This window comes from Mustelus asterias, unplaced genomic scaffold (genome assembly GCF_964213995.1).
Source record: "Mustelus asterias unplaced genomic scaffold, sMusAst1.hap1.1 HAP1_SCAFFOLD_138, whole genome shotgun sequence".
NCBI classification, from domain to species: Eukaryota; Metazoa; Chordata; class Chondrichthyes; order Carcharhiniformes; family Triakidae; genus Mustelus; species Mustelus asterias.
The window spans coordinates 173,910-245,998 of record NW_027590168.1 but is presented as its reverse complement, the minus strand read 5'-3'; positions in this window follow the sequence as shown (position 1 = coordinate 245,998).

The window sequence follows — 72,089 nt, the reverse complement described above, 5'->3', positions numbered from 1 at the left end:
GAGCAATGGATTGGAATCTTCCAACAATGGATCAGAATCTGGGAACAATGAACCGGAATGTTCCAACCAAGGAGAGGAGTTTATTCCATTGGATTTCTCTGTTTACTGCAGATTATTTTTGGATAACTTCAGCTGCTCGGATTGAATATCTACTGTACGTGTTTCAACACTTTTACTATCCCCTCCTAGCGATTGTTGGTGTTCCGGGTAAGTCCCTGGCTGGAATTGGACCGGCCCGACCGCCGCAAGAATTGGAGCAGGCGAGGGGCGGAGAATGGGAAGGTCTGTTGAACACGGGTGGGATTTTGCAGCTTGGGGAAGAGTGAGGCTGGAAAGTCCCGTCCCCTGTGTCTCGTTCCTAATTCTCGAAAGGCTGTTTAACTGTATTGATTTTCTTGTCATTTCCTGTACTGGGTTTGCTGCTCTTGTTGAATCTCTGTATCCGGTTATTAATTCTTTCAGCCACTGACAATTGTCTCAGGGTCTATGGGCTGGGATGTGTTCTGAGTGCTGTGACTTTCCATGGACATGTGACCTCAAACGCTATTCCTTCGTGCGTAAAAGATTGAGACAGAATCCTTTTCACCCTCTGCATATAACACCAGTTCACCCACCCAATCACCAGGCCGCAGAATCAATTTTATTGGTCATATCTGCACAGCAGGATCTCACAGAGAGAGAACATAGTTCATTAAATTTGAAATTTATTCATCAGTGTCACAAGTATGCGAACATTAACATTGCAATGAAGTTACTATAAAAATCGCCGAGTCACCACACTCCAGCGCCTGTTCAGATACACTGAGGGAGAATTTAGCACGGCCAATGCACCCAACCAGCACAACTTTCAGATAGTGGGAGGAAACTGGAGCACCCGGATGAAACCCACGCACACATGGGGAGAACATGCAGAATCTGCACAGACAGTGGCCAAGCCTGCAATTGAACCAGGACCTCTGGTGCTGTGAGGCAGCAATGCTATCCCCTGTGCCACCACAAGCTCTCCGAGAGCAACAGGAACACAAACACACAGACACACCCAAACACACATACATTAATACACACATTTGTTGATCGAAGCAATCAGGTTGTAGACACTCCCACTCACACACAATTCAAGAAGCAAAATTGCTGTAACACTCCAGAATAACACACACTTAGGAACACTCGTCAGGTACTCTGTTGCTCACACGCAAACACGCACACACACACATGCATACTGGTACAGACAATATAGACACACGCAACACACACACGATGGGGGGGGGGACAGCTACTCCCTGTCCATTGATGGTTGGGTGATCAAGTAAAACCGCGTGACAGCCTGGAACGCAGGCCCACGTCCCATTTCTCACCTCTTCCAACCTTCGCCGGCAATGGATAAACAGCGGATTCAGTCTCCTGCCCATTTCCGACAAGAGGCTGAATTAATTATTTCAATTTATTTTAAAACAAATTTAAATGAAATTAGCGAGCCTGGGATGGAATTGTGCGCCACACTTGTCTTTGCAGCCTCACCGGGAGAGGTTGTGTCCGGTGAGGAAAACAGCTGGCCACATGTATGAGGACGAGTCATGATGACCTCACCGGGAGAACTGAAGGCCATTGAGGACACCGGGCAAGGTCGAGGGCAAAGGTAGGTGCCCCTTGGGCAATGCCCACCGGGAAGTACCAGGGAGTGGCGCATGTGGTGGCGGGGTCTACAGGGGCAGAGCCTGAAGGTAACGGGGCCGACACTGAATGTAGTTGCTGGGTCGGAGAGGGTCCCGTTACCAAACTGCCCGCTCTCTGTGAGGTGGGGTGGTCCCCGCTGCCACTCTACACGTGATTGGTGTTGGTAGGAAGGGGGGCATCACTGCCTCTCTGCATGCACAGTGGGGTAGGGAGGGTGTTTCGCTGTCTCTCTGCATGCACAGTGGGGTAGCGTGGGGGGTCTCGCTGCCTCTCTGCATGCACAGTGGGGAAGGAAGGGGGTCTCGCTGCCTATCTGCATGCACAGTGGGGTAGGGAGGGGGGTCTCGCTGCCTCTCTGCATGCACAGTGGGGTAGGGTGGGGGGTCTCGCTGCCTCTCTGCATGCACAGTGGGATAGGGTCGGGGGTCTCGCTGCCTCTCTGCATGCACAGTGGGGTAGGGAGGGGGTCTCGCTGCCTATCTGCATGCACAGTGGGGTAAGGAGGGGGGTCTCGCTGCCTCTCTGCATGCACAGTGGGGCAGGGTGGGGGTCTCGCTGCCTGTCTGCATGCACAGTGGGGTAGGGTGGGGGTCTCGCTGCCTCTCTGCATGCACAGTGGGGTAGGGAGGGGGGTCTAGCTGCCTCTCTGCATGCACAGTGGGGTAGGGTGGGGGGTCTCGCTGCCTCTCTGCATGCACAGTGGGGTAGGGTTTGGGGGTCTCGCTGCCTCTGTGCATGCACAGTGGGGTCGGGAGGGGTCTCGCTGCCTCTCTGCATGCACAGTGGGGTAGGGAGGGGGTCTCGCTGCCTCTCTGCAGGGATAATGGGGCAGGGATGTGTCTCGCTGCCTGTCTGCATGCACAGTGGGGTAGGGAGGGGTCTCGCTGCCTCTCTGCATGCACAGTGGGGTAGGGAGGGGTCTCGCTGATCTGATCTATATCTGGTCGGGGGCTGCTGAGAAAGAGCTGCGGACCCCCGGACTACCTGGGGGCAGCTGCTGTGTTGAAGCGAGCTGCAGCAGCAGAGAGCTGACAGGTGTCTCTCTCAGACCAGGCAGCTCACTGCTGGCTGCAATTGCGCATTTGCAACCACATAGGTTTGGGAGGTGGTCGGTATCCCAGCCAGCGCTGTGAGAGCTGCAAGTGATGGGGCCACCGCTGCGGGTGGCCTAACAGCCATCGAATTTTAACAGCACGAAATGAGGCCATTCGGCCATTATGTCTGAACTGGTCATCAAACACCTATCCAGTCGAATCCCATTTTCCAGCACTCGATCCACAGCCTTGTCATAAAGTTTACAGAATGGAAACAGGCCCTTCGGCCCATCTTGTGGATGCTGCCTTTTTTTTTAACCGTTAAAACTAATCCCAATTGCCCACATTTGGCCCATATCCCTCGATACCCATCGTACCCATGTAACTGTCTAAACGCTTTAAAAAAAATAAAATTGTATCCGCCTCTACTACTGCCTCTGGCAGCTCGTTCCAGACACTCACCACCCTCTGTGTGAAAGAATTGCCCCTCTGGACCCTTTTGTATCTCTCCCCTCTCACCTTAAACCTGTGCCCTCTAGTTTTAGACTCCCCTACCTTTGGGAAAAGATATTGACAATCTAGCTGATCTGTGCCCCTCATTATTTTATAGACCTCTATAAGATCACCCCTCAGCCTCCTACGCTCCAGGGGGAAAAGTCCCAGTCTATTCAGCCTCTCCTTATAACTCAAATCATCAAGTCCCAGTGGCATCCTAGTAAATCTTTCCTGCACTCTTTCTCGTTTAATAATTATATGCTCTGGCGTTTGAGTTGCTGATCTCAATGCCTCTTGTGGTTGTTCCCGCTTCTACCATCCTTTCAGGCCGTGAGCTGCAGATCCCAGCACCCTGTGGATGGAAACATTTTCCCTCAAATCCAGGCAAAAATCTGCCCTTAACCTTAAATCCACGCCCCTCTGGTTATTGACACCTCTACTAAAGGGAAAAGATTTCTTCCTATCGATGTGCCACATAATTTTGTACATATCACTCAGTTCCCACCCCCCCCCCCCCACCCCCACCTGAAAGCATTCCCCACCACCACCCACTACACTCGCTCCACCTCCAGCCGTCTCTGCTCTAAGGTAAAAAACCCAGCCGAACCTGCCTCTCCTCATAGCTGAACTCTCCAGCCCAGGCAGCATCCTGGTGAATCTCCTCTCCACCGTCTCCAGTGTAATTACATCCTTCCTGTAGTGTGATGACCAGAGCTGCACACAGTTCTCTTGCTCTGGTCTAACCAGCGTTTTATACACTTCCATCATCACCTCTCAGCTCTTATACTCTATGCTGCGGCTGCTAAAGGCAAGTATCCTACATGTCGTCTTAACCACCTCATCTCCCTGTCTTGCTGCTTTTCGGGATCCACATATCTGCACCCCAAATTCATTCTGGTCCTCTGCACTTCCTCAGACTCGACCGGACATGATGCATTTCCTTACCCGGATAGTCGTCCCAAATGCATGGCCTCACATTCGTCAGGTGTAAATTGCATTTGCCCATTTGACCAGCCTTTCAGTTTCCCCAGCACGGTGGCACAGTGGTTAGCACTGCTGCCCCACAGCGCCAGGGACGTGTGTTCAATTTCTGGCTTGGACCACATCCGTGTGGAGTTTGCACATTCTCCCCGTGTCTGCATGGGTTTCCTTTGGGTGCTCCTGTTTCCGCCCACAGTCCAAAGACTTGTGGGTTAGGTGGATTGGCCAGAATATACTGGACTTAGTGTCAGGGAGAATTGCTTGGGTCAATGCATGGGGTTCAGGGGATATCGCCTGGGTGGGATTGTGCTCAGTGCAGACTCGATGGGCTGAATGGCCTTCTTCTGCACTGTAGGATTCTATGATTCCTGTAATCTAAGGCTTTCCTCCTCAATATTTACCACACCACCAATTTTTGTATCATCTGCAAACTTACTGATCACACCTCACACATTCATGTCTGGACCATCAATGTACGCTACAAACAGCAAGGGACCCAGCATCGATCCCTGTGGAACCCCACTGAACACAGGCTTGCAGTCACAAAAACAACCTTCCACCATCACCCTCTGCCACTCAGCCATTTTGAATATAATTTACCAAATTGACCTGGTTCCAATCGGAATCACTTCCTTGTTCAGTCTTCCATATTTGTCAAAAGCTTTTCTGAAGAACACGGAGACTACGTCGACTGCACTTCCCTCATCTCCTCATCCACTCACCTCCTCAATATATTCCAGCGAATTGTTAGACATGATCTACCCCTGTCAAAGGAATGCTGACTATTGTTCATAAATCCTTACCTCTCGAAGTGGAGTTTAAATCTGTCCTTCAAATTGTTTTCCAATCATTTCCCTACTCCGGATATGGTGATGATGGAATCCTAAGCGTGATCTCTGCTGCCATCTGAAGTTTTAATGGACCCACATCGCATTCAGATGATCTTATTCTACACCCAAGCTCTGAGTCCAACATTACATTCTGCACTCTCTCCTTCTCTATGTTCAGGGTTACAGTGTTACAGAGTTCAGTGTAGGGCCAGGGAGATGGTGTCTGTGGACCTGTTGGGGAGGTAGGTGAACTGTAGTGTATCCAGGCAATCTGGGAGGCCGGAATTGATTCATGTCATGACTAACCTTTTGATGCATTTCGTAACATTGGATATACAGTGAAAAGTGTTGTTGCTTGAGTGCCATACAGACAAAGCATACTGTACATAGAGAAGGAGAGAGTGCAGAATGTAATGTTGCAGTCATAGCTAGGATGGAGTAAAAGATCATCTGAATGCAAAGTGGGTCCATTCAAACGTCTGATGGCAGCAGAGAAGCTGTTCCTGAGTCGGCAGCATGGTGGCACAATGGTTAGCGCTGCTGTATCATAGGAACCTGAGTTCGATTCCTGGCTTGGATCACTGTCTGTGTGGAATTTGCACATTCTACCCGTATGTGCATGGGTTTGCTCCGGATGCTCCAGTTTTCACCCACATTCCAAAATGTGCAGGTTAGGTTGATTGGCCATGTTAACTGCCCATTAGCGTCCTGGGATATGTATGTTTGGGGGATTAGCAGGCGACATATGTGGGACTTTGGGGATAGTGCCTGGGTGGGATTGTTGTCGGTGTAGACTCGATGGGTCAAATGGCCCCCTTCGGCACTGTAGTGATTCTATGATTCTATGAGTCGGTTGGTCCATGTCCTCACACATTCTTTATCTTTTTCTCTGATGGAACAAGTGGGAAGAGTTGATGTCCGTGATGCGCTATTCCTGAATTAGGCTGGTTGCTTTTGTGAGGCAACGGGAAGTTTAGACAGAATTAATGAGTGGGAGGTTGGTTTGAGTGATGGACTGGTCTGCATTCACCAAGCTTTGAAGTTTCTCGCAGTCTTGGACAGAGCAGGAGCCATACCAAGCTAGAATGTTATTTATGATGCATCTGTAAAAGTTGGTGAGAGTCACAGCTGACATGCCAAATGTCTGTAAACCTCTGAGAAAATAGAGGCGTTCGGAGACTTTTTTAATTACAGGGACGTCATGGAGGAACCAGGAAAGGTTTTTCGTGATGTGGACCCTAAAACGTGAAGCTCTCGACTATTTCAACTTCACCCCATTGATGTAGATCGGGGCATGTACTCCACTATGCTTCCAAAAGTCGATTTACTTTGTTGACATTGAGGAAGAGATTATTGTTGTCGCCCCAGTTCACCAGATTCTCTGTCTCTTCCTCCGACCCACTGCAGGTGTCATCAGCAAACTTGGAAATCGAGGTGGAGGGGAATGTGGCCACACAGTCACCAGTGTATACGGAGTATAGTAAGGGGCTGAGGACGCAGCCTTACGGGGCACCGCTGTTCAGGAGATGTTGTTGATTGTCCTTAATTTTGCTGTCTATGGATTAGGAAGTTGAGGATCCAATTGCAGAGGCAGGAGCCAAGCCCAGGCCACGGACGTTGGACATGAGTTTCGTAGGACTCATGGTGTTGCAGGCTGAGCTGTAGTTGATAAACACGAGTCTGTGTTCCAGGGTTCACTGTCGGGCCAGGGAGATGGCATTGTGGACCTGTTGTGGATGTCGGTGAACTGTCGTGGATCCAGGCAATCTGGGAAGCCGGAACTGATTCATGCCATGACTAACCTTTTGATGCATTTCATAATATTGGATATCAGAGTCACCGGACGATAGGCATTAAGGCAGCCTGCTTGGCTTTTCCTTTGGTACTGGCCTTTGATTGAGTTTTACCTGGTGCATAGGTTGGCAACCGTCCTGCCGAGAGAGGACTCATGCAGCTGCACTGGTCCAGTAGACCATAGGGAGACAGCAGTAATCGCACTGAGCATTATGAACCATGACGCTTTCTCCCACTCTTGAAAGCAAGCACTGGAAGTTGTGATCTGTGCCAATCGAGTGTGAGATTACTATTTTTTCCTGTGTTGTGCTAACAGTGGCCACAATGCTGTGATCTCCTCTCCAGGGTACAGTTCAGTGTAAATATAATAGAGATTCTGTGCTGTCAAGGCATCAGGATCTCCCTCTGCCAATTGTTAGTATTGTCCAGAGGCAAGGGTCAAACCAGCCCTCTTTGGTACCAGCTGTGTTGCAGGGGTTGTCAGTAAACTGTCTGAGAGACGACAGATTACCATCTACAGGACTCCAGTCTGGATTTTCTGTCAGGGTTTACTCCCTCATCCTTGTAGCTGAGTGAGGGTCAATGTTGTGGACTCTCCGGAAAGCTCTCTCCCAAATGTATACCACTCTGTTGCTACCATGGAGCAGCACGGTGACACAGTGGTTAGCACTGCTGATTCACAGCGTCAGGGACCTGGGTTCAATTCCAGGCTTGGGTCACTGTCTGTGTGGAGTTTGGACCTTCTCCCCGTGTCTGTGTGGGTTTCCTCCGGATGCTCCACTTTCCTCTCACACTGCAAAAGACGTGCTGGATTTTTAAAAACAGATTTCAGTGCTTTTATGTGTGTACATTCTTTTTTATTTCAACCCATCCTCAGTCCAAATGATAACTTCTTTCCCTGAATCGTGTCTAATTTTATTCTTTATTTCCCTTCCTGACAGTGAACATAATCACAATTGTGACACTGACGAGCAGAAACTGTGGTCTCTCCAAATGTGTGACTCGTTACCTGGTGGCCATGTCAGCGGGGGATCTGCTGGTCGTTATCCTCGACCTGATATTCAGACACATTCCCATTCTTTATTGGGAACAGTTTGATTTCCTGGACTCGCTCCCCCTGTGTAACATCCACGCCGTCCTGCTTTACGCAGCCACTGACTGTTCTGTCTGGTTCACCGTCACTTTCACCTTTGATCGATTTGTGGCCATTTGCTGCCCCAAGCTGAAGAGTAAATATTGCAGTGAGAAATCGGCGGCTGTGGTTCTGGGAACAGTGACGGTGCTGAGCTGTTTAAAGAACATTTTCTGGTATTTTATGTTATTAAATAGATATTGGCTGGAGAACATCCCCTGGTTTTGTTTGGCCACAGCGGATGTTCTGTTCTCTCCGCTCTGGATAACAATCGAGTTCCTCCACAACATTCTAACCCCGTGTGTCCCGTTCGTCCTGATTCTGCTGCTCAACGTTTTCATCGTCAGGCACATTTTCGTGAGCAGCAGAGCCCGCAGGAGACTCCGGGCTCACAGCAGTGGGGAGAATCCCAGAGACCCAGAGATGGAGAGTCGCAGGAAATCCATCATTTTACTGTTTGTTATCTCAGCCAATTTCATCCTCTTATGGTCGACATTAATGGTTTATTCAATATGGCGTCGGATGTATTCTTTGGGCTATTGGTCGGTATGGTTAGATAATTTTGTCCTGGAATTGGGCTTCATGCTGCAACTCACAAGTTGTTGTACAAACACTGCCATTTATGCTGTGACACAGACTCACTTCAGGCAGCAGCTAATAAATCTGCTGAAATATCCCCTTACTTCAATTCTTCAACTCATTAGACACTGAGAGGAAACTACAACCACAAGACCCCTGACTCTTCCTATTGGACAGCCGAACTATAAATAATAAACAGCCTCACAGAGACAGAAAGAGTGACAGATAAAGAGAGAGAGAGGGCAGTGAGAGCAACAGTGAGAATGATTGAGTGACGGAGATTGACAGAGAGGGGGAAGGGCATAAATACATGGAGCGTGACAGATTTTGAAAGAGTTTCTAACAGATACAGTGAAAGAAAAAGAGAGAGTGAGAGACAGAGAGACATAGACAGAAAGGACAGAGCCAGATAGGGACTCCCACAGAGCGAGAAAAACAGGGACAGAGATTGGGGGAAATGGGGAGGGAGATGGACAGGGAATGAGAAAGGGAAACAGAGGGAGACAGATGGGAGAAAGCAATGAGAGAGGGAGACTAAGACGGAAAGGGAGACAGAAAGGGAGGCAGAGAGAAACAGAGACGGAGACAGAGAGTGTCAGTGAATTTGAAAGAGTGAGACTGAATGAGTACAATGGACACAGCAAGAGCAAAAGACAGAGTGAGGTAGAGAGAGAGAAAGGCAGAGAAATAAGAAAAGGGGGACAGAGAAGGAGACGGTGAAGGAGAGTGAGACTGAGAGGGGGGAGGAGACAAAGAAGAAGAGTGGAGAGAGAAGGTGAGTGAGGGAGATGCAGAGAGACAGTATGAGACACAGAGAAACAGGCAGAGAGAGAGACAGAGAGACAGGGGGATACAGAGAGAGGGATGCACAGAATGACAGAAAGAGACAGAGAGAGAGACATACATAATGACTTTAACGATAACCATCAGGTGGAGTTATTGGAATATGAGCTCCCTGATTGAGACAGTTCATGCTATCCAATCCGGGAGCCCTGCAGACGTATATAATATGGTGTGTCTAGGTTACCGGAACTCAGGGTGTGTACACTCTGGGTGTGGATGTGATGGACTGGTGGTTTTATCACTAGACTATTAATATAGAAACTCAGCTCATGTTCTGTGCACCCGGTTCGAATCCCGTCACAGCAGATGGTGGAATTTGAATAAATATATCTGGAATTCAGAATCAGCTGGTGACCATGAAAGCATTGCCGATTTTCGGAAAAAACATCTGGTTCAGCAATGTCCCAGGGAAGGAAATCTGTCGTCCTTATGTGGTCAGGACTAAATGCGACTCAAAGTGGTTGACACTCAATTGCCCTCTGAACATGGGCAACTAGGGAAGGGGAATAAATGCTGGGTGGCCAGCGACACCCAAGTCCCAAGAGTGAATACAAATACTTTGTACTGGGAAATTTTAAACAAACGGTAAACTGTTTCTCACAGCTGGATAAATACCCAATCCCTCTGATTGAGGACTGAGCTTCAAAGCTGGCAGGAGGATTCATGTTTCCAATTATGAACTTATTCACGTGCACTTATACTGACAGCGAGATGAGGTTTCCCAGCGATATTCAACCATTCATACTCAGAGCAAGTTTATAAAGTGTCAAATGTAGGCTTACATTAACACTGCAATGAAGTTAATGTGGAAATTGCCTAGTTGCCACACACTGGTACCTGTCCGGGTACACTGAGGGAGAATTGAGCATGGCCAACGCACCTAACCAGCACGTCTTTCAGACTGCGGGAGAAAACCGGAGAAACCAGATGAAACCCATGCAGATACGGTGAGAATGTGCAGACTCCGCACAGACATTGACCCATGCCAGGAACTGAACCCAGGTCTCTGGCGTTATGAGGCAGCAGCGCTAACCATTGTGACACCTCGTCAATGGTGACAGTTCGGGGAAAGAAATTCCAGAAGTACCTGCATGGCGGGGCAGCCCATAACATTGGCCCATATCCAGCTGTGGGTTTTATTACTGTCCGCCTACCATTATCCAGGAGGCTGAGTCACTGACGCCAATGCCTTGAGTTGGCTACGATTAACAGACACTTGTCGTACCCACAATGGAAGAGATGGTAATCATGGACTTTTTCAAAACTCTCCCAGTGGCTGCCAATAATATTCGGCTGTGGAGGCAAAATTACCCATTCCTGAATGAATTGAAGCAGCGAGTGCTGATGGGGGAGTCCAAAAGGCCGTTACAGCCTGAATTGCACCCATATTGGAATGGCAGAGAGCAGCTGACAGTGGAAGATGGCACACGGCTATGGGGTTCAAGAGTGACATCCTGAGCCAGGGTCACCATCCCATGGTGAACTTTACCATGGCCACCCAGGAGTGGCAAACTGAAGATCCTCCAAGTTGCCCTGTTGGTGGCCAGGTATGGGGACGGATATTTGCTCGTGGGTCAGTGTTGGCAATATCAACAAGGGCAGAACTATCACCAGTCACTACTCTTCACACTTGGGAATGGCCAGGACGGCCATAGACGTGGCTGCACATGGACAGTGCCGGTCCGTTCATGGGTTCTATGTTCCTGGTAATGGTAGATGCTGATTCAAAATGGATGGCCGTACATAGGGTGAGTTACTCAAACACAAGGACAAGAGTGCAGAAACTTCACACCTCTTTCTTGACACCCGGGATCCCGGAAATGTTAGTTTCTGAAAATGGACCACCCTTCATCAGCCAGGAATTTGTGCATTAGATGAAGTTGATCAGAAATTAACACGTTAGGATAGTGTCATATTACCCATCATCCAACGGCCTGGCAGAAGGAGCGGCCCAAACAGTAAAAGCAGGTTCAAAAAAACAGCCCACAGCCTCCTTGGACACCAAACCATCCAGATTCATCTTCAATTACAGGACAACACCCCCCAAACCACCTCCCCCCCACCCCTCCCCTCCCCCCGACCACCCATTCAACTGCCAGAATAGCCCCAGCAGAGTTGGTCATGTGAAGATGACTCCGCCCAGGTTTGAGTCTGATATTCCCAAGGGTGGGAGGTTCGCAAGGCATCAAGACACCCAGTGTTGATCCCATCAGCCGGGACAGGCACCTAAAGGCAGATGATAGGTTATTGGTAAAGAATCATGGCAATGGATCCGCGTGGTTATGAGGCACGGTCGAGTCTGGAACAGGGACAGTTTTCTATCGAGTCCGCTTGGGAGATACCATCCTGTGGGAATGCTTCAATCATCTGCAAGACATGAAGCCCCAAGCCGTGCCTGAACAATCAATTCCCAGCAGACCGGGAACTTTGGAAAGAATTCCAGGCACTCCGGCTCCTGTTCTCCATCTCCGCCAGTGGGCACCTCGGAGTCTGAAATGGACACAGTGGGTTTAGCCTCTCGATCACATTGTCACCCGATAAAGGGAACTTGGGCCACACGCTCATGGTGGAAGAGGCGAGCTCCGGTCTGCTGAACCCCACTCACTTCCGAGGCTGAGCAGCAGGAACCGGACCCAGCATTGAAACTCCAAAAAAGGCTTCCAAAGTGGTCAGCCCTCGGCGGTTACTCAGACCTAGAGGGGGAGGGGGTGCAATGACTTCAATCAGGTTCATGAGTTGGACACGGGCAAATATAAACTACCGAACTGAGGCCTGTGAAATGTGCCCACTCAGGGAGCTCCACAGAGTGCAAGCTGCAGAAAGTGAAGCACTGAGAGTTGGGGTAAGTGTGGGAGTTTAGGGAAGTGGGCGGAGATGTATTGCTGTGTCTTGTGTCCCTTACTGCCCGGTCACTTACGACCAGGTCCAGTGTGGGTAGGTGTCGACAAGACATTACAGTTCAGAAAGTGACGTGGGACCAATGGAAGCAGCGGTAAGGTGAGTAAGGCCTTGGAAGGAACACTCAGGGAATTTTCTGAGTTGCTCCTGCTGACGTGATAGCTTCAGGAAGGGCTCCCAATGTTGTTAATGTTCTGGGGACCCGTGTTCGAATCCGGTCACAGCAGCTGGTCGAATTTGAATTCACTAAAAATATCTGGAGTCAAAAATCTACTGATGACTATAAAACCATTCTCCATTGTCGGAAAACCCCACCTGGTTCACAAATGTCGTTTAGGGAAGGAAACCTGCCGTCCTTATCAGGTCTGGCCTACATGTGGCTCCAGAGCCACAGCAATGTGTTTAACTCTCAACTGCTCTCTAAGGTCAACTCGGGACAGGCAGTAAATGCTGGTCAGCCAGGGACGCCCATGTCTTTCGAATGATTAAACAAACAGGTTTGTGACACTGGCTCCCTGTGCGGACGTGGGCGGTAGCTGCAAGGAGGCTGAGCAACTGAACAATAGCACGGGGGATCAGGGAGCCATTCAAGAGGGAGGAGAAAAGGGAAATACAGTTATAAATGGGGATAGTTCGTCTGGGGAATAGACACTTTTCTCTGTGGCTAGGATTGAGAGTCCCGAAGGCTGTGTTGCCTGACTGGTGCTCCGGTTCGGGACATCTCATCTGGGCTGTTGGGGAACATGGAGCTGGAGGGGATAGATTCAGTTGCTGTGGTCCACGTTTTTGAATTTACTGCAGATTAAATCTGAAATTGGAGTCACAATTATAGGACTTGAATGGATTCAGTGTATTTCCAGAGATAAAGAGGGGTAACTATATCCCAGGAGAGAGTGGAACAGCCCGGAGAGACACTCTAACATTTGGAATTGAATCATTGAAAGGTCACAGACAGGTGAAAGATAACGCTGAGGCAACGTGGGATCTTGAGAGTTGTGTTTTAGATGACAATACCTTTGGTGGGAAGCATAGCCTCGAATGTTACAAATTAATTAATGTGATCAGCATTGTCCATTCTTTGATTGGTAGCAATTCAATCTCAGAAATAAATATATTCCACAACCTCAATCAATGTCGTCACGTGTTTGTTAATTTGAAGAAACTCGAAGATGAGCGATTTTGCAATGTCAGTATCCCAGAGGGGATACCACAGGGTACATATGAATGTCCTTGGGAATGTATCATCACGGAATTAACACAGAGATTACCTGCAGAGCGAAGGGACACATTACTTCACGCTGATATCCTTCCTGGATCTCCCACCACGAACCCTATAGTTATGCCCCCTTGTAATAGCTCCATCCACCCGAGGAAATAGTCTTTGAACGTTCACTGTATCTCTCCCCTTCATCATTTTATAATCCTCTATTAAGTCTCCCGTCAACCTCCTCTGATCCAGAGAGAACAGCACTAGCTCCCTCAACCTTTCCTCATAAGACCTACCCTCCAAACCAGGCAGCATCCTGGTAAATCTCCTCTGCACTCTTTCCAGCGCTTCCACATCCTTCTTATAGTGAGGTGACCAGAACTGCACACAATATTCCAAATGTGGTCTCACCAAGGTCCTGTACAGTTGCAGCATAACCCTACGGCTCTTAAACTCCAACCCCCTGTTAATAAAAGCTAACACACTGTAGGCCTTCTTCACAGCTCTATCAACTTGAGTGGCAACCTTCAGAGATCTGTGGATATGGACCCCAAGATCTCTCTGTTCCTCCACAGTCTTCAGAATCCTACCTTTGACCCTGTAATCCACATTTAAATTTGTCCTACCAAAATGAATCACCTCACATTCATCAGGGTTAAACTCCATCTGCCATTTTTCAGCCCAGCTCTGCATCCTACCTATGTCTCTTTGCAGCCTACAACAGCCCGCCACCTCATCCACTACTCCACCAATCTTGGTGTCATCAGCAAATTTACTGATCCACCCTTCAGCCTCCTCCTCCAAGTCATTGAGAAAAATCACAAATCGCAGAGGACCAAGCATTGATCCCTTTGGCACTCCGCTAGCAAGCTGCCTCCAGTCCAAATATTCTCCGTCCACCACCATTCTCTGTCTTCGATCAGACAGCCAGTTACCTATCCAATCGGCCAACTTTCCCTCTATTCCACACCTCCTTCCTTTCATCATAAGCCGACCGTGGGGGATCTTATCAAACGCCTTACTAAAATCCATGTATATGACATCAACTGCCCTACCTTCATCAACACACTTAGTTACCTCCTCAAAAAATTCTATCAAATTTGTGAGGCACGACTTGCCCTTCACGAATCCGTGCTGACTCTCCCGGAATAATCCGCATCTTTCTAAATGGTCGTAAATCCCATCAATTTACCAACCACCGAAGTAAGACTAACCGGCCTATAATTACCAGGGTCATTTCTGTTCCCTTTCTTAAACAGAGGAACAACATTCGCCACTCTCCAGTCCTCTGGCACCATCCCCGTGGACAGTGAGGACCCAAAGATCAAAGCCAAAGGCTCTGCAAACTCAACCCTTGCCTCCCAAAGAATCCTCGGATATATTTCATCAGGCCCAGGGCACTTATCAACCTTCAATTTATTCAAAACTGGCAGGACATTCTCCCTCCGAACATCTACTTCCTCCTGCCTATTAGCCTGTAACACCTTCTCTTCCTCAAAAAAAAGGTGAAGAAAATGACCCACCTGATCCATGGAGCGACTGGTGTTCCTGGTAAGTGACTATTACCCTTGTAGTTGTCTAAATCCGTGTGTGAGCTGCTCTGTGCTGCTTCTCTGTGACTGATCTACATGTCAGCATTTGACAGACACATGATCAGTGAGAAGATATACTGATCCCAGTGAACCTATCGTCAGCGCAGGGGACGTTGGAGCTGGAGGATTTATCAATGATTTCATAACTCAGCACTTGGAAGGCAGTGGGAAAATCAGACAAAGTCAGCATGGATTTACACGTGGAAAATCTTGTTTGAAGAATCGATTGGAATTTTTTGAGGATGCAATCAGTAGAGTTCACTGAGGAGAACCAGTGGATGTGGTTTATTGAGACTTTCAGAAGGCTTTCGACAAGGTCTCACGTAACAGACTGCCAAGTGAAGTGAAAGCACATGGGAATGCAGGCAATGTTTTGAGATGGATAGAAAGCTGGTTCGCAGATAGAAAGCAAAGAGTTGGCAATAAATGGGCCTTTTTCTGATTCGCAGTCGGTGTCTAGTGGGGTACCGCAGGAATCTGTGCACGGACCCCAACTGCTCACATTATATATTAATTATTCTGAAAATGGAACTAAATGTATCATCTCCAAATTTACAGATGATAAAAGGTGTGTGAGGGTGAGCTATGAGAAGCATGTGGACATGCTTCAGTGTGATTTGAACAGGCTCAATGTCTGGGCATGTGCAAAGCAGTTGCAGTAAAATGTGGGTAAATGTGAGGTTATCCAATTTAGCAGCAATAATAGGAAGGCAGATTATTATTTGAATGGGTGTAAATTGAGAGAGGTGGATACTCAGCGAGACCTTGGTGTCCGTGTGCATCAGTAACTGAAGGTAAGCGTGCATGAAAAGTGAGAGGGCATGGGATCCAAGGTGCTGCTGCCCTGTGGATCCAGAACTGGCTTGCCCAAAGGAGGCAGAGAGTGGGTATAGATGGGCCTTTTTCTAAATGGAGGTCGGTCACCAGTGGTGTGCCCCAGGGATCTGTTCTGGGACCCATGCTGTTTGTCATTTTCATAAATGATCTGGATGAGGAAGTGGAGGGATGGGTTGGTAAGTTTGTCGACGACACGAAGGTTGGTGGGGTTGTGGATAGTCTGGAGGGATGTCAGAAGTTACAAAGGGACATAGATAGGATGCAAGACTGGGCGGAGAAGTGGCAGACGGACTTCAACCCAAATAAATGCGTAGTGGTCCATTTTGGCAGGTCAAATGGGATGAAGGAGTACAATATAAAGGGAAAGACTTTTAGTACTGTAGAGGATCAGAAGGACCTTGGGGTCTGTGTCCATAGGACTCTAAAATCGGCCCAGCAGTTGGAGGAGGTGGTTAAGAAGGCGTATGGTGTGCTGGCCTTTATCAATCGAGGGATTGAGTTTAGGAGTCCGGGGATAATGATGCAGCTATATAAGACCCTCGTCAGACCCCACGTGGAGTACTGTGCTCAGTTCTGGTCGCCTCATTACAGGAAGAATGTGGAAAAGATTGAAAGGGTGCAGAGGCGATTTACAAGGATGTTGCCTGGATTGAGTGGCATGCCTTATGAGGATAGGCTGAGGGAGCTCGGTCTTTTCTCCTTGGAGAGACGTAGGATGAGAGGAGACCTAATAGAGGTATATAAGATGTTGAGAGGCATAGATCGGGTGGACTCTCAGAGGCTTTTTCCCAGGGTGGAAATGGCTGCTACGAGATTTTACCAGGTTTAAGGTGCTGGGGGGTCGGTACAGGGGAGATGTTAGGGGGAAGTGTTTCACCCAGAGGGTGGAGGGCGAGTGGAATCGGCTGCCGTCAGTGGTGTTGGAGGCAAACTCAATAGGGTCTTTTAAGAGACTGTTGGATGAGTACATGGCACTTAATAGGATGGAGGGTTATAGGTAGGCCTAAAAGGTAGGGATATGTTCGGCACAACTTGTGGGGCTGAAGGGCCTGTTTTGTGCTGCAGTTTTCTATGTTTCTATGTTTCTATGTACAACAGGCAGTAAAGAAGACAACTGTAATGCTGACCTTCATAGGGATAAGATTTGAGTCCAGGAATAGAGATGTGTTACTACAGTTGTACAGGGTATTGCTGAGGCCACACTTCGAGTATTGTGTGCAGTTTTGGTGTCCTTATCTGAGGAAGGATGTCCTTGCTATAGAGGGAGTACAGCAAATGTTTACCAGGCTGATTCCTGGGATGGCAAGTCTGTGATACAAAGAGCGACTAAGTCGGTTCGGGCTTTATTCATTGCAGTTCATTAGAGTGAAACAGATAAAATTGGAACAGGTTTAGATAGGGTAGATTCAGAAAGAATGATCCTGATGCTCAGGGAGTTGAGGACTAGGGTTCATGGTTTGAGGATAAGCATCAACCTTTTAGAACAGAGGTGAGGAGAAATTTCTCCACTCTGATGATCTATGGACTTCACTACCACAGAAAGTAGCTGAGGCCAAAACCTTTGGCGATTTCAGGAAGAAATTATATTTAGCTCTTGGGGCTCAAGGGATCACGGGATATGGGAGCAAGGGATGATCAGGATATTGAAGTTGATGATCATCCATGATCAAACTGAATGTCGGAGCTGGCTCCAAGGGCCGAATGGCCGGCTCCTGCTGTTCCTATATTTCAATGTTTCTGTGATTGTGAACCTGGAGTGTGTCTGAACCTGGAGTGTGTCTGAACATGGTGCGTGTCTGAACCTGGAGTGTGTCTGAACCTGGAGTGTGTCTGAACCTGGAGTGTGTCTGAACCTGGAGTGTGTCTGAACCTGGAGTGTGTCTGAACCTGGAGTGTGTCTGAACCTGGTGCGTGTCTGAACCTGGAGTGTGTCTGAACCTGGAGTGTGTCTGAACCTGGAGTGTGTCTGAACCTGGTGCGTGTCTGAACCTGGAGTGTGTCTGAACCTGGAGTGTGTCTGAACCTGGAGTGTGTCTGAACCTGGAGTGTGTCTGAACCTGGAGTGTGTCTGAACCTGGAGTGTGTCTGAACCTGGAGTGTGTCTGAACCAGGCACGGGCCTGAACCTGGAGTGTGTCTGAACCTGGAGTGTGTCTGAACCTGGTGTGTGTCTGAGCCTGGAGTGTGTCTGAACCTGGAGTGTGTCTGAACCAGGCACAGGCCTGAACCTGGAGTGTGTCTGAACCTGGAGTGTGTCTGAACCTGGAGTGTGTCTGAGCCTGGAGTGTGTCTGAACCTGGAGTGTGTCTGAACCTGGAGTGTGTCTGAACCTGGAGTGTGTCTGAACCTGGAGTGTGTCTGAACCTGGAGTGTGTCTGAACCAGGCACGGGCCTGAACCTGGAGTGTGTCTGAACCTGGAGTGTGTCTGAACCTGGAGTGTGTCTGAGCCTGGAGTGTGTCTGAACCAGGCACGGGCCTGAACCTGGAGTGTGTCTGAACCTGGAGTGTGTCTGAACCTGGTGCGGGCCTGAACCTGGAGTGTGTCTGAACCTGCAGTGTGTCTGAACCTGGATTGTGTCTGAACCTGGAGTGTGTCTGAACCCGGAGTGTGTCTGAACCTGGTGCGGGCCTGAACCTGGAGTGTGTCTGAACCTGGAATGTGTCTGAACCTGGAGTGTGTCTGAACCTGGAGTGTGTCTGAACCTGGAGTGTGTCTGAACCTGGAGTGTGTCTGAACCTGGAGTGTGTCTGAACCTGGAGTGTGTCTGAACCTAGAGTGTGTCTGAACCTGCAGTGTGTCTGAACCTGGAGTGTGTCTGAACCAGGCACGGGCCTGAACCTGGAGTGTGTCTGAACCTGGAGTGTGTCTGAACCTGGAGTGTGTCTGAACCTGGAGTGTGTCTGAACCTGGAGTGTGTCTGAACCTGGAGTGTGCCTGAACCTGGAGTGCGTCTGAACCTGGAGTGTGTCTGAGCCTGGAGTGTGTCTGAACCTGGAGTGTGTCTGAACCTGGAGTGTGTCTGAACCTGGAGTGTGTCTGAGCCTGGAGTGTGTCTGAACCTGGAGTGTGTCTGAACCTGGAGTGTGTCTGAACCTGGAGTGTGTCTGAACCTGGAGTGCGTCTGAACCTGGAGTGTGTCTGAACCTGGAGTGTGTCTGAACCTGGAGTGTGTCTGAACCTGGAGTGCGTCTGAACCTGGAGTGTGTCTGAACCAGGCACGGGCCTGAACCTGGAGTGTGTCTGAACCTGGAGTGTGTCTGAACCTGGAGTGTGTCTGAACCTGGAGTGTGTCTGAACCTGGAGTGTGTCTGAACCTGGAGTGTGTCTGAACCCGGAGTGTGTCTGAACCTGGAGTGCGTCTGAACCTGGAGTGTGTCTGAACCAGGCACGGGCCTGAACCTGGAGTGTGTCTGAACCTGGAGTGTGTCTGAACCTGGTGCGAGCCTGAACCTGGAGTGTGTCTGAACCTGGAGTGTGTCTGAACCTGGGGTGTGTCTGAACCTGGAGTGCGTCTGAACCTGGAGTGTGTCTGAACCAGGCACGGGCCTGAACCTGGAGTGTGTCTGAACCTGGAGTGTGTCTGAACATGGCGCGGGCCTGAACCTGGAGTGTGTCTGAACCTGGTGCGAGCCTGAACCCGGAGTGTGTCTGAACCTGGTGCGAGCCTGAACCTGGAGTGTGTCTGAACCTGGAGTGTGTCTGAGCCTGGAGTGTGTCTGAACCTGGAGTGTGTCTGAACCTGGAGTGTGTCTGAACCTGGAGTGTGTCTGAACCTGGAGTGTGTCTGAATCTGGAGTGTTTCTGAACCTGGAGTGTGTCTGAACCTGGAGTGTGTCTGAACCTGGTGCAGGCCTGAACCTGGAGTGTGTCTGAACCTGGAGTGTGTCTGAACCTGGTGCAGGCCTGAACCTGGAGTGTGTCTGAACCTGGAGTGTGCCTGAACATGTAGTGTGTCTGAACCTGGAATGAGTCTGAACCTGGATTGTGTCTGAACCTGGTACGGGCCTGAACCTGGAGTGTGTCTGAACCTGGAGTGTGTCTGAACCTGTAGTGTGCCTGAACCTGGAGTGTGTCTGAGCCTGGAGTGTGTCTGAACCTGGAGTGTGTCCGAACCTGGAGTGTGTCTGAACCTGTAGTGTGTCTGAACCTGGATTGTGTCTGAACCTGGAGTGTGTCTGAACCTGGAATGAGTCTGAACCTGGAGTGTGCCTGAACCTGGAGTGTGTCTGAACCTGGAGTGTGTCTGAACCTGTAGTGTGTCTGAACCTGGAGTGTGCCTGAACCTGGAGTGTGTCTGAACCTGGAATGAGTCTGAACCTGGAGTGTGCCTGAACCTGTAGTGTGTCTGAACCTGGAGTGTGTCTGAACCTGTAGTGTGTCTGAACCTGGAGTGTGTCTGAACCTGGAGTGTGCCTGAACCTGGAGTGTGTCTGAACCTGGAGTGTGTCTGAGCCTGGAGTGTGTCTGAACCTGTAGTGTGTCTGAACCTGGAGTGTGCCTGAACCTGGAGTGTGTCTGAACCTGTAGTGTGTCTGAACCTGGAGTGTGCCTGAACCTGGAGTGTGTCTGAACCTGTAGTGTGTCTGAACCTGGAGTGTGTCTGAGCCTGGAGTGTGTCTGAACCTGGAGTGTGTCTGAACCTGTAGTGTGCCTGAACCTGTAGTGGGTCTGAACCTGGAGTGTGTCTGAACCTGGAGTGTGTCTGAGCCTGGAGTGTGTCTGAACCTGTAGTGTGTCTGAACCTGAAGTGTGCCTGAACCTGGAGTGTGTCTGAACCTGTAGTGTGTCTGAACCTGGAGTGTGTCTGAGCCTGGAGTGTGTCTGAACCTGGAGTGTGTCTGAACCTGCAGTGTGTCTGAACCTGGACTGAGTCTGAACCTGGTGCGGGCCTGAACCTGGAGTGTGTCTGAACCTGGAGTGTGCCTGAACCTGGAGTGTGTCTGAACCTGGAGTGTGTCTGAACCTGGAGTGTGTCTGAACCTGGAGTGTGTCTGAACCTGGAGTGTGTCTGAACCTGGAGTGTGTCTGAACCTGGTGCGGGCCTGAACCTGGAGTGTGTCTGAACCTGGAGTGTGTCTGAGCCTGGAGTGTGTCTGAGCCTGGAGTGTGTCTGAACCTGGAGTGTGTCTGAACCTGGAGTGTGTCTGAACCTGGAGTGTGTCTGAACCTGGTGCGGGCCTGAACCTGGAGTGTGTCTGAACCTGGAGTGTGTCTGAACCTGAAGTGTGTCTGAACCTAGAGTGTGTCTGAACCTGGAGAGTGTCTGAACCTGGAGTGTGCCTGAACCTGGAGTGTGTCTGAACCTGGAGTGTGTCTGAGCCTGGAGTGTGTCTGAACCTGGAGTGTGTCTGAACCTGGAGTGTGTCTGAACCTGGAGTGTGTCTGAACCTGGAGTGTGTCTGAATCTGGAGTGTTTCTGAACCTGGAGTGTGTCTGAACCTGGAGTGTGTCTGAACCTGGTGCAGGCCTGAACCTGGAGTGTGTCTGAACCTGGAGTGTGTCTGAACCTGGTGCAGGCCTGAACCTGGAGTGTGTCTGAACCTGGAGTGTGCCTGAACATGTAGTGTGTCTGAACCTGGAATGAGTCTGAACCTGGATTGTGTCTGAACCTGGTACGGGCCTGAACCTGGAGTGTGTCTGAACCTGGAGTGTGTCTGAACCTGTAGTGTGCCTGAACCTGGAGTGTGTCTGAGCCTGGAGTGTGTCTGAACCTGGAGTGTGTCCGAACCTGGAGTGTGTCTGAACCTGTAGTGTGTCTGAACCTGGAGTGTGTCTGAACCTGGAGTGTGTCTGAACCTGGAGTGTGTCTGAACCTGGAATGAGTCTGAACCTGGAGTGTGCCTGAACCTGGAGTGTGTCTGAACCTGGAGTGTGTCTGAACCTGTAGTGTGTCTGAACCTGGAGTGTGCCTGAACCTGGAGTGTGTCTGAACCTGGAATGAGTCTGAACCTGGAGTGTGCCTGAACCTGTAGTGTGTCTGAACCTGGAGTGTGTCTGAACCTGTAGTGTGTCTGAACCTGGAGTGTGTCTGAACCTGGAGTGTGCCTGAACCTGGAGTGTGTCTGAACCTGGAGTGTGTCTGAGCCTGGAGTGTGTCTGAACCTGTAGTGTGTCTGAACCTGGAGTGTGCCTGAACCTGGAGTGTGTCTGAACCTGTAGTGTGTCTGAACCTGGAGTGTGCCTGAACCTGGAGTGTGTCTGAACCTGTAGGGTGTCTGAACCTGGAGTGTGTCTGAGCCTGGAGTGTGTCTGAACCTGGAGTGTGTCTGAACCTGTAGTGTGCCTGAACCTGTAGTGGGTCTGAACCTGGAGTGTGTCTGAACCTGGAGTGTGTCTGAGCCTGGAGTGTGTCTGAACCTGTAGTGTGTCTGAACCTGAAGTGTGCCTGAACCTGGAGTGTGTCTGAACCTGTAGTGTGTCTGAACCTGGAGTGTGTCTGAGCCTGGAGTGTGTCTGAACCTGGAGTGTGTCTGAACCTGCAGTGTGTCTGAACCTGGAGTGAGTCTGAACCTGGTGCGGGCCTGAACCTGGAGTGTGTCTGAACCTGGAGTGTGCCTGAACCTGGAATGTGTCTGAACCTGGAGTGTGTCTGAACCTGGAGTGTGTCTGAACCTGGAGTGTGTCTGAACCTGGAGTGTGTCTGAACCTGGAGTGTGTCTGAACCTGGTGCGGGCCTGAACCTGGAGTGTGTCTGAACCTGGAGTGTGTCTGAGCCTGGAGTGTGTCTGAGCCTGGAGTGTGTCTGAACCTGGAGTGTGTCTGAACCTGGAGTGTGTCTGAACCTGGAGTGTGTCTGAACCTGGTGCGGGCCTGAACCTGGAGTGTGTCTGAACCTGGAGTGTGTCTGAACCTGGAGTGTGTCTGAACCTAGAGTGTGTCTGAACCTGGAGAGTGTCTGAACCTGGAGTGTGCCTGAACCTGGAGTGTGTCTGAACCTGGTGCGAGCCTGAACCGGGAGTGTGTCTGAACCTGGAGTGTGTCTGAACCTGGAGTGTGTGTGAGCCTGGAGTGTGTCTGAGCCTGGAGTGTGTCTGAACCTGGAGTGTGTCTGAACCTGGAGTGTGTCTGAACCTGGAGTGTGTCTGAACCTGGTGCGGGCCTGAACCTGGAGTGTGTCTGAACCTGGAGTGTGTCTGAACCTGGAGTGTGTCTGAACCTGGTGATTAGTTGGACAGGTTGATTGAGTGATTTTGGTGTGGGATATGAACCTGGAGATGTTCTGAACCAGATAACCACAACTGATGATAATTTGAAGACAGGTGGGGTGGAAACCCGGGGAGGATTTGAAACCGGGGAGATCACTCCCTCATCCCTCACACAAACAGCCTAACCTGTCCTCACCACCCAAACCTGCACCCAAAACACTACCCCAAAATCCCCAAAAACTCTGAACATATTCCAAATGCTCCTTATGACCGCCTGTATCCTTTATTCCCCGTACCATAAGACATAGGAGCAGAATGAGGCTATTCGGCCCATCGAGTCTGCTCCGCCATTCAATCATGGCTGATATTTTTCTCATCCCCATTCCCCTGCCTTTTCCCCATAACCCCTGATCCCCTTATTAATCAAGAACCTATCTATCTCTGTCTTAAAGACACTCAATGACCCGGCCTCCACAGCCTTCTGCGAGCAAGGAGGTCCACGGATTCACCACTCTCTGGCTGAAGAAATTCCTCCTCATCTCTGTTTTAAAGGATCGTCCCTTTAGTCTGAGGTTGTGCCCTCTAGTTCTAGCTTTTCCTACTCGGAGAAACATCCTCTCCACGTTCACTCTATCCAGGGCTCGCAGTATCCTGTAAGTTTCAATAAGATCCCCCCTCATCTTTCTAAACTCCAATGAGCAGTTTAAAAAAGGAAGGAGACAAAAGGCGGGTAACTATTGGCCGGTCAGCTTAACGTCTGTAGTAGGGAAAATGCTGGAATCCATTATTAAAGAGGAGATAGCAGGGCATCTGGATAGAAATGGTTCGATCAATCAGACGCAGCATGGATTCATGAGGGGAAAGTCGTGCTTGACGAACATGTTGGATTTTTATGAAGATGTGACTAGGGCGGTTGATGGAGGAGAACCGGTGGATGCGGTGTTTTTGGATTTCCAAAAGGCGTTTGATAAGGTGCCCCATAAAAGGCTGCTGAAGAAGATTAGGGCACACGGAGTTGGGGGTAGTGTGTTAAAGTGGATTGGGGACTGGCTATCCGACAGGAAGCAAAGAGTCGGAATAAATGGGTGTTTTTCCGGTTGGAGGAAGGTAACTAGTGGCGTGCCGCAGGGATCGGTACTCGGGCCGCAACTGTTTACCATTTATATAGATGATCTGGAGGAGGGGACGGAGTGTAGGGTAACGAAGTTTGCAGATGACACAAAGATAAGTGGAAAAGTGAATCGTGTGGAGGACGGAGAAGATCTGCAGAGAGATTTGGACAGGCTGAGTGAGTGGGCGAGGATATGGCAAATGGAGTATAACATTGATAAATGCGAGGTTATACACTTTGGAGGAAATAATAACAAATGGGATTACTATCTCATTGGAAACAAATTAAAACATGCTACCGTGCAAAGGGACCTGGGGGTCCTTGTGCATGAGACGCAAAAGCCCAGTCTGCAGGTACAACAGGTGATCAAGAAGGCAAATGGAATGTTGGCCTATATTGCGAGGGGGATAGAATATAAAAGCAGGGATGTCTTGATGCACCTGTACAGGGCATTGGTGAGGCCGCAGCTGGAATACTGTGTGCAGTATTGGTCCCCTTATATGAGGAAGGATATATTGGCATTGGAGGGAGTGCAGAGAAGGTTCACCAGGTTGATACCGGAGATGAGGGGTTTGGATTATGAGGAGAGGCTGAGGAGATTGGGTTTGTACTCGTTGGAGTTTAGAAGGATGAGGGGGGATCTTATGGAGACTTATAAGATAATGCGGGGGCTGGATAGGGTGGAGGCGGAGAGATTCTTTCCACTTAGTAAGGAAGTTAAAACTAGAGGACACAGCCTCAAAATAAAGGGGGGTCGGTTTAGGACAGAGTTGAGGAGGAACTTCTTCTCCCAGAGGGTGGTGAATCTCTGGAATTCTCTGCCCACTGAGGTGGTGGAGGCTACCTCGCTGAATATGTTTAAAGCGCGGATGGATGGATTCCTGATCGGTAAGGGAATTAAGGGTTATGGGGATCAGGCGGGTAAGTGGTACTGATCCACGTCAGATCAGCCATGATCTTATTGAATGGCGGGGCAGGCTCGAGGGGCTAGATGGCCTACTCCTGCTCCTATTTCTTATGTTCTTATGTTCTTATGAGTCCAGACCCAGAGTCCTCAATGACAAGCACTTCATTCCAGGGATCATTGTTGTAAATCTCCTCTGGACCCTTTCCAAGGCCAGCACATCTATTCCTTAGATAAAGGGCCCAAAACTGCTCCCAATCCTCCAAATGGGGTCTGACCAGAGCCTTATACAGCCTCAGAAGTACATCCTGCTCTTGTATTATAGCCCTCGTGACATGAATGCCAGCATTCCATTTGCCTTCCTCACTGCCAACTGAACCTGCACGTTAAGCTTTAGAGAATCTTGAACAAGGACTCCCAAATTCCTTTGAGCATCTGATTTTCTAAGCATTTCCCCATTTAGAAAATAGTCTATGCCTCCATTCCTCCTTCCAAGGTGCACAACCTCACACTTTTCCTCATTGTATTCCATCTGCCACCTCTTTGCCCACTCTCCAAACCTGTCAAAGTCCATCTGCAGCACCCCTCATCCCCAACCCCTGCTTCCTCAATACGACCTGTCCCTCTACATGTCTTTGTATCATCTGCAAACTTAGCAACAGTGCCTTCATTTCGTTCTTCCAAATCGTGGCTGCAGGGATGGTGTAGGAGGGAGGGTTTCAGTTATGTGGGTAATTGGAGCATATTCTGGGGAAGGTGGGACCTGTACAAACAGGGTGGTTTGCACCTGAACCAGAGGGACACTAATATCCTGGGAGGGAACTTTGCTATGGCTCTTCGGTGGTTTTAAACTAATTTGTCAGGGGGGTGGGAAAAGGAGCTGTAGTCCAGAAGCCAGTGTTGGGTGTGGTGAGGTACTGAGGAGGGTATCAAGGTCGCAGGAGTGTACCGGCAGGCAGGAAGATGGGTTGAAGTGTGTCTACTTCAATGCAAGGAGCATTCGGAATAAGGTAGGTGAACTTGGAGCGTGGATTGGTGCTTGGGACGACGATGTTGTGGCCATTACGGAGACATGGTTAGAACAGGGACAGGAATGGTTGTTGGAAGGTCCAGGGTATAGATGTTTCAGTAAGAGTAGGGAAGGTGGTAAAAGAGGTGGAGGAGTAGCATTGTTAATCAAGGATAATTTAACAGTTGCAGAAAGGCAGTTCTAGGGGGATCTGCCTACTGTGGTAATATGGGCTGAAGTTAGAAATAGCAAAGGAGCGGTCACGTTGTTCGGAGTTTTCTATAGACCCCCAAATAGTAATGGAGATGTGGAGGAAGAAATTGCAAAGCAGATTATGGATAGGTGTGGAGGTCACAGGGTAGTTGTCATGGGTGACTTTAACTTTTCAAATATTGAATGGAACATTTATAGGTCGAATGATTCGGATGGGGCAGTTTTTGTACAGTGTGTGCAGGAGGGTTTCCTGACACAATATGTGGATAGGCCGACAAGAGGTGGGGCCACATTGGATTTGGTATTGGGAAATGAACCGGGACAAGTGTTAGATTTGTTTGTGGGAGAGCACTTTGGAGATAGTGACCACAATTCGGTGTCTTTCATTATTGCAATGGAGAGGGATAGGGCCGTACGGCAGGGCAAGGTTGATCATTGGGGGAGGGGTAATTATGATGCGATGAGGCAAGAATTAGGGAGCATAAGATGGGATCAGAAACTGTCAGGGAAAGGCACAAATGAAAAGTGGAGCTTGTTCAAGGAACAAATACTGCGTGTCCTTGATAGGTATGTCCCTGTCAGGCAGGGAGGAAATGGCCAAGTGAGGGAACCATGGTTCACAAAAGAGGTTGAATGTCTTGTCAAGAGGAAAAAGGAAGCGTATGTAAGGATGAGAAAACAAGGTTCAGTTGGGTCGCTTGAGGGTTACAAGGTAGCAAGGGATGAGCTAAAAAAAAAGGGCTTAGGAGAGCTAGGAGGGGGCATGAGAAGTCCTTGGCGGGTTGGATCAAGGAAAACCCCAAGGCTTTTTACTCTTATGTGAGGAATAAAAGAATGACCAGGGTGAGGTTCGGGCCGGTCAAGGACAGTAGTGGGAACTTGTGCATGGAGTCAGAAGAGATAGGAGAGGCGATGAATGAATACTTATCTTCAGTGTTCACCAAGGAGAGGGGCCATGTTTTTGAGGATGAGAGTGTGATACAGGCTGATCGGCTGGAAGAGGTAGATGTTCTGAGGGAAGATGTATTCGCAGTTTGGGTTGAAGTCCATCTGCCACTTCTCCGCCCAGTCTTGCATCCTATCTATGTCCCTCTGTAACTTCTGACATCCCTCCAGACTATCCACAACCCCACCAACCTTCGTGCCGTCGGCAAACTTACCAACCCATCCCTCCACTTCCTCATCCAGATCATTTATGAAAATGACAAACAGTAAGGGTCCCAGAGCAGATCCCTGGGGCACTCCACTGGTGACCGACCTCCATTTAGAAAAAGACCCATCTATACCCACTCTCTGCCTCCTTTGGGCAAACACAGTAAGAAGTTTAAGAACACCAGGTTAAAGTCCAACAGGTTTATTTGGTAGCAAAAGCCACACAAGCTTTCGGAGCTCCAAGCCGGGTTGGACTTTAACCTGGTGTTGTTAAACTTCTTACTGTGTTTACCCCAGTCCAACGCCGGCATCTCCACATCATGACTTCCTTTGGGCAAGCCAGTTCTGGATCTACCGGGCAGCAGCCCCTTGGATCCCATGCCCTCTCACTTTTTCTAGAAGCCTTGCATAGGGGACCTTATTGAACGCCTTGCTAAAATCCATATAAACCACATCTACTGCCTTCCCTTCGTCAATGTGTTTAGTCACATTTTCGAAGAACTCCACCAGGCTCGTAAGGCACGATCTGCCCTTGAGAAAGCCATGCTGAGTATTCTTGAGCATACTAAATCTCTCTTAATGCTCATATATCCTGTCCCTCAGGATCTTCTCCATCAGGTTACCAACCACTGAGGTTAGACTCACCGGTCGGTAATTACCTGGGCTATCCCTATTCCCCTTCTTGAAAATAGGAACCACATCCGCAATCCTCCAATCCTCCGGCACCTCTCCTGTCTCCATTGACGATGCAAAGATCATCACCAGAGGTTCTGCAATCTCTTCCCTCGCCTCCCACAGTAACCTGGGTTACATCCCATCCGGACCCGGCGACGTATCTATCGGTAATCTATAGGATGGTGATTCTATAGGTAGGATCAAGGAAAAACCTAAAGCTTTCTATAGGTATGTCAGAAATAAAAGAATGACGAGGGTAAGATTAGGGCCAGTCAAGGACAGTCGTGGGAAGTTGTGCGTGGAGCCTGAAGAGATAGGAGAGGTGTAAAATGAATATTTTTCATCAGTATTCACACAGGAAAAAAAAAATGTTGTCGAGGGGACAACTGAGATGCAGGCTATTGGACGAGACGGGATTGAGGTTCATAAGGAGGAGGTGTTAGCAATTCTGGAAAGTGTGAAAATAGATAACTTCCCTGGGCCGGGTGGGATAGCAAATGTTGGCCCCTTGTTCAAGAAGGGGAGTAGAGACAACCCTGGTAATTATAGACCGGTGAGCATTACTTCTGTTGTGGGCAAAGTTTTGGAAAGGATTATCAGAGATAGGATTTATAATCATCTAGAAAGGAACAATTTGATTCGGGATAGTCAACACTGTTTTGTGAAGGGTAGAACAAGAACAAAGAACAATACATCACAGGAACAGGTCCTTCGGCCCTCCAAGCCCGTGCCGCTCCCTGGTCCAAACTAGACCATTCTTTTGTATCCCTCCATTCCCACTCCGTTCATATGGCTGTCTCGATAAGTCCTAAACGTTCCCAGTGTGTCCGCCTCCACCACCTTGCCTGGCAGCGCATTCCAGGCCCCCACCACCCTCTGTGTAAAATATGTCCTTCTGATATCTGTGTTAAACCTCCCCCCCTCACCTTGAACTTATGACCCCTCGTGAACGTAACCACCGACCTGGGGACAAGCTTCCCACAGTTCACCCTATCTATGCCTTTCATAATTTTATACACCTCTATTAAGTCTCCCCTCATCCTCCGTCTTTCCAGGGAGAAGAACCCCAGTTTACCCAATCTCTCCTCATAACCAATCCCCTCCATACCAGGCAACATCCTGGTAAACCTCCTCTGCACTCTCTCTAAAGCCTCCACGTCCTTCTGGTAGTGTGGCGACCAGAACTGGGCGCAGTATTCCAAATGCGGGAGAACCAACGTTCTATACATCTGCAACATCAGACCCCAACTTTTATATGTAAGGGACTGAGGAAAATTTGTGGGGAAGACGTTTACCAGTGTTCTTTGTGTCTTGTGGGTTTCAGTGTCCTGTTTGCCGGGCGGGTGCTGTGAACAGGATGCTGTTGGTTTAGTGATATGGGCTGGGCCAATGGGATTGCTCTGGGGGCGGGAGGAAAAAAAGGCGCCAGGAAGTGAAGCAGCTGTGGAGTAAGGCAGAGCTGAAGAGGGAGAAAAGCAGAGAGAGAGCTTTTCCCAGGCAATGAGAATTCGGTTTGGAGTGAGAGGCAGCCAGGCGTCCCCCTGCCTGTTCTTTTCATTACTTCCGAGGAGGACAGCCTTCAGCGCATTCGACCTACGTTGCTGCACGGATAGCTCGCGGCACCTCTGCCTCCTGCGGCATCATCTTCCACACGTGTGTCTCTCCTGGACTGTGTGTGTGGGTGTCGTGAGTAACTGGTGGGGACTATACAATCCAACTGGATCAGTATCTACGAATGTGTTACTGAGGATAAGTTTCCCCATATGTGCACCAACGGTTATAGATCAGAGCTCACTGTTTTATGTCTGTTAATTATATGTGTTATTAAATTTATTTTTTATATCCCGATTACAGTCCTGACATTTCTGGGTAAACAGGGAATTAGCCAAATCAACATCAACCGCGAGGAATTCGGGATCCTGTTGATTGAATATTTAAATAGCAGCCCCATATAGTGGTCAGCAGGGGGTTACATTTGTACACTGTGCCCCGTACAGTCAGGGCCGCCACGCAGTACCCGAGGACATCCACCGAGTGGGACTTTGAAGCCATGGAGATCTTTTGCTTCACTGGCAGTACTGAAAGGGCGTAGCGACTCACTGTGTTAGGGTGAATAAAGCTCTCCATACTCCCACAGTCAAATAAACAGTTTGTAATGCGACCATTGTGGTGAACCATAGATGGTTACCACTATGGGTACTTGTACATATGTTACTCTGGTTACTGTTGGGGTTAGGGTTGGGGTGTTCCACCTGTTAGCATTGTTCTGTGGTACACTCCGGTTGGCTCCGCCTTCTTATAGGAGAAGAAAGGTCACTGCTACTTCCTAGTGACCCTTAGCCTGGGATTGTATTGTTAAGCAGTATGCTCTATTCTTGTTGCGAATAAAAGCCTTTTTTCCCGGGTACGATCTAGCCTCCCGAGTGGATTAATCGCGCATCAACCATTTACCTCGATGTCCGTCATGGACCTGGCGAGTTGGTGAGGCCTGGATTGGTCCAGCGTGACCGAAGCCACCGTTGATTTTGCGACGCGGCTGACGGCGCCCAAGATGGCGGTCCGCATGGCCCCCCACGCGGCTGATGGCGTCCAAGATGGCGGCTCCCGCGGGTCGCACACGGCGCTACTGGGCTTGGAGATCGATTTTGCCATGCATACCTTCACGTAATGGCCCTTCTTTCCACACTCGGAGTAGATCGCATCCTTCGTCGGGCAGCATTGTCGGGGGTGCTTCCCCAGGCCGCAGAAGTAGCCCTTCGGGCCTCTGGAGACTGCCGCAGCGGTCGGGTCATTGGTGGGACGTGGCGTGGCATAGGCCTGTGGCCCCCCCGAGCACAGAGGTGGCGGCGACCGCGGTGTCCACGATGCACCCCCGTGTTCGGGGGTGTAGGCATCGAGATTACGGAAGGCCACCTCTAACGAGTCGGCAAGCGCCACAGTCCTTTGTAGGTCCAGCCCATCCTGTTCCAGCAGTCGTTGTCGGATATAATTTGACCTGATACCCGTGGCATAGGCATCTCTGATTCAGTCCTTAGTGTTTTGGGCGGCTGTTACGGCCTTGCAGTTGCAGGCCCTGCCAAGTGCTCGCAACGCACACAGGAATTGATCACCTGAATCTCCCGGCTGTTGTCTGCGAGTAGCCAGAATATGTCTGGCGTTGATTTCATTAGACTGTTTGTTGTGCTGGCCTTTTAAAAGTTCGTTCGCATCGTTGTAAGTTTCAGCGTCTCTAATCATCGAGAATACTTGATCGCTTACCCGGGCGTGGAGCACGTGGAGCTTGTCGGTTTCGGTCCGGACAACGGAGGCAGAGGCGGTGAGGAAAGTTTCGAAACAGTGCAGCCAGTGATCGAAGCTGTAAGAGGCTCCTACAGCTTGAGGATCGAATTCGAGTCTGTCGGGTTTTAGTGTCTGCTCCATCCCAAAGCTTTTGCTAATAAAATTGATGCACAATCAATCAAGCAAAGACTAGTTTGTATGGAAGAACAAATAGGCTTTTATTCGCAAAAGACTTGGAGCGCACCCATGCTGATGAACTGGTCCAGAGGCTGAGGCAGGGGGTGGGGAGCAGTCACCTTGAAACCTGGACCAGGGGGGGAGGAGTCCCAGGCAGGGTCGGCAGGGGCATGCCCAGGCATGTCACACACACAACAGGCAATAAGCTAACAGTGGTTTACCACAGTACTCTGTACTCTGGCTTACTGAAGGCATTCACTGAGTTCACCACAGTCTTTGTACTCTGTACTCTGGCCCTTTACTGGAGCCATTCACTGAGTTCTCCACAGTCTCTGTACACTGTACTCTGGCCCTTTACTGGACCCATTCACTGAGTTCTCCACAGTCTCTGTACTCTGTACTCTGGCCCTTTACTGGACCCATTCACTGAGTTCTCCACAGTCTCTGTACTCTGTACTCTGGCCCTTTTGATTTTTGTCTTCGGTTTTTCTGTCTTCCACTTTTCCTTTTGCTGCCTTTAGTTTCTGTCCCCACTTTACTTCCCTCTGACTTCCTGCATCGGTCCCAATCCCCGTGCCACATTAATTTAAACCCCCCAACAGCACTCGCAAACACTCCCCTCAGGACATTGGTTCCAGTCCTGCTCAGGTGCAGACCGTCTGTTTTGTACTGGTCCCATCTCCTTCACAACCGGTTCCAATGTCCCAGGAATTTGAATCTCCCCATCTTGCACCATCTCTCAAGCCACGTATTCACCTTGGCTTTCCTGACATTCCTACTCTGACTAACATGTGGCACTGGCAGTAATCCTGAGATTACTACCTTTGAGGTCCTACATTTTAGTTTAACTCCTAACCCCTTAAATTCAGCTTGTCGGACTTCATCCCATTTTTTACCTATAGTGTTGGTGCCTCTCTGCCCCACGACAGCTGGTTGTTCACCCTCCCCCCTCCAGAATGTCCTGCAGCTGCTCCGAGACACCCTTGACCCTTGCACCAGGGAGGCAACATACCATCCTGGAGTCTTGTTTGCATCCACAGAATCACCTGTCTATTCCCCTTACAATTGAGTCCCCTATCACGATAGCTCTGCCATTCTTTTTCCTGCCCTCCTGTCCAGCAGAGCCAGCCACGGTGCCATGAACCTGGCTGCTGCCACCTTCCCCTGGTGAGCCATCTCCCCCAACAGTATCCAAAATGGTGTATTTGTTTTGGAGGGAGATGATTGCAGGGGACCCCTACACAGCCTTCCTACTCTTCCTCTGTCTGGTGGTCACCCATTCTCTGTCTCCCTCAGTAACTGTTACCTGCGTTGTGACCAACTCACTGAACATGATATCCACGGCTTCCTCTGCATCGTGGATGCTCCAAACTGAATTCACCCGCCGCTCCAGAGCCGATAAGCGGTCTAACATGTGCGTCAGTTGGACACACATGATCTGACTGACCGTGGCACTGTGGTATAGGAAGCTGTTCAGTGGGCATTAACAAACACGTGACGACATTGATTGAGGTTGTGGAATATATTTATTTCTGAGATTGAATTGCTGCCAATCAAAGAATGGACAATGCTGATCACATTAATTAATTTGTAACATTCGAGGCTGTGTTACCCACCAAAGGTATTGTCATCTAAAACCCAACTCTCAAGATCCCACGTTGCCTCAGCGTTATCTTTCACCTGTCTGTGACCTTTCAATGATTCAATTCCAAATGTTAGAGTGTCTCTCCGGGCTGTTCCACTCTCTCCTGGGATATAGTTACCCTCTTTATCTCTGGAAATACACTGAATCCATTTGGGTCCTATAATTGTGACTCCAATTTCAGATTTAATCTGCAGTAAATTCAAAAACGTGGACCACAGCAACTGAATCTATCCCCTCCAGTTCCATGTTTCCCAGCAGCCCAGATGAGATGTCCCGAACCGGAGCACCAGTCAGGCAACACAGCCTTCGGGACTCTCAATCCTAGCCACAGAGAAAAGTGTCTATTCCCCTGACGAACTATCCCCATTTATAACTATATTTCCCTTTTCTCCTCCCTCTTGAGTGGCTCCCTGATCCCCCGTGCTATTGTTCAGTTGCTCAGCCTCCTTGCAGCTCCCGCCCACGTCCGCACAGGGAGCCAGTGTCACAAACCTGTTTGTTTAATCATTCGAAGGACATGGGCGTCCCTGGCTGACCAGCATTTACTGCCTGTCCCCAGTTGACCTTGGAGAGCAGTTGAGAGTTAAACACATTGCTGTGGCTCTGGAGCCACATGTAGGCCAGACCTGATAAGGACGGCAGGTTTCCTTCCCGAAACGACGTTAGTGAATCAGATGGGGTTTCCGACAATGGAGAATGGTTTTATCGTCATCAGTAGATTTTTGACTCCAGATATCTTTAGTGAATTCAAATTCGACCAGCTGCTGTGACCGGATTCGAACGCGGGTCCCCAGAACATTAACAATATTGGTAGCCCTTCCTGAAGCTATCACGTCAGCAGGAGCTGCTCAGAAAATTCCCTGAGTGTTCCTTCCAAGGCCTGACTCACCTTACCGCTGCTTCCGTTGGTCCCATGTCACTTTCTGAACTGTAATGTCTGGGGGACACCTACCCACACTGGACCTGGTCATAAGGGACCGGGCAGTAAGGGAAACAAGACACAGCAATACATCTCCACCCACTTCCCTAAACTCCCACACTTACCCCAACTCTCAGTGCTTCACTCTCTGCAGCTTGCACTCTGTGGAGCTCCCTGAGTGGGCACATTTCACAGGCCTCAGTTCGGTAGTTTATATTTGCCCGTGTCCAACTCATGAACCTGATTGAAGTCACTGCACCCCCTCTCCCTCTAGGTGCGAGTAACCGCCGAGGGCTGACCACCTTGGAAGCCTTTTTTGGAGTTTCAATGCTGGGTCCGATTCCTGCTGCTCAGCCTCGGAAGTGAGTGGGGTTCAGCAGACCGGAGCTCACCTCTTCCACCATGAGCCTTGTGGCCCGAGTTCCCTTTATCGGGTGACAATGTGATCGAGAGGCGAAACCCACTGTGTCCATTTCAGACTCCGAGGTTCCCACTGGCAGAGATGGAGAACAGGAGCCGGAGTGCCTGGAATTCTTTCCAAAGTTCCAGGTGTGCTGGGAATTGATTTTTCCTGCACGGCTTGGGGCTTCATGGCTTGCAGATGATTGAAGCATTCCCATAGGATGGTATCTCCCAAGCGGACTCGATAGGAAACTGGCCCTGTTCCAGACTCGACCGTGCCTCATAACCACGCGGATCCATTGCCATGATTCTTTACCAATAACCTATCACCTGCCTTTTGGTGCCTGTCCCGGCTGGTGGGATCAACACTGGGTGTCTTGATGCCTTGCGAATCTCCCACCTTTGGGAATATCAGACTCAACCCTGGGCGGAGTCATCTTCTCATGACCAACTCTGCTGGGTCTGTTCTGGTAGTTGAATGGGTGGTTGGGGGGAGGGGAGGTGGGGGGGGGTCGTGGGTGGGCGGGGGTGGGGGGGGGGAGGGGGGTGGTTTGGGGGGTGTTGTCCTGTAATTGAAGATGAATCTGGATGGTTTGGCGTGCAAGGAGGCTGTGGGATGTTTTTTTGAACCTGCTTTTACTGTTTGGGCCGCACTTTCTGCCAGGCCGTTGGATGATGGGTAATATGACACTGTCCTAACGTGTTAATTTCTGTTCAACTTCATCTAATGCACAAATTCCTGGCTGATGAAGGGCGGTCCATTTTCAGAAACTCACATTTCCGGGATCCCGGGTGTCAAGAAAGAGATGTGAAGTTTCTCCACTCTTGTCCTTGTGTTTGAGTAACTCACCCTGTGTACGGCCATACATTTTGAATCAGCATCTATCATTACCAGGAACATAGACCCCATGAACGGACCGGCACTGTCCATGTGCAGCCACGTCTATGGCCGTCCTGGCCATTCCCAAGTGTGAAGAGTAGTGACTGGTGATAGTTCTGCCCTTGTTGATATTGCCAACACTGACCCACGAGCAAATATCCGTCCCCATACCTGGCCACCAACAGGGCAACTTAGAGGATCTTCAGTTTGCCACTCCTGGGTGGCCATGGTAAAGTTCACCATGGGATGGTGACCCTGGCTCAGGATGACACTCTTGAACCCCATAGGCGTGTGCCATCTTCCACAGTCAGCTGCTCTCTGCCATTCCAATATGGGTGCAATTCAGGCTGTAACGGCCTTTTGGACTCCCCCATCAGCACTCGCTGCTTCAATTCATTGAGGAATGGGTAATTTTGCCTCCACAGCCGAATATTATTGGCAGCCACTGGGAGAGTTTTGAAAAAGTCCATGAATACCATCTCTTCCATTGTGGGTACGGCAAGTGTCTGTTAATCGTAGCCAACTCAAGGCATTGGCGTCAGTGACTCAGCCTCCTGGATAATGGTAGGCGGACAGTAATAAAGCCCACAGCTGGATATGGGCCAATGTTATGGGCTGCACCGCCATGCAGGTACTTCTGGAATTTCTTTCCCCGAACTGTCACCATTGACGAGGTGTCACAGTGGTTAGCGCTGCTGCCTCATAACGCCAGAGACCTGGGTTCAGTTCCTGGCTTGGGTCAATGTCTGTGCGGAGCCTGCACATTCTCACTGTATCTGCATGGGTTTCATCTGGTTTCTCCGGTTTTCTCCCGCAGTCTGAAAGACATGCTGGTTAGGGTGCGTTGGCCATGCTCAATTCTTCCTCAGTGTACCCGGACAGGCACCAGTGTGTGGCGACTAGGCGATTTTCACATGAACTTCATTGCAGTGTTAATGTAAGCCTACATTTGACACTTTATAAATGTTAAACTTCCTCTAAGTATGAATGGTTGAATATCGCTGGGAAACCTCATCTGTCAGTATAAGTGCACGTGAATAAGTTCATAATTGGAAACAAGAATCCTCCTGCCAGCTTTGAAGCTAAGTCCTCAATCAGAGGGATTGGGTATTTATCCAGCTATGAGAAACAGTTTACCGTTTGTTTAAAATTTCCCAGTACAAAGTATTTGTATTCACTCTTGGGACTTGGGTGTCACTGGCCACCCAGCATTTATTGCCCATCCCTAGTTGCTCATGTTCAGAGGGCAATTAAGTGTCAAACACTTGAAGTCGCATTTAGTCCTGACCACATAAGGACGACAGATTTCCTTCCCTGGGACATTGGTGAACCAGATGTGTTTTTCCGAAAAACGACAATGCTTTTATGGTCACCAGCTGATTCTGAATTCCAGATATATTTATTCAAATTCCACCATCTGCTGTGACGGGATTCGAACCCAGGTGCCAAGAACAGGAGCTGAGGTTCTATATTAATAGTCTAGTGATAAAACCACCAGTCCATCACATCCACACCCAGAGTGTACACACCCTGAGTTCCGGTAACCCAGACACACCATATTATATACGTCTGCAGGACTCCCGGATTGGACAGCATGAACTGTCTAAATCAGGGGGCTCATATTCCAATAACTCCACCTGATGGTTATCGTTAAAGTCATTAAGTATGTCTCTCTCTCTGTCTCTTTCTGTCTTTCTGTGCATCCCTCTCTGTATCTCTCTCTCTCTGCCTGTTTCTTTGTCTCTTACTGTCTCTCTGCATCGCCCTCATTCACCTTCTCCCTGCACTCTTCCTCCGTGTCTCCTCCCCCCTGTCAGTCTCGCTCTCCTTCTCTGTCCCCCTTTTCTGATTTCTCTGTCTTTCTCTCTCTCTACCTCGCTCTGTCTTTTGCTCTTGCTGTGTCCATTGTACTCATTCAGTCTCACTGTTTCAAATGCGCTGACGCTCTCTGTCTCTGTCTCTGTTTCTCCCTGCCTCCCTTTCTGTTTCACTTTCCGTCTTAGTCTCCCTCTCTCATTGCATCCTCCCATTTGTCTCCCTCTGTCTCCCTTTCTCATTCCCTGTCCATCTCCCTCCCCATTTCCTCCAATCTCTGTCCCTGTCTTTCTCGCTCTGTGAGAGTCCCTATCTGTCTCTGTCCTTTCTCTCTGTCTCTCTCTCTCTCTCTCTCTCTCTCACTCTCTCTGTTTCTTTCACTATATCTGTTAGAAACTCTTTCAAAATCTGTCATGCTCCACGTATTTATGCCCTTCCCTTTCTCTGTCAATCACCGTCTCTCTATCACTCTCACTTTTGCTCTCACTGCCCTCTCTCTCCCTTTATCTGTCACTCTCTCTGTCTCTGTGAGGCTGTTTGTTATTTAAAGTTTGAAAGTCCAATAGGAAGATTGAGGGGTCTTGTCGTTGTAGTTTCCTCTCAGGGTCTAATGAGTTGAAGAATTGAAGTAAGGGGATATTTCAGCAGATTTATTAGCTGCTGCCTGAAGTGAGTCTGTGTCACAGCATAAATGGCAGTGTTTGTACAACAACTTGTGAGTTGCAGCATGAAGCCCAATTCCAGAACAAAATTACCTAACCGTATCGACCCATAGCCCAAATAATCCATCCTACGCCATATAGAATAAACCATTAATGTCGACCATAAGAGGATGAAATTGGCTGAGATAACAAACAGTAAAATGATGGATTTCCTGCGACTCTCCATCTCTGGGTCTCTGGGATTCTCCCCACTGCTGTGAGCCCGGAGTCTCCTGCGGGCTCTGCTGCTCACGAAAATGTGTCTGACGGTGAAAACGTTCAGCAGCAGAATCAGGACGAACGGGATACACGGGGTTAGAATGTTGTGGAGGAACTCGAATGTGACCCAGACCAGAGATTCCAGAGCATCCGCTGTGATATCGCAAAACCAGGGGTAGTTCCACAGCTGATATTCATTTAACAACATAAAATACCAGAAAATGTTCTTTAAACAGCTCAGCACCGTCACTGTTCCCAGAACCACAGCCGCCGATTTCTCACTGCAATATTTACTCTTCAGCTTGGGGCAGCAAATGGCCACAAATCGATCAAAGGTGAAAGTGACGGTGAACCAGACAGAACAGTCAGTGGCTGCATAAAGCAGGACGGCGTGGATGTTACACACGGGGACCCAGCGCAGGAAATAAAACTGTTCCCAATAAAGAATGGGAATGTGTCTGAATATCAGGTCGAGGATAACGACCAGCAGATCCCCCACTGACATGGCCACCAGGTAACGAGTCACACATTTGGACAGACCACAGTTTCTGCTCATCAGTGTCACAATTGTGATTACGTTCACTGTCAGGAAGGGGAATAAAGAATAAAATTAGACAGGATTCAGGGAAAGAAGTTACCATTGAGACTGAGGATGGGTTGAAATAAAAAAGAATGTACACACATAAAATCACTGAAATCTGTTTTTAAAAATCCAGCACGTCTTTTGCAGTTTGAGAGGGAAGTGGAGCATCCGGAGAAAACCCACGCAGACGTGGGGAGAAGGTCCAAACTCCACACAGACAGTGACCCAAGCCTGGAATTGAACCCAGGTCCCTGACGCTGTTAGTCAGCAGTGCTACCCACTGTGTCACCGTGCTGCTCCATGGTAGCAACACAGTGGTATACATTTGGGAGAGAGCTTTCCGGAGAGTCCACAACATTGACCCTCACTCAGCTACAAGGATGAGGGAGTAAACCCTGACAGAAATTCCAGACTGGAGTCCTGTAGATGGTAACCTGTCATCTCTCAGACAGTTTACTGACAACCCTTGCAACAGAGCTGGTACCAAAGAGGGCTGGTTTGACCCTTGACTCTGGACAATACTAACAATTGGCAGAGGAAGATCCTGATGCCTTGACAGCACAGAATCTCTATTATATTCCAGTGTTTGCTTTCAAGAGTGGGAGAAAGCTTCAAGGTTCAGCGAATCGCTATCGTCCATAATACTCAGTGCGATTACTGCTGTCCCACTATGGTCTACTGGACCAGTGCAGCTGCATGAGTCCTCTCTCGGCAGGAAGGTTGCCAATCTATGCACCAGGTAAAACTCAAACAAAGGCCAGTACCAAAGGCAAGTCCAAGCAGGTTTCCTTAATGCCTATCGTCCGGTGACTCTGATATCCAATATTATGAAATGCATCAAAAGGTTAGTCATGGCATGAATCAGTTCCGGCTTCCCAGATTGCCACAACAGGTCCACAATGCCATCTCACTGGCCCGACAGTGAACCCTGGAACACAGACTCGTGTTTATCAACTACAGCTCAGCCTGCAACACCATTAGTCTGACGAAACTCATGTCCAAAGTCCGTGGCCCTGGGCTTGGCTCCTGCCTCTGCAATTGGATCCTCAACTTCCGAATCCATAGACAGCAAAATTAAGGACAATCAACAACATCTCCTTCACAATCATCCTGAACAGCGGTGCCCCGTAAGGCTGCGTCCTCAGCCCCTTACTATACTCCTTATACACTGGTGACTGTGTGGCCAAATTCCCCTCCAACTCTATTTCCATGTTTGCTGATGACACCTGCAGGGTCGGAGGAAGAGACAGAGAATCTGGTGAACTGGGGCGACAACAATAATCTCTTCCTCAATGTCAACAAAGCAAATCGACTTTTGGAAGCATAGTGGAGTACATGCCCCGATCTACAATAATGGGATGAAGTTAAAATAGTCGAGAGCTTCATGTTTCAGGGTCCACATCACGAGGGTCCGTGGGGGAAGCAGCAGTGGCCGTGTCTCCGGGGTGGAGTCCGGCCCTGTAACTCAGAGGGCTAAGGAAAGGAGGAGGAAGGCGGTATTAGTGGGTAAAATATGTAGGGATATGGGGGTAGGGCCTGGGTGGGATTGGGGTCGGTGCAGACTCGATGGGCCGAATGGCCTCTTTCTGTACTGTAGGGTTTCTATGATCTATGATCTTTTCCCAAAGGTAGGGGAGTCTAAAACTAGACGGCACAGGTTTAAGGTGAGAGGGGAAAGATACAAAAGGGTCCAGAGGGGCAATTTTTTCACACAGAGGGTGGTGAGTGTCTGGAACGAGCTGCCAGAGGCAGTAGTAGAGGCGGGTACAATTTTATGTTTTTTAAAGCGTTGAGACAGTTACATGGGTACGATGGGTATAGAGGGATATGGGCCAAATGTGGGCAATTGGGATTAGTTTTAACGGTTTTTTTAAAAAGGCAGCATGCACAAGATGGGCCGAAGGGCCTGTTTCCATTCTGTAAACTCTATGACAAGGCTGTGGATCGAGTGCTGGAAAATGGGATTCGATTGGATAGGTGTTTGATGACCAGTTCAGACATAATGGCCGAATGGCCTCATTTCGTGCTGTTAAAATTCGATGGCTGTTAGACCACCGACAGCAGTGGCCCCATCACTTGCAGCTCTCACAGCGCTGGCTGGGATACCGACCACCTCCCAAACCTATGTGGTTGCAAATGCGCAATTGCAGCCAGCAGTGAGCTGCCTGGTCTGAGAGAGACATCTGTCAGCTCTCTGCTGCTGCAGCTCACTTCAACACAACAGCTGCCCCCAGGTAGTCCGGGGGGCCTCAGCTCTTTCTGAGCAGCACCCGACCAGGTTTCGACCCAGGCCCCTCCCCACCACCTGGACCAATCACCCCACATTCCCCCACACCAATTGCATGCAGAGTGTCAGCAGGGCACGTCTCCCTAACCCACTGTGCATGCAGAGAGGCAGCGAGACCCCCCCTCCCTCCCCCACTGTGCATGCAGAGAGGCAGCGAGACCCCCACCCTCCCCCACTGTCCATGCAGAGAGGCAGCGAGACCCCCCTCCCTACCCCACTGTGCATGCGGAGATGCAGCGAGACCCCCTCCCTACCCCACTGTGCATGCAGAGAGGCAGCGAGACCCCCTCCGTACCCCACTTTTCATGCAGAGAGGCAGTGATGCCCCCCTTCCTACCAACACCAATCACGTGCAGAGTGGCAGTGGGGACCACCCCACCCCACAGACAGCGGGCAGAGTGGTAATGAGACCTTCTCCCACCCAGCAACTACGTTCAGAGTCGGCCCTGCTACCTTCAGGCTCCGCCCCTGTAGACCCCACCACCTCATGCCCCATTCCCTGGTACTGCCCGGTGGGCACTGCCCAAGGGGCACCTACCTTTGCCCTCGACCTTGCCCGGTGTCCTCAATGGCCTTCGGTTCTACCGGCGAGGTCATCATGACTCGTCCTCATACATGTAGCCAGCTGTTTTCCTCACCGGACACAGCCGCTCCCGGTGAGGCTGCAAAGGCAAGTGTGGCGCACAATTCCGTCCCAGGCTCGCAAATTTCATTTAAATTTGTTTTAAAATAAATTGAAATAATTTATTCAGCCTCTTGCCGGAGATGGGCAGGAGACTGAATCCGCTGTTTATCCATTGCCGGTGAACATAGAACATAGAACATTACAGCGCTGTCCAGGCCCTTTGGCCCTCGATGTTGCACCGACCAGTGGTACCAATCTAAAGCCCCTCTAATCTACACTATTCCAATATCATCCATATGTTTATCCAATAACCACTTGAACGCTCTCAACATTGACGAGTCCACCACTGCTGCAGGCAGGGCGTTCCACGCCTTACTACTCTCTGAGTAAAGAACCCACCTCTGACATCTGTCCTATATCTATCACCCCTCAATTTAAAGCTATGTCCCCTCATGCTAGCCAACACCATCCGAGGAAAAAGGCTCTCACTGTCCACCCTATCGAATCCTCTGATCATCTTGTATGCCTCTATTAAGTCACCTCTTAACCTGCTTCTCTCGAACGAAAACAACCTCAAGCCCCTCAGCCTTTCCTCATACGATTTTCCCACCATACAAGGGAACATCCTGGTAAATCTCCTCTGCACCCTTTCCAACACTTCCACATCTTTCCTATAATATGGCGACCAGAACTGTATGCATTACTCCAAATGTGGCCGCACCAGAGTTTGTACAGTTGCAGCATGACCTCCTGGCTCCGAAACTCAATCCCTCTACCAATAAAAGCTAACACACTGTACGCCTTCTTAACAACCCTATCAACCTGGGTGCCAACTTTCAGGGATCTATGCACATGGACACCCAGATCCCTCTGTTCATCCACACTACCAAGTATCTTACCATGAGCCCAGTACTCTGTATTCCTGTTACTCCTTCCAAAGTGAATCACCTCACACTTTTCCGCATTAAACTCCATTTGCCACCTCTCAGCCCAGCTCTGCAGCATATCTATGTCTCTCTGCAACCTGCCACTTCCCTCCGCACTGTCTACAACTCCACCGACTTTAGCGTCATCCGCAAATTTACTAATCCATCCTTCCACGCCCTCATCCAAGTCATTAATAAAAATGACAAACAGCAGTGGCCCCAAAACAGATCCTTGCGGTACACCACTAGTATCTGAATTCCAGGATGAATATTTCCCATCAACCACCACCCTTTGTGTTCTTACAGCTAGCAAATTCCTGATCCAAACCACTAAATCACCCTCAATCCTATGTGTCCGTATTTTCTGCAAAAGCTTACCGTGGGGAACCTTATCAAATGCTTTGCTGAAATCCATATACACCACATCAACCGCTTTACCCTCATCCACCTCTTTGGTCACCTTCTCAAAGGACTCAATAAGGTTTGTGAGGCACGACCTACCCTTCACAAAACCGTGCTGACTATCCCTAATCAAATTATTCCTTTCTAGGTGATTATAAATCCTATCTCTGATAATCCTTTCCAATACTTTGCCCACAACAGAAGTAAGGCTCACCGGTCTATAATTACCAGGGTTGTCCCTACTCCCCTTCTTGAACAAGGGGACAACATTTGCTATCCTCCAGTCTTCTGGCACTGTTCCTGTAGACAATGACGACACAAAGATCAAAGCCAAAGGCTCTGCAATCTCCTCTCGAGCCTCCCAGAGAATCCGAGGATAAATCCCATCCGGCCCAGGGGACTTATCTATTTTTACCCTTTCCAGAATTGCTAACACCTCCTCCTTATGATCATCAATCCCATCCAGTCCAACAGCCTGCATCTCAGTACTCCCCTCGACAACACTATCCCTCTCCATTGTGAATACCGATTAAAAGTATTCATTTTGTGCCTCTCCGATCTCTTCAGACTCCACGCACAACTTCCCACTACTGTCCTTGACTGGCCCTAATCTACCCTAGTCATTATCATACTCCTGGCATACCTATGGAAAGCTTTAGGGTTTTCCTTGATCCTACCTGCCAAAGACTTCTCATGTCCCCTTCTGGCTCTTCTTAACTCTTTCTTTAGGTCCTTCCTGGCTAACTTGTAACTCTCAAGTGCCCTAACTGAGCCTTCACGTCTCATCTGAACATAAGTCTCCTTCTTCTTCACAAGAGATTCAACCTCCTTAGTAAACCACGGTTCCCTCACACGTCTGCTTCCTCCCTGCCTGACAGGTCCATATTTATCAAGGACGCGTAGTAGCTGTTCCTTGAACAAGTTCCACATTACAATTGTGCCCATCCCCTGCAGTTTCCTTCCCCAACCTATGCCAGCTAAATCTCACCTAATCGCATCATAATTTCCATTCCCCCAGCTATACCTCTTGCCCTTTGGTATATACCTGTCCTTTTCCATTGCTAAAGTAAACGTAATCGAATTGTGGTCACTGTCACCAAAGTGCACACCTACCTCCAAATCTAACACCTGGCCTGGTTCATTACCCAGTACCAAATCCAATGTGGCCTCGCCTCTTGTTGGTCTATCTACATACTGCGTCAGGAAGCCTTCCTGCACACACTGGACAAAAACCGACCCCTCTAAAGTACTCGAACTATAGCTTTTCCAGTCAATATTTGTAAAGTTAAAGTCCCCCAGTACAACTCCCCTGTTATTTTCGCTCCTATCCAGAATCATCTTTGCAATCTTTTCCTCTACATCTCTGGAACTTTTCGGAGGTCTATAAAAAACTCCCAACAGCGTGACCTCTGCTTTCCTGTTTCTAACCTCAGCCCAAACTACCTCAGTCGACGAGTCCTCATCAAATGGCCTTTCTGCCATCGTAATACTGTCCTTGACGAACAATGCCACACCTCCCCCTCTTTTACCACCTTCCCTGCACTTACTGAAATATCTAAACCCCGGAACCTGCAACAACCATTCCTGTCCCTGCTCTATCCATGTCTCCAAGATGGCCACAACATCGAAATCCCAGGTACCAACCCATGCTGCAAGCTCACCCACCTTATTCCGGATGCTCCTTGCGTTGAAGTATACACACTTCAAACCGCCTTCCTGCCTGCCAGTACACTCCTGCGACTCTGAAACCTCATCCATGACCTCACTACTCTCAACCTCCTGTACACCGGAGCTACAATTCAGGTACCCACCCCCCTGCTGAATTAGTTTAAACCCTCCCGAAGAGCATGAGCAAATTTCCCCCCCAACATATTGGTACCCCTCTGGTTCAAGTGCAGACCATCCTGTTTGTAGAGGTCCCACCTACCCCAGAAAGAGCCCCAATTGTCCAGGTATCTAAATCCCTCCCTCCTGCACCATCCCTGTAACCACGTGTTCAACTGCTCTCTCTCCCTATTCCTCTCCTCACTATCACGTGGCACGGGTAACAAACCAGAGATAACAACTTTGTTTGTTCTCGCCCTAAGCTTCCACCCTAACTCCCTGAATTTCTGCCTTACATCCCCATCCCTTTTCCTACCTATGTCTTGAGTACCTATGTGAACCACAACTTGGGGCTGGTCCCCCTCCCCATTAAGGATATCGAAAACACGATCCGAGACATCGCGACTCTGGCTCCTGGGATGCAACACACCAACCGCGAGTCTCTCTCATTCCCGCAGAATCTCCTATCCGTCCCTTTAACTATTGAGTCCCCAAATGACTAATCCTCTACTCCTCTCCCCCCCTTCCCTTCTGAGCCACAAGGACAGACTCTGAGCCACTGACCTGTACACCATGGCTTACCCCTGCTAAGTCCCCCCCCCTCCCCAACAGCATCCAAAAGTGTACTATCCCCAATTTGTACGACATTTTTTGTTTCTGCCCCCACTTGGATGGCTCCCTGTACCTTGGTGCTGTGGTCAGTTTGCTCATCCTCCCTTTCCCTCCCCTTCTGAGCTGCCGGGCCGGACTCTGCGCCGGATGCACGGCCACTGTTGCTTCCCCCAGGTAGGCTGCTTCCCCCAACAGTACTTGAACAGGAGTACTTATTTTTAAGGGCACAGCCACTGGGGTACTCTCTAGTACCTGACCTTTCCCCTTCCCCTTCCTAACCGTGACCCACTTGTTTGTCTCCTGTGGCCCCGGTGTGACTACCTGCCTGTCACTCCTATCTATCACCTCCTCATTCTCCCTAACCAGACGAAGGTCATCGAGCTGCAGTTCCAGTTCCCCAACACGGTCCCTTAAGAGCTGCAGCTCGACGCACCTGGCGCAGATATGGACGTCCGGTAGGCTAGCTGACTCCAGGACCTCCCACATCAGACACTGAGAACAACAAACTGGCCTCACAATCATAATTCCCCCTTTCTTCCAATGACACAGAAAAAAAAAACTGTCTAAACCTACCCCACCTCTGCCTGTTTACGCTGAAGCCCGATGAGCCAAAGCCCGTCAGCTCTCACTCTGCTTCCCACTCACTCCACTACCCGCTCCTGACGCTGCCCGCTCAAAGGTGCGGCCTGCTTTTAAACCCTCCAAAAACGTTCCCAGGCTTTTCCTGGGCCTACTTCCTGTTTTGCCAAAAAAAACCTCCGATTTTTAACACAAATTTAACTGAAAAATAAATAAATAAATCACATGCAGGAACACACTCCCTTCCTCTCAGCCTGCTCCTGTGGAACAATGAAGCTGAAACCTCCAAGCTAAGCCCTTTTTAAACCTTCCCAGGCTTTTCCTGGGCCGACTTCCTGTTTTGCAAAAAGAAACCTCCGATTTTTAACACAAATTTAACTGAAAAATAAAGAAATAAAGAAATGAAGGTTGCAAGAGGTGAGAAATGCGACGTGGACCTGAGTTCTTGGCTATCACGCGGTTTTACTTGATCACCCAACCATCAATGGACAGGGAGTAGCTGTTATCCTGCCCCCGCCCCCTACCGTGTGTGTGTTGCGTGTGTCTATATTGTCTGTACCAGTATGCATGTGTGTGTGTGCGTGTTTGTGCGTGAGCACCAGAGTACCTGACGAGTGTTCCTAAGTGTGCGTTATTCTGGAGTGTTACACCAATTTTGGTTCCTGAATTTGTGTGTGAGTGGGAGTGTCTAAAATCTGATTGCTTCTATCAACAAATGAGTGTATTAATGTATGTCCGCTTGGGTGTGTCTGTGTGTTTGTGTTCCTGTTGCTCTCGGAGAGCTTGTGGTGGCACAGGGGATAGCGTTGTTGCCTCTCAGCACCAGAGGTCCTGGTTCAATTGCAGGCTTGGCCACTGTCAGTACAGCTTCTGCATGTTCTCCCCATGTCTGCGTGGGTGTCCTCCGGGTGCTCCAGTTTCCTCCCACTATCTGAAAGTTGTGCTGGTTAGGTGCATTGGCCGTGCTAAATTCTCCCTCAGTGTACCTGAACAGGCGCTGGAGTGTGGTGACTCGGGGATTTTTATAGTAACTTCATTGCAATGTTAATGTTCGCATACTTGTGACACTGATGAATAAATTTCAAATTTAATGAAACATGTTTTCTCTCTGTGAGATCCTGCTGTGCAGATATGACCAATAAAATTGATTCTGAGGCCTGGTGATTGGGTGGGTGAAATGTTGTTATATGCAAGGGTGAAAAGGATTCTGTCTCAATCTTTTGCGCACGGTGGAATAGTGTTTGAGGTCACATGTCTATGGAAAGTCACAGCACTCAGAAGACATCCCAGCCCTTAGACCCTGAGACAAATGCCAGTGGCTGAAAGAATTAATCACCGGATACAGAGATTCAACAAGAGCAGCAAACCCAGTACAGGAAATGACAAGAAAATCAATACAGTTAAACAGCCTTTCTAGAATTAGGAACGAGACACAGGGGACGGGACTTTCCAGTCTCACTCTTCCTGAAGCTGCAAAATCCCACCCGTGTTCAACAGACCTTCCCATTCTCCGCCCCTTGCCTGCTCCGATTCCTGCGGCGGTCGGGCTGGTACAATTCCAGCCAGAGACTTACCCGGAACACCAACAATCGCCAGGAGGGGATAGTAAAAGTGTTGAATCATGAGCAGGAGATAATAAATCCGAGCAGCTGATGTCATCCTCCAACGAGCAGTAAACAGAGAAATCCAATAGAATAAACTCCTGTCCTTGGTTGTAACATTCCAATCCATTGTTCCCAGATTCTGATCCATTGTTGTAACATTCCAATCCATTGTTCCCAGATTCTGATCCATTGTTGGAACATTCCGGTTCATTGTTCCCAGATTCTGATCCATTGTTGTAACATTCCAATCCATTGTTCCCAGATTCTGATCCATTGTTGGAAGATTCCAATCCATTGTTCCCAGATTCTAGTCCATTGTTTGAACATTCCGGTTCATTGTTCTCAGATTCTAGAGGGCACAGGTTTAAGGTGAGAGGGGAGCGATACAAAAGTGTCCAGAGGGGTAATTTTTTCACACAGAGGGTGGTGAGCGTCTGGAACAAGCTGCCAGATGTAGTAGTAGAGGCGGGTACAATTTTGTCTTTTAAATAGCATTTAGATAGTTACACGGGTATAGAAGGATATGGGCCAAATGCGGGCAATTGGGGTTAGTTTATGAGTTTAAAAAAAAGGGTGGCATGGACAAGTTGGGCCGAATGGCCTGTTTCCATGCTGGAAACCTCTATGACTCGATGACTCTGTTCTGATCCATTGTTGGAAGACTCCAATCCATTGCTCCCAGATTCTGATCTCTCCTCTCTCTCCCTCTCTCTCCACAGCCGCTGATCTCTGTTGGTGTCGGAGTTGCCGCTCCCGCTGACTCAATGGGACAACACATTGAACGGAATACCTTATTAATAGAAGAGGGGAATCCCTCCAGGCACACTAATCGGATCCATGGAGACTCACATCAATTCCAGTCACTAAACAAACAGCTTCACTTAACCCCCTTCAATGCAACACTTTTTATACCCAAAGTAGAACAGTTACAGCCTCGATGGGGTGTTGAGGGTCAGGGAGGTATGGAAAGTTGGAAATAATGTAGGGTCAATATTAATTCGATATAGCAGAGGTCGCTCTGCTAGCGTTAATTTCGAGACGACGAGAATACAAAAGCAGGGGTGTACTGCTGAGGGTATATAAGACACTGGTCTAACCGCATTCAGAATATTGTCAGCAATTTTGGTCCCCGTATCTAAGGAAGGATGTGCTGGCCTTGGAGAGGGTCCAGAGCAGGTTCACAAGAATGATCCGGGGAATGAAAGACTTGACGCATGAGGAGCGTCTGAGGACTGGGGGTCCATACTCGATGCAGTTTGGAAGTATGAGGAAGGGGAAAACATTGAAACTTACAGAATAATGAAAGGCCTGGATCGAGTGCACTTGGGGAAGATGTTTCCATTAGTCGGGGAGACTTGGACCCGAGGGCACAGACTCAGAGGAAAGGGACGGCCCTTTAGAAATGTGATGTGGAGATGGCGGTGTTGGACTGGGGTGTGCGCAGTAAGACGTCTCACAACACCAGTTTCCCACTCACCTGATGAAGGAGCAGCATTCCGAAAGCTCGTGATTCAAAATAAACCTGTGGGACTTTAACCTGCTGTTGTGAGACTTCTTACTTCAGAACTGAGACGAGGAGGAATTTCTTCAGCCAGAGGGTGGTGAATCTGTGGAATTCATTGCCACACAAGGCTGTGGAGGGCAGATCATTGAATGCATTTAATAAAGAGATAAATAGGTTCTTGACTGGTACAGCGATCAAGGGTTACGGGGAGAAAGCAGGAGAATGGGTTTGAGAAACTTATCAGCCAGAATTGAATGGTGGAGCCGGCTCGACGGGCCGAATGGCCTCATTCTGCTCTTATATCTTATTGTTTTCTGGGTATCATGGTCGTGGTTTTTAGATGAAGTTAACGTCAATCAGGGCTGATATAGTCTGCTTAATCCAGGTTGTAGCAGATCTTATGTACAGCTCATGGACAGAACAATCTTCGTACAAGACTTCACACGGATCAATCTCTCAGCATTACGTAGAGTACAGTCTTAGCTCGAGTCATCAGATAGAACTATCTCTGTGTTATGTACAGTACAATCTGAGGCTTCAGATAGAACTATCTCTCAGTGTTACGTACAGTACAATCTGAGCCTTCAGGTAGAACTATCTCTCAGTGTTATGTACAGTCCAATCTGAGGCTTCAGATAGAACAATCTCTCAGTGTTATGTACAGTGCAATCTGAGGCTTCAGATAGAACTATCTCTCAGTGTTATGTACAGTGCCATCTGAGGCTTCAGACAGAACTATCTCTCAGTGCTATGTACAGTGCCATCTGAGGCTTCAGACAGAACTATCTCTCAGTGCTATGTACAGTGCCATCTGAGGCTTCAGACAGAACTATCTCTCAGTGTTATGTAGAGTGCAATCTGAGGCTTCAAAGAACAAAGAACAAAGATCAGTACAGCACAGGAAACAGGCCCTTCGGCCCTCCAAGCCTGTGCCGCTCCTTGGTCCAACTAGACCAATCGTTTGTATCCCTCCTTTCCCAGGCTGCTCATGTGACTATCCAGGTAAGTCTTAAACGATGTCAGCGTGCCTGCCTCCACCACCCTACTTGGCAGCGCATTCCAGGCCCCCACCACCCTCTGTGTAAAAAACATCCCTCTGATATCTGAGTTATACTTCGCCCCTCACACCTTGAGCCCGTGACCCCTCGTGATCGTCTCCTCCGACCTGGGAAAATGCTTCCCACCGTTCACCCTATCTATCCCCTTCATAATCTTGTACACCTCTATTAGAACTCCCCTCATTCTCCGTCTTTCCAGGGAGAACAACCCCAGTTTACCCAATCTCTCCTCATAGCTAAGACCCTCCATACCAGGCAACATCCTGGTAAACCTTCTCTGCACTCTCTCTAACGCCTCCAAGTCCTTCTGGTAATGCGGCGACCAGCACTGGACGCAGTACTCCAAATGTGGCCTAACCAGCGTTCTATACAGCTGCATCATCAGACTCCAGCTTTTATACACTACACCCCGTCCTATAAAGGCAAGCATACCATATGCCTTCTTCACCACCTTCGCCACCTGTGTTGCCACCTTCAAGGATTTGTGGACTTGCACACCTTGGTCCCTCTGTGTTTCTATACTCCTGATGACTCTGCCATTTATTGTATAACTCCTCCCGACATTATTTCTTCCAAAATGGATCACTTCGCATTCATCCGGATTAAACTCCATCTGCCACCTCTCCGCCCAATTTTCCAGCCTATCTATATCCTGCTGTATTGCCCGACAATGCTCTTCGCTATCCGCAAGTCCAGCCATCTTTGTGTCATCTGCAAACTTGCTGATTACACCAGTTACACCTTCTTCCAAATCATTTATATATATCACAAATAGCAGAGTCTCCAGTACAGAGCCCTGCGGAACACCACTGGTCACAGACCTCCAGCCGGAAAAAGACCCTTCGACCACAACCCTCTGTCTCCTATGGCCAAGCCAGTTCTCCACCCATCTAGCCACTTCTCCTTGTATCCCATGAGCCTTAACCTTCTTAACCAAACTGCCATGTGGGACTTTGTTAAATGCCTTACTGAAATCCATATAGACAACATCCATATAGACGACATCCACGGCCCTTCCTTCATCAACCGATAGAACTGTCTCTCAGTGTTATGTACAGTACAATCTGAGGCTTCAGACAGAACTATCTCTCAGTGTTATGTACAGCACAATCTGAGGCGTCAGATAGAACAATCTTTGTGTTACGTACAGTACAATCTGAGGCCTCAGATAGAACTATCTCTGTGTTATGTACAGTACAATCTTTGGCTTCAGATAGAACTATCTCTCAGTGTTATGTACAGCACAATCTGAGGCTTCAGATAGAACTATCTCTCAGTGTTATGTGCAGTACAATCTGAGGCTTCAGATAGAACTATCCCTCAGTGTTACGTACAGTACAATCTGAGGCTTCAGATAGAATTATCTCTCAGTGTTATGTACAGAAGAACCTGATCAAGAAGCTTCACATCAATCTTTCGAATCATTTTCTGTTATGAGGTTGTAAGGAGGGAAGGGTGAGTTGAGGAGTGTGTGGGAGAAGGACACCGGGACACCTAAACAGGGTCAGCAGCATCTTGAGGAGAGTGTGAGAGGGGGACACGGGGACACCTAAACAGAGTCAGCAGCACCTTGAGGAGAGTGTGAGAGGGGGACACTGGGACACCAGGACAGACAGTCAGCACCTTGAGGAGAGTGGGAGAGGGGGACACTGGGACACCGGGACAGACAGTCAGCACCTTGAGGAGAGTGGGAGATGGGGACATAGAGGATTGAAGCTACTGGGAGAGTTGTACAGCACTGGGATCGAGACCGTTTGTTTATGTCCTGTGGTTCTGAGGATTCTCTTCAATATCGACTCCACAGTCAGGTGTCAGGGACATAACTCTTTATTCCGTCTGTTCACACAAGACCCCAAATATTGACTGCCCAATCTGGGAGGATCCCAACAGCTCACCCCGCACCTGAGATCACATGGCCCGTTCACTTAAAGAAAGCCCCAACATATATAACACTCTCCCCTGTAAGTAACACCTCCCCCCCAACTTCCCCCCCCCCCCGCCCCCACAACCCCATGTGAGGTTAACGTGTAGGTTCATAGAACCATAGAAAATTACAGCTCAGAAACAGGCCTTTTGGCCCTTCTTGTCTGTGCCGAACCATGTTTTGCCTTGTTGTAGGGAAAAATCCCTTGTAGCAATGCATTCAAGGAAGTCGAGTCGCAAGGCAATGTTCAAAGCGTTTTTCTTTATTGTACAATTACTGGGAACCCAGGGAGACCCCCGTAGCCAGCTTAGAAACAGTGCTTGGCCACGTTGATCTCAATAGTTATACATTTGCTCTGGATATTTATAGGAATCCAAATTCGAGCGGGAACATTTGCTCATACATTTTTACAATACTTATAAAGTGGCCTGTCTGGTCAGGAAGTTCCCTGAGAGACTTGTCAATTTGCATCTGTGTGGTGTATGTCCGTGTTAATGGGACTGCCTGTTCTTGCCCCCGTGTTTTAATGTGTTTCCCATTATCCTCTCGATGTGTCCCCTTATCTAAATCGACCTCTACTGTGCTTGCGAGATTAGGTGTTAATGTCATTTTGTCCTGCTGTGTGTAGGGGGATTTCATCTAATCTTTTATTCTTTTTATCCGAGTTTATTAAGTTTTTTTGCCTGCCTTGGCCATTTTATTCCTGTAATATTTTATTGACAGTCCGGTTATGCCATATAACCCACTCCAGGTCTTAACACGCAGATATCCCGATCTTCTGGCCAAAGGCCGGTTTAAAATGCAGCTTCGTGCTGTTGCTGGGCAGAATAAGGATCTTTTGTCGGCTTTGAAATTAAAGGTCTCTCAGCTGTGCAGAGGGGGATTTAAACGAATGTCCATTCGGGTGTTCCCCTCTGCATTGTGGGCATGTTATGAATGGTGCCAATCAGTCCAATAAATGAATATGTTTAATGAGGCGAATATTGATGAGATAATAAAAATATGGCTTTTGGAAAATGGCCTACTTCAGATCTGAAGCCTCAGATTGTACTGCACATAGCACTGAGAGATAGTTCTTCTGAAGCCTCAGATTGTACTGAACATACCGCTCAGAGATAGTTCTATCTGAAGCCAAAGATTGTACTGTACATAGCACTGAGAGAAAGTTCTATCTGAAGCCTCAGATTGTTCTGTACATAACACAGAGATAGTTCTATCTGAAGCCTCAGATTGTACTGTACATCGCACTGAGAGATAGTTCTATCTGAAGCCTCAGATTGTACTGTACATAACACTGAGAGATAGTTCTATCTGAAGGCTCAGGTTGCACTGCACAGAACACTGAGGGATAGTTCTTCAGAAGCCTCAGACTGTACTGTACGTAACACTGAGAGATAGTTCTATCTGAAGGCTCAGATTGCACTGTACATAACACTGAGGGATAGTTCTATCTGAAGCCTCAGATTGTACTGTACGTAACACTGAGGGATAGTTCTATCTGAGGCCTCAGATTGTACTGTACGTAACACTGAGAGATAGTTCTATCTGAAGGCTCAGATTGCACTGGACATAACACTGAGGGATAGTTCTATCTGAAGCCGCAGATGTTACTGTATGCAACACTGAGAGATAGTTCTATCTGAAGGCTCAGATTGCACTGTACATAACACTGAGGGATAGTTCTATCTGAAGCCGCAGATTGTACTGTACATAACACTGAGAGATAGTTCTATCTGAAGCCGCAGATTGTACTGTACATAACACTGAGAGATAGTTCGATCTGAAGCCTCAGATTGTACTGCACATAACACTGTGAGATAGTTCCATCTGAAGCCTCAGATTGTACTGTACGTAACACTGAGAGATAGTTCCATCTGAAGCCTCAGATTGTACTGCACATAGCACTGAGAGAAAGTTCTTCTGAAGCCTCAGATTGTACTGTACATAACACTGAGAGATTGATCCGTGTGAAGTCCTGTACGAAGATTGTTCTGTTCATGTGCTGTACATACGATCTGCTCCAACCTGGATTAAGCAGACTATATCAACCCTGATTGACGTTAACTTCATCTAAAAACCACGACCATGATACCCAGAAGACAATAAGATAAAAGAGCAGAATGAGGCCATGAGGCCAATCGAGCCGGCTCCACCATTCAATTCTGGCTGATAAGTTTCTCAAACCCATTCTCCTGCTATCTCCCCGTCACCCTTGATCGCTGTGCCAGTCAAGAACCTATTTATCTCTTTATTAAATACATTCAATGATCCGCCCTCCACAGCCTTGTGTGGCAATGAATTCCACAGATTCACCACCCTCTGGCTGAAGAAATTCCTCCTCGTCTCAGTTCTGAAGTAAGAAGTCTCACAACAGCAGGTTAAAGTCCCACAGGTTTATTTCGACTCACGAGCTTTCGGAATGCTGCTCCTTCATCTGGTGAGTGGGAAACTGATGTTGTGAGACTTCTCACTGCGCACACCCCAGTCCAAAACCGCCATCTCCACATCACATTTCTAAAGGGCCATCCCTTTCCTCTGAGTCTGTGCCCTCGGGTCCAAGTCTCCCCGACTCATGGAAACATCTTCCCCAAGTGCACTCTATCCAGGCCTTTCATTATTCTGTAAGTTTCAATGTTATCCCCTTCCTCATACTTCCGAACTGCTTCGAGTATGGACCCCCAGTCCTCAGACGCTCCTCATGCGTCAAATCTTTCATTCCCCGGATCATTCTTGTGAACCTGCTCTGGACCCTCTCCAAGGCCAGGACATCCTTCCTTAGATACGGGGACCAAAATTGCTGACAATATTCTGAATGCGGTCAGACCAGTGTCTTATAAACCCTCAGCAGTACACCCCTGCTTTTGTATTCTCGTCGTCTCGAAATTAATGCGAGCAGAGTGATCTCTGCTATATCGAATTAATATTGACCCTACATTATTTCCAACTTTCCATACCTCCCTGACCCTCAACACCCCATCGAGGCTATAACTGTTCTACGTTGGGGATAAAAAGTGTTGGATTGAACGGGGTTAAGTGAAGCTTTTTGTTTAGTGACTGGAATTGATGTGAGTCTCCATGGATCCGATTAGTGTGCCTGGAGGGATTCCCCTCTTCTATTAATAAGGGATTCCGTTCAATGTGTTGTCCCATTGAGTCAGCGGGAGCGGCAACTCCGACACCAACAGAGATCAGCGGCTGTGGAGAGAGAGGGAGGGAGAGGAGAGATCAGAATCTGGGAGCAATGGATTGGAATCTTCCAACAATGGATCAGAATCTGGGAACAATGAACCGGAATGTTCCAACCAAGGACAGGAGTTTATTACATTGGATTTCTCTGTTTACTGCAGATTATTGGTGGATAACATCAGCTGTTCGGATTGAATATCTACTGTACGTGATTCAACACTTTTACTATCCCCTCCTGGCGATTGTTGGTGTTCCGGGTAAGTCTCTGGCTGGAATTGTACCGGCCCGACCGCCACAGGAATCGGAGCAGGCGAGGGGCGGAGAATGGGAAGGTCTGTTGAACACGGGTGGGATTTTGCAGCTTGGGGAAGAGTGAGGCTGGAAAGTCCCGTCCCCTGTGTCCAGTTCCTAATTCTAGAAAGGCTGTTTAACTGTATTGATTTTCTTGTCATTTCCTGTACTGGGTTTGCTGCTCTTGTTGAATCTCTGTATCCGGTTATTAATTCTTTCTGCCACTGACAATTGTCTCAGGGTCAATGGGCTGGGATGTGTTCTGACTGCTGTGACTTTCCATAGACATGTGACCTCAACCGCTATTCCTTCGTGCGTTAAAGATTGAGACAGAATCCTTTTCACCCTCTGCATATAACACCAGTTCACCCACCCAATCACCAGGCCGCAGAATCAATTTTATTGGTCATATCTGCACAGCAGGATCTCACAGAGAGACAACATAATTCATTAAATTTGAAATTTATTCATCAGTGTCACAAGTATGTGAACATTAACATTGCAATGAAGTTACTGTAAAAGTCGCCCAGTCACCACACTCCAGCGCCTGTTCAGGGAGACTGAGGGAGAATTTAGCACGGCCAATGCACCCAACCAGCACAACGTTCAGATAGTGGGAGGAAACTGGAGCACCCGGAGGAAACCCACGCAGACATGGGGAGAACATGAAGAATCTGCACAGACAGTGGCCAAGCCTGCAATTGAACCAGGACCTCTGGTGCTGTGAGGCAGCAACGCTATCCCCTGTACCACCACAAGCTCTCCGAGAGCAACAGGAACACAAACACTCAGACACACCCAAACGCACATACATTAATACACACATTTGTTGATAGAAGCAATCAGATTGAGACACTCCCACACAAATTCAAGAACCAAAATTTCTGTAACATTCCAGAATAACGCACACTTAGGAACACTCGTCAGGTACTCTGTTGCTCACACACAAACACGCGCACACACACACATGCATAATGGTACAGACAATATAGACACACGCAACACACACACGGTAGGGGGGGGCGGCAGGATAACAGCTACTCCCTGTCCATTGATGGTTGGGTGATCAAGTAAAACCGCGTGACAGCCTGGAACTCAGGTCCACGTCCCATTTCTCACCTCTTCCAACCTTCACCGGCAATGGATAAACAGCGGATTCAGTCGCCTGTCCATTTCCGGCAAGAGGCTGAATTAATTATTTCAATTTATTTTAAAACAAATTTAAATGAAATTAGTGAGCCTGGGATGGAATTGTGCCTTGCCTTTGCAGCCTCACCGGGAGAGGTTGGGTCCGGTGAGGAAAACAGCTGGCCACATGTATGAGGATGAGTCATGATGACCTCGCCGGGAGAACTGAAGGCCATTGAGGACACCGGGCAAGGTCGAGGGCAAAGGTAGGTGCCCCTTGGGCAATGCCCACCGGGCAGTACCAGGGAGTGGCGCATGAGGTGGCGGGGTCTGCAGGGGCGGAGCCTGAAGGTAACAAGGCCTACACTGAATGTAGTTGCTGGGTCGGAGAGGGTCCCGTTACCACTCTGCCCGCTGTCTGTGGGGTGGGGTGGTCCCCGCTGCCACTCTACACGTGATTGGTGTTGGTAGGAAGGGGGGGTCTCGCTGCCTCTCTGCATGAACAGTGGGGTAGGGAGGGGGTCTCGCTGCCTCTCTGCATGCCCAGTGGGGTAGGGAGGGGGGTCTCGCTGCCTCTCTGCATGCACAGTGGGGTAGGGAGGGGTCTCGCTGCCTGTGGTGAACTATAGATGGTTAGCACTATGGGTACTGAACCATAGATGGTTATCACTATGGGTACTTGTACATCTGGTACTCTTGTTACTGTTGGGGTTAGGGTTGGGTGTTCCACCTGTTGGTATTGTTCTGTGGTACACCCTGGTTGGCTCCGCCTACCTATAGGAGTATAAAGGTCACTGCACTGCCTATTGACCCTTTAGTCTGGGATTGTATTGTTAAGCAGTATGCTCCATTCTTGTTGCTAATAAAAGCCTTTATTTCCCGGGTACGATCCAGCCTCCTGAGTGAATTAATCGCGCATCAATTTGATTAGCAACAAATTTTGGTTGAAGAGAAAAAAAACCATGGAGCAAATGTTAAAACCCGATCGGCTTACCTTAGATCCGCGTGCCGCTGGAGCGTCGAACACTTTCGACCATTGGTTGAAGTGTTTCCAGGATTATATTGACGCCTCAACAGCAGTCCAAAAAGACGCCGATAGATTGCGGGTCCTCCACGCAAGGTTAAGTGACACTGTGCGTGCAACAATCCGTGATGCCCAAGACTACAAAGGGGCCATCGAACTACTTAAGAAGCTGTACGACAAACCGCCAAACGAGATTCATGCTCGGCACCTACGAGCCACTCGACGGCGGCAGCCCGGTGAAACGACGGGACAGTACCTGCGCGAACTTCAGCAGCTAGCCAGAGCCTGCAATTGCAAGCCAGAGTCGGCTACTCAATATACTAACGATCTGATCCGAGATGCGTTCGTGGCGGGAATCAGCTCATCCTATATTCGCCTGCGGCTGCTACAGCAAGGTAACTTAGACCTAGCTAAGACGGTGGAATTGGCTGATGCGATGGAAACGGCCTCCAGAAGTCTTGAAACTTATCCCACCGACCACGTGGGAACATTGTGGCACGTACAGCCACCGACTCAACTCTACCCAGCGGCTCCTAGGAACTGCGCGAGCGTGCTTTCAACCTCGGACCTGACGGCGGCGGCAGCTCCAGGTGGCCCACGATGCTATTTCTGTGGATTGGCAAAGCACCCTCATCAGCGATGTCCGGCCAGAACGGTATTTTGCTCCACGTGTGGGAAGAAAGGGCACTATGCTAAAGTGTGCCGAGCGAAACCACCTTCGAAGCCAAGCAGTGCTGCGTTTGACTCTCCAGGATCTGTCTACTCGTCTCCGGCTTCATCGAGGTCTTCAACCACGTGCGATTCACGAGCGCCCCCATTCCTGAGGATGACGACGCAAGACACGTGTGACCTGCGAGTGCCGCCACTTTCAACGCCATCGACCACGTGCAATCCATGGGCGCAGCCATTTTGGTCGACCCCGACCGCAGACGACTAGCAGGGGTCATCATCATCGACCATCTCAGCTGCCTGCACGTGCACTCAAGATTCAACGGTGGCGTCAATCATCCTGGACCAGGCCAAGCCTCACAGACTCGACAAGTCCATGATGGACATAGAGGTAAACGGACGCCTGATACATTGTCTGTTTGACAGCGGGAGCACGGAGAGTTTCATTCATCCAGACACTGTGAAACGGTGCGGTCTCCGAGTACAGACTGTCAGACAGACAATTTCTATGGCGTCGAGGTCCCGATCTGTTACCGTTCTTAGGAGCTGCGTGGTAAACCTAACGGTGCGGGGCACAGTTTATGAGAACTTCAGGCTCCTCATGTTACCGCACCTTTGCGCTCCGATACTCCTGGGACTAGACTTTATGGTCCATCTGAGGAGTGTGACCCTGCAGTACGATGGGCCACTCCCTCCACTTTCAGTGGGAGAACAGCAGCCTCCAAATTGCCCAGCGCACTCCACGTGCAGTCTCTCGACACTCAGAATCACCCCGCCGTCTTTATTTGAAAATCTCGTGCCAGGCTGCAAGCCCATCGCAACTAAGAGCAGGCGTTACAGCGCTGAGGATCGGATCTTTATTCGATCTGAGGTTCAGCGGCTCCTCAGGGAAGGGATCATTCAACCGAGCACTAGCCCATGGAGAGCACAGGTCGTGGTGGTCAAGACTGGAGACAAGCCCCGCTTGGTCATAGACTATAGTCAGACCATCAATAGGTACACGCAGCTGGACGCGTACCCTCTCCCGCGCATATCTGACATGGTCAACCAGATTGCGCAGTACCGGGTGTTCTCCACCATTGACTTGAAGTCAGCCTATCACCAGCTACCCATTCGCCCAGAGGACCGAAGGTATACGGCCTTTGAGGCGGATGGTCGTCTCTACCACTACGTAAGGGTCCCGTTTGGCGTCACTAATGGGGTCTCGGTCGTCCAGCGTGAGATGGACCGAATGGTGGACCAAAACGGGCTATGGGCTACCTTCCCGTACCTGGACAACGTCACTATCTGCGGCCATGACCAGCAGGACCACGACGCCAACCTTCAGATGTTTTGACGCACTGCAGCTCTCCTGAACCTGACCTATAACAAGGAGAAGTGCGTATTCAGCAAGCACTGCCTAGCAATCCTCAGATACGTGGTGGAAAACGGGGTCATCGGCCCCGATCCAGGCCGTATGCATCCCCTCCTTGAACTTCCCCGACCCACTCGCATCAAAGCACTGAGAAGATGCTTAGGCCTCTTCTCGTACTATGCACAGTGGGTTCCGAATTACGCGGACAAAGCTCGTCCGCTCATAAAATCTACTTCTTTTCCCCTGACAGCATAGGCTCACCTAGCCTTTGAAGGGATAAAAGCCGACATCGCGAAAGCCACGATGCACGCTGTTGATGAGTCCATCCCCTTTCAGGTGGAGAGTGATGCATCTGATTTCGCCCTGGCCGCCACACTTAACCAGGCGGGCAGGCCTGTCGCCTTTTTCTCTCGCACCCTCCAAGGCCCTGAAATTCGGCACTCCTCTGTGGAGAAAGCGGCTCAGGCCATTGTGGAGGCCGTACGGCATTGGCGCCATTATTTGGCTGGCAAACGGTTTACCCTGCTCCCGGACCAGCGGTCCGTGGCCTTCATGCTCAACAACACGTTAAGGGGTAAAATTAAGAATGATAAAATCTTGAGGTGGAGAATCGAACTCTCCACCTACAACTATGATATCATGTACCGTCCGGGGAATCTCAATGAGCCCTCAGATGCCCTGTCGTGTGGAACATGTGCCAGTGTGCAGGAGGACCGGTTACAGGCCCTCCACAATGATCTCTGCCATCCGGGGATCACTCGGCTCTTCCATTTTGTAAAGGCTCGGAATCTGCCCTACTCCATAGAGGATGTCAGGTCGATAACTCGAAGTTGCCAGGTATGTGCAGAGTGCAAGCCGCACTTCTATCGGCCTGACAGGGCACACCTCAGTAAGGCCACTCGCCCTTTTGAACGACTGAGTGTCGACTTCAAAGGCCCCCTTCCTTCGACAGATCGGAATGTGTATTTCCTCAACGTGGTTGACGAATACTCCCGATTCCCCTTTGCCATCCCCTGTTCTGACATGGCCTCTGCCACGGTCATCAAAGCCCTGCGGAGACTTTTTACCCTGTTCGGCTACCCCAGTTATATCCACAGTGATAGGGGTTCGTCATTTATGAGCGACGACTTGAGGCAATACCTGCTCTCTAAAGGAATTGCCTCAAGTAGGACTACGAGTTATAACCCCAGGGGTAATGGACAGGTCGAGAGAGAAAACGCTACAGTCTGGAAGGCTGTTTTACTGGCGATAAGGTCCAGGGGTCTTCCAGTCTCCCGTTGGCAAGAGGTACTTTCTGATGCGCTCCATTCAATCCGGTCCCTCCTGTGTACGGCAACCAACGCTACCCCACATGAGCGGATGTTTACCTTCCCTAGGAAGTCTTCCTCTGGGACCTCACTGCCGTCTTGGTTGACGTACTCAGGACCTGTCCTCCTGCGGCGGCATGTTAGGGCCCGCAAGTCCCACCCTTTGGTTGAACAGGTCCACCTCCTCCACGCCAACCCTCAATATGCCTATGTGGCATATCATGACGGGCGAGAGGACACGGTCTCTATCAGAGATCTGGCGCCTGCAGGGGACCTGGAAACCCCGGTCACTCCCTCACCCCTGGTGAGGATTCCTTGGCCCATTCTCTCCCCTCCTGACACGGCGCGGGCAGCATCGGGACCTCAAATTAATCCTCTTACTCCCGTGTACAGCTTGCCTGAGTCCAGGAGATTGTCGCCACCTCGAGGCCCACAGGCGTGTGAGGAACTGGAGGAGTCACTGGACACCACCTCGGAGAGAGGGTCGTCACCACGGTCACCAGAACCGACACTGGAGCCGGTACTGCGGAGGTCGCAGAGACGGTGCGGACCGCCGATACAGCTGAACTTGTGAACATATGGACAGTTCGTATTGTCTCCTTACCCCACCGGCCTTTGTTTTTAAAGGAGGGGTGAATGTGGTGAACCATAGATGGTTACCACTATGGGTACTTGTACATATGTTACTCTTGTTACTGTTGGGGTTAGGGTTGGGGTGTTCCACCTGTTAGCATTGTTCTGTGGTACACTGCGTTTGGCTCCGCCTTCTTACAGGAGTAAAAGGTCACTGCTACTTCCTAGTAGCTCTTAGTCTGGGATAGTATTGTTAAGCAGTATGCTCTATTCTTGTTGTAAATAAAAGCCTTTATTCCCGGGTACGTCCTAGCCTCCCGAGTGAATTAATCGCGCATCAAAAACAAACACTGGAAGTTGTGATCTGTGCCAATCGAGTGTGAGATGACTATTTTTTCATGTGTTGTGCTAACAGTGGCCACAATGCTGTGATCTCCTCTCCAGGGTACAGTTCTGTGTAAATATAATAGAGATTCTGTGCTGTCAAGGCATCAGGATCTCCCTCTGCCAATTGTTAGTATTGTCCAGAGGCAAGGGTCAAACCAGCCCTCTTTGGTACCAGCTGTGTTGCAGGGGTTGTCAGTAAACTGTCTGAGAGATGACAGATTACCATCTACAGGACTCCAGTCTGGATTTTCTGTCAGAGTTTTACTCCCTCATCCTTGTAGCTGAGTGAGGGTCAATGTTGTGGACACTCCGGAAAGCTCTCTCCCAAATGTATACCACTGTGTTGCTCCCATGGAGCAGCACGGTGACACAGTGGTTAGCACTGCTGACTCACAGCGTCAGGGACCTGGGTTCAATTCCAGGCTTGGGTCACTGTCTGTGTGGAGTTTCGACCTTCTCCCCGTGTCTGTGTGGGTTTCCTCCGGATGCTCCACTTTCCTCTCACACTGCAAAAGACGTGCTGGATTTTTAAAAACAGATTTCAGTGATTTTATGTGTGTACATTCTTTTTCATTTCAACCCATCCTCAGTCCAAATGGTAACTTCTTTCCCTGAATCCTGTCTAATTTTATTCTTTATTTCCCTTCCTGACAGTGAACATAATCACAATTGTGACACTGACGAGCAGAAACTGTGGTCTGTCCAAATGTGTGACTCGTTACCTGGTGGCCATGTCAGCGGGGGATCTGCTGGTCGTTATCCTCGACCTCATATTCAGACACATTCCCATTCTTTATCGGGAACAGTTTTATTTCCTGCTGTCGCTCCCCGTGTGTAACATCCACGCCGTCCTGCTTTATGCAGCCACTGACTGTTCTGTCTGGTTCACCGTCACTTTCACCTTTGATCGATTTGTGGCCATTTGCTGCCCCAAGCTGAAGAGTAAATATTGCAGTGAGAAATCGGCGGCTGTGGTTCTGGGAACAGTGACGGTGCTGAGCTGTTTAAAGAATATTTTCTGGTATTTTATGTTATTAAATAGATATCGGCTGGGGAACATCCCCTGGTTTTGTGAGGCCACAGCAGTTGTTCTGTTCTCTCCGGTCTGGGTAACAATCGAGTTCCTCCACAACATTCTAACCCCGTGTGTCCCGTTCGTCCTGATTCTGCTGCTCAACGTTTTCTCCGTCAGACACATTTTCGTGAGCAGCAGAGCCCGCAGGAGACTCCGGACTCACAGCAGTGGGGAGAATCCCAGAGACCCAGAGATGGAGAGTCGCAGGAAATCCATCATTTTACTGTTTGTTATCTCAGCCAACTTCATCCTCTTATGGTCGACATTAATGGTTTATTCAATATGGCGTCGGATGTATTCTTTGGGCTATCGGTCGGTACTTTTCGATAATTTTGTCCTGGAATTGGGCTTCATGCTGCAACTCACAAGTTGTTGTTCAAACACTGCCATTTTTGCTGTGACACAGACTCACTTCAGGCAGCAGCTAATAAATCTGCTGAAATATCCCCTTACTTCAATTCTTCAACTCATTAGATCCTGAGAGGAAACTACAACTACAAGACCCCTCAATCTTCCTATTGGACTTTCAAACTATAAATAACAAACGGCCTCACAGAGACAGAGAGAGAGACAGATAAAGGGAGAAAGAGTGCAGTGAGAGCAAAAGTGAGAATGATAGAGAGACGGAGATTGACAGAGAGAGGGAAGGGCATAAATACATGGAGCGTGACAGATTTTGAAAGAGTTGCTAACAGATACAGTGAAAGAAAAAGAGAGAGGGAGAGACAGAGAGAGATAGACAGAAAGGACAGAGACAGATAGGGACTCTCACAGAGCGAGAATTCAGGGACAGAGATTGGGGGAAATGGGGAGGGAGATGGACAGGGAATGAGAAAGGGAGACAGAGGGAGCTGGATAGGAAGATGTAATGAGAGAGGGAGACTAAGACGGAAAGGGAGACAGAAAGGGAGGCAGAGAGAAACAGAGACAGAGACAGAGAGCGTCAGTGAATTTGAAACAGTGAGACTGAATGAGTACAATGGACTCAGCAAGAGCAAAAGACAGAGCGAGGTAGAGAGAGAGAAAGACAGAGAAATAAGAAAAGGGGGACAGAGAAGGAGAGGGAGGAGGAGAGTGAGACTGAGAGGGGGAGGAGACACAGAAGAAGAGTGGAGAGAGAAGGTGAGTGAGGGAGATGCGGAGAGACAGTATGAGACACAGAGAAACAGGCAGAGAGAGAGACAGGGGGATACAGAGAGAGGGATGCACAGAAAGACAGAAAGAGACAGAGAGAGAGACATACTTAATGACTTTAACGATAACCATCAGGTGGAGTTATTGGAATATGAGCTCCCTGATTGAGACAGTTCATGCTGTCCAATCCGGGAGCCCTGCAGACGTATATAATATGGTGTGTCTAGGTTAACGGAACTCAGGGTGTGTACACTCTGGGTGTGGATGTGATGGACTGGTGGTCTTATCATTAGACTATTAATATAGAAACTCAGCTCATGTTCTGTGCACCCAATTTCGAATCCCGTCACAGCAGATGGTGGAATTTGAATAAATATATCTGGAATTCAGCATCAGCTGGTGACCATGAAAGCATTGCCGATTTTCGGAAAAAACATCTGGTTCAGCAATGTCCCAGGGAAGGAAATCTGTCGTCCTTCTGTGGTCAGGACGAAATGCGACTCAAATTGGTTGACACTTAATTGCCCTCTGAACATGGGCAACGAGGGATGGGCAATAAATGCTGGCCGGCCAGCGACACCCAAGTCCCAAGAGTGAATACAAATACTTTGTACTGGGAAATTTTAAACAAACGGTAAACTGTTTCTCACAGCTGGATAAATACCCAATCCCTCTGATCGAGGACTGAGCTTCAAAGCTGGCAGGAGGATTCTTGTTTCCATGTATGAACTTATTCACGTGCACTTATACTGACAGCTAGATGAGGTTTCCCAGCGAAATTCAACCATTCATACTCAGAGGAAGTTTAACATTTATAATGTGTCAAATGTAGGCTTACACTAACACTGCAATGAAGTTAATGTGAAAATCGCCTAGTCGCCACAAACAGGTGCCTGCCCGGGTACACTGAGGGTGAATTGAGCATGGCCAACGCATCTAACCAGCACGTCTTTCAGACTGCGGGAGAAAACCGGAGTAACCAGAGTAAACCCATGCAGATACGCTGAGAATGTGCAGACTCCGCACAGTGACCCAAGCCAGGAACTGAACCCAGGTCTCTGGTGTTATGAGGCAGCAGCGCTAACCACTGTGACACCTCGTCAATGGTGACAGTTCGGGGAAAGAAATTCCAGAAGTACCTGCATGGCGGTGCAGCCCATAACATTGGCCCATATCCAGCTGTGGGCTTTATTACTGTCCGCCTCCCATTATCCAGGAGGCTGAGTCACTGACGCCAATGCCTTGAGTTGGCTACGATTAACAGACACTTGTCGTACCCACAATGGAAGAGATGGTAATCATGGACTTTTTCAAAACTCTCCCAGTGGCTGCCAATAATATTCGGCTGTGGAGGCAAAATTACCCATTCCTGAATGAATTGAAGCAGCGAGTGTTGATGGGGGAATCCAAAAGGCCATTACAGCCTGAATTGCACTCATATTGGAGTGGCAGAGAGCAGCTGACTGTGGAAGATGGCACACGCCTATGGGGTTCAAGAGTGTCATCCTGAGCCAGCGTCACCATCCCATGGTGAACTTTACCATGGCCACCCAGGAGTGGCAAACTGAAGATCCTCTAAGTTGCCCTGTTGGTGGCCAGGTATGGGGATGGATATTTGCGTGTGGGTCAGTGTTGGCAATATCAACAAGGGCAGAACTATCACCAGTCACTACTCTACACACTTGGGAATGGCCAGGACGGCCATAGACGTGGCTGCACATGGACAGTGCCGGTCCGTTCATGGGGTCTATGTTCCTGGTAATGGTAGATGCTGATTCAAAATGTATGGCCGTACACAGGGTGAGTTACTCAAACACAAGGACAAGAGTGGAGAAACTTCACACCTCTTTCTTGACACCCGGGATCCCGGAAATGTTAGTTTCTGAAAATGGACCACCCTTCATCAGCCAGGAATTTGTGCATTTGGTGAAGTTGATCAGAAATTAACACGTTAGGACAGTGTCATATTACCCATCATCCAACGGCCTGGCAGAAGGAACGGCCCAAACAGTAAAAGCAGGTTCAAAAAAACATCCGACAGCCTCCTTGGACACCAAACCATCCAGATTCATCTTCAATTACAGGACAACACCCCCCAAACCCCCCCCCCCTCCCCCCCGCCTCCACCCCTCCCCTCCCCCCGACCACCCATTCAACTACCAGAATAGCCCCAGCAGAGTTGGTCATGAGAAGATGACTCCGCCCAGGGTTGAGTCTGATATTCCCAAGGGTGGGAGGTTCGCAAGGCATCAAGACACCCAGTGTTGATCCCATCAGCCGGGACAGGCACCTAAAGGCAGGTGATAGGTTATTGGTAAAGAATCATGGCAATGGATCCGCGTGGTTATGAGGCACGGTCGAGTCTGGAACAGGGACAGTTTCCTATCGAGTCCGCTTGGGAGATACCATCCTGTGGGAATGCTTCAATCATCTGCAAGCCATGAAGCCCCAAGCCGTGCCTGAACAATCAATTCCCAGCAGACCGGGAACTTTGGAAAGAATTCCAGGCACTCCGGCTCCTGTTCTCCATCTCCGCCAGTGGGCACCTCGGAGTCTGAAATGGACACAGTGGGTTTAGCCTCTCGATCACATTGTCACCCCATAAAGGGAACTTGGGCCACACGCTCATGGTGGAAGAGGCGAGCTCCGGTCTGCTGAACCCCACTCACTTCCGAGGCTGAGCAGCAGGAACCGGACCCAGCATTGAAACTCCAAAAAAGGCTTCCAAGGTGGTCAGCCCTCGGCGGTTACTCAGACCTCGAGGGGGAGGGGGTGCAATGACTTCAATCAGGTTCATGAGTTGGACATGGGCAAATATAAACTACCGAACTGAGGCCTGTGAAATGTGCCCACTCAGGGAGTTCCACAAAGTGCAAGCTGCAGAGAGTGAAGCACTGAGAGTTGGGGTAAGTGTGGGAGTTTAGGGAAGTGGGTGGAGAGGTATTGCTGTGTCTTGTGTCCCTTACTGCCCGGTCCCTTACGGCCAGGTCCAGTGCGGGTAGGTGTCGACCAGACATTACAGTTCAGAAAGTGACATGGGACCAGCGGAAGCAGCGGGAAGGTGAGTAAGGCCTTGGAAGGAACACTCAGGGAATTTTCTGAGCTGCTCCTGCTGACGTGATAGCTTCAGGAAGGGCTCCCAATATTGTTAATGTTCTGGGGACCCGTGTTCGAATCCGGTCACAGCAGCTGGTCGAATTTGAATTCACTAAAAATATCTGGAGTCAAAAATCTACTGATGACTATAAAACCATTCTCTATTGTCGCAAAACCCCATCTGGTTCACTCACGTCGTTTAGGGAAGGAAACCTGCCGTCCTTATCAGGTCTGGCCTACATGTGGCTCCAGAGCCACAGCAATGTGTTTAACTCTCAACTGCTCTCCAAGGTCAACTCGGGACAGGCAGTAAATGCTGGTCAGCCAGGGACGCCCATGTCCTTCGAATGATTAAACAAACAGGTTTGTGACACTGGCTTCCTGTGCGGACGTGGGCGGGAGCTACCAGGAGGCTGAGCAACTGAACAATAGCACGGGGGATCAGGGAGCCATTCAAGAGGGAGGAGAAAAGGGAAATACAGTTATAAATGGGGATAGTTCGTCAGGGGAATAGACACTTTTCTCTGTGGCCAGGATTGAGAGTCCCGAAGGCTGTGTTGCCTGACTGGTGCTCCGGCTCGGGACATCTCATCTGGGCTGCTGGGAAACATGGAGCTGGAGGGGATAGATTCAGTTGCTGTGGTCCACGTTTTTGAATTTACTGCAGATTAAATCTGAAATTGGAGTCACAATTATAGGACCTGAATGGATTCAGTGTATTCCCAGAGTTAAAGAGGGGTAACTATATCCCAGGAGAGAGTGGAACAGCCCGGAGAGACACTCTAACATTTGGAATTGAATCATTGAAAGGTCACAAACAGGTGAAAGATAACGCTGAGGCAACATGGGATCTTGAGAGTTGTGTTTAAGATGACAATACCTTTGGTGGGTAACATAGCCTCGAATGTTACAAATTAATTAATGTGATCAGCATTGTCCATTCTTTGATTGGCAGCAATTCAATCTCAGAAATAAATATATTCCACAACCTCAATCAATGTCGTCACGTGTTTGTTAATTTGAAGAAACTCGAAGATGAGCGATTTTGCAATGTCAGTATCCCAGAGGGGATACCACAGGGTACATATGAATGTCCTTGGGAATGTATCATCACGGAGTTAACACAGAGATTACCTGCAGAGCGAAGGGACACATTAATTCACGCTGAAAATGTATCAGGAATTTCAAATAGAACTTAGAACAGTGCAGCAGAGAACAGGCCCTTCGGCCCACGATGTTGTGCCGAGTTTTATCTGAAACCAAGATCAACCTATCCCACTCCCAATCATCCTGGTGTGCTCCATGTGCTTATCCAATAACCGCTTAAATGTTCCTAAAGTGTCTGACTCCACTATCACTGCAGGCAGTCCATTCCACACCCCAACCACTCTCTGCGTAAAGAACCTACCTCGGATATCCTTCCTATATCTCCCACCATGAACCCTATAGTTATGCCCCCTTGTAACAGCTCCATCCACCCGAGGAAATAGTCTTTGAACGTTCACTCTATCTATCCCCTTCATCATTTTATAATCCTCTCTTAAGTCTCCCCTCAACCTCCTCCGCTCCAGAGAGAACAGCCCTAGCTCCCTCAACCTTTCCTCATAAGGTCTGCCCTCCAAACCAGGCAGCATCCTGGTAAATCTCCTTTGCATTCTTTCCAGCGCTTCCACATCCTTCTTTTCGTGAGGTGACCAGAACTACACACAATATTCCAAATGTGGTCTCGCCAAGGTCCTGTACAGTTGCAGCATAACCCCACGGCTCTTAAACTCCAACCCCCTGGTAATAAAAGCTAACACTCTATAGGCCTTCTTCACAGCTCTATCCACTTGAGTGGCAACCTTCAGCGATCTGTGGATATGGACCCCAAGATCTCTCTGTTCCTCTACAGTCTTCAGAATCCTACCTTTGACCCTGTAATCCACATTTAAATTTGTCCTACCAAAATGAATCACCTCACATTTATCAGGGTTAAACTCCATCTGCCATTTTTCAGCCCAGCTCTGCATCCTACCTATGTCTCTTTGCAGCCTACAACAGCCCTCCACCTCATCCACTGCTCCACCAATCTTGGTGTCATCAGCAAATTTACTGATCCACCCTTCAGCCCCCTCCTCCAAGTCATTGATAAAAATCACAAATCGCAGAGGACTAAGCACTGATCCCTGTGGCACTCCGCAAGCAACCTGCCTCCAGTCCAAAAATTCTCCGTCCACCACCACCCTCTGTCTTCGATCAGATAGCCAGTTACCTATCCAATCGGCCAACTTTCCCTCTATCCCACACCTCCTTCCTTTCATCATAAGCCGACATTGGGGGATCTTATCAAACGCCTTACTAAAATCCATGTATATGACATCAACAGCTCTACCTTCATCAACACACTTAGTTACCTCCTCAAAAAATTCTATCAAATTTGTGAGGCACGACTTGACCTTCACGAATCTGTGCTGACTATCCCGGATTAATCCGCATCTTTCTAAATGGTCGTAAATCCCATCCCGAAGGACCTTTTCCATCAACTTACCAACCACCGAAGTGAGACTAACCGGCCTATAATTACCAGGGTCATTTCTGTTCCCTTTCTTAAACAGAGGAACAACATTCGCCACTCTCCAGTCCTCTGGCACCATCCCCGTGGACAGTGAGGACCCAAAGATCAAAGCCAAAGGCTCTGCAATCTCAACCCTTGCCTCCCAAAGAAACCTCGGATATATTTCATCAGGCCCAGGGGACTTTTCAACCTTCAGCTTATTCAAAACTGTGAGTACATCCTCCCTCCGAACATCTCCTTCCTCCTGCCTCTTAGCCTGTAACACCTTCTCTTCCTCAAAAACATGGTGAAGAAAATGAACCACCTGATCCATGGAGCTATTGGTGTTCCTGGTAAGTGACTATTACCCTTGTAGTTGTCTAAATCCGTGTGTGTGCTGCTCTCGGCTACTTCTCTGTGACTGATCTACATGTCAGCATTTGACAGACACATGATCAGTGATAAAGATATACTGATCCCAGTGAACCTATCGTCAGCGCAGGGGGAAGTTGGAGCTGGAGGATTTATCAATGATTTCATAACTCAGCACTTGGAAGGCCGTGGGAAAATCAGACAAAGTCAGCATGGATTTACAGAAGGGAAATCTTGTTTGAAGAATCTATTGGCATTTTTTGAGGATGCAATCAGTCGAGTTGACTGAGGAGAACCAGTGGATGTGGTTTATTGAGACTTTCAGAAGGCTTTCGACAAGGTCTCACGTAACAGACTGCCAAGTGAAGTGAAAGCACATGGGAATGCAGGCAATGTTTTGAGATGGATAGAAAGCTGGTTCGCAGATAGAAAGCAAAGAGTTGGCAATAAATGGGCCTTTTTCTGATTCGCAGTCAGTGTCTACTGGGGTACCGCAGGAATCTGTGCACGGACCCCAACTGTTCACATTATATATTAATTATTCTGAAAATGGAACTAAATGTATCATCTCCAAATTTACAGATGATGAAAGGTGGGTGAGGGTGAGCTATGAGAAGCATGTGGACATGCTTCAGTGTGATTTGAACAGGCTCAATGTGTGGGCATGTGCAAAGCAGTTGCAGTAAAATGTGGGTAAATGTGAGGTTATCCACTTTAGCAGCAATAATAGGAAGGCAGATTATTATTTGAATGGGTGTAAATTGAGAGAGGTGAATACTCAGCGAGACCTTGGTGTCCGTGTGCATCAGTAACTGAAAGTAAGCGTGCATGAAAAGTGAGAGGGCATGGGATCCAAGATGCTGCTGCCCTGTGGATCCAGAACTGGCTTGCCCAAAGGAGGCAGAGAGTGGGTATAGATGGGTCTCTTTCTAAATGGAGGTCGGTCACCAGTGGTGCGCCCCAGGGATCTGTTCTGGGACCCTTGCTGTTTGTCATTTTCATTAATGACCTGGATGAGGAAGTGGAGGGATGGGTTGGTAAGTTTGTCAACGACACGAAGGTTGGTAGGGTTGTGGATTTTATTTATCATTCCAATATGGGTGCAATTCAGGCTGTAACGGCCTTTTGGATTCCCCCATCAGCACTCGCTGCTTCAATTCATTCAGGAATGGGTAATTTTGCCTCCACAGCCGAATATTATTGGCAGCCACTGGGAGAGTTTTGAAAAAGTTCATGATTACCATCTCTTCCATTGTGGGTACGACAAGTGTCTGTTAATCGTAGCCAACTCAAGGCATTGGCGTCAGTGACTCAGCCTCCTGGATAATGGTAGGCGGACAGTAATAAAGCCCACAGCTGGATATGGGCCAATGTTATGGGCTGCACCGCCATGCAGGTACTTCTGGAATTTCTTTCCCCGAACTGTCACCATTGACGAGGTGTCACAGTGGTTAGCGCTGCTGCCTCATAACACCAGAGACCTGGGTTCAGTTCCTGGCTTGGGTCACGGTGCGGAGTCTGCACATTCTCACCGTATCTGCATGGGTTTACTCTGGTTACTCCGGTTTTCTCCCGCAGTCTGAAAGACGTGCTGGTTAGATGCGTTGGCCATGCTCAATTCTCCCTCAGTGTACCCGGACAGGCACCAGTGTGTAGCGACTAGGCGATTTTCACATTAACTTCATTGCAGTGTTAATGTAAGCCTACATTTGACACTTTATAAATGTTAAACTTCCTCTGAGTATGAATTGTTGAATATCGCTGGGAAACCTCATCTCGCTTTCAGTATAAGTGCACGTGAATAAGTTCATAATCGGATACAAGAATCCTCCTGCCAGCTTTGAAGCTAAGTCCTCAATCAGAGGGATTGGGTATTTATCCAGCTG